The 72089-nt window shown below is 41.0% G+C and overlaps 4 protein-coding genes across 4 annotated transcripts; 3 read left to right on the top strand and 1 right to left on the bottom strand.

Annotated features, from left to right (window-relative positions):
• The first annotated feature begins 5064 nt into the window (after positions 1-5064).
• Positions 5065-6720, top strand: gpr45 (G protein-coupled receptor 45). The gene has a single exon (XM_030081133.1). The coding sequence runs from the start codon at positions 5071-5073 to the stop codon at positions 6214-6216; it is 1146 nt and encodes a 381-aa protein (XP_029936993.1). The 5' UTR covers positions 5065-5070; the 3' UTR covers positions 6217-6720.
• Positions 6721-9770: 3050 nt separating this feature from the next.
• c21h2orf49 (chromosome 21 C2orf49 homolog) lies at positions 9771-13232 on the top strand. The gene is made up of 4 exons (XM_030081613.1): positions 9771-9917; positions 10137-10288; positions 11380-11635; positions 11768-13232. The coding sequence occupies exons 1-4, from the start codon at positions 9807-9809 to the stop codon at positions 11822-11824; spliced, it is 576 nt and encodes a 191-aa protein (XP_029937473.1). The 5' UTR covers positions 9771-9806; the 3' UTR covers positions 11825-13232.
• Positions 13233-13760: 528 nt separating this feature from the next.
• Positions 13761-17694, bottom strand: fhl2a (four and a half LIM domains 2a). Its single transcript, XM_030080748.1, has 5 exons — positions 17539-17694; positions 17262-17436; positions 14606-14775; positions 14262-14448; positions 13761-14166 (listed from the first exon to the last, which is right to left on the bottom strand). Exons 1-5 carry the CDS (start codon positions 17692-17694, stop codon positions 14015-14017), a joined length of 840 nt encoding a protein of 279 aa, XP_029936608.1. The 3' UTR covers positions 13761-14014.
• Positions 17695-35419: 17725 nt separating this feature from the next.
• Positions 35420-68958, top strand: nck2a (NCK adaptor protein 2a). Its single transcript, XM_030081174.1, has 4 exons — positions 35420-35655; positions 60571-60812; positions 65086-65861; positions 66890-68958. Exons 2-4 carry the CDS (start codon positions 60587-60589, stop codon positions 67082-67084), a joined length of 1197 nt encoding a protein of 398 aa, XP_029937034.1. The 5' UTR covers positions 35420-35655; positions 60571-60586; the 3' UTR covers positions 67085-68958.
• Positions 68959-72089: the final 3131 nt, after the last annotated feature.

Genomic DNA, 72089 nt, shown 5'->3' with positions numbered 1-72089 from the left:
CTGAAATAATTTTAAATAAATGTTCCAAAATGTAATTAGTTAGCTAGGAAGAATATAATACTTAGAAAAAAGTAATTAAAAATGACCACCTACAATTAACAGCTGTAAGTGCCAAATATGAGCTTAAGAATAAGAACATGATATGCCAACTGGATGAGTACAAAATACCCAAAAAAAGAAAAAAAGAAAACAGGCGTTTGCTGATTCATAAGCTTGTAAACTAACTGAGGATAAGAGAGCTGGAGCCGGGGTGTTTGAGGAAGAGATTCATCATCACTACTCACTGGACATTAATTTAAAAAATATAATACAGATATTTTACATGGCTAATGAATAATAGATAATATATAATGAATTAAAATTACTGTATAACACTATTTATCTCTGTAAAATTTTGCATTTTTTGCCCACTAAATTCAATGTCATCTCAATTACATTGGGATTACCACCAGTGCATTGGTTGAGGATGTGTGTGTGTGTGTGTGTTGTAGCATATCTTTGAGAAGATTTATTTTGCTGTAAGTCATTAAACTGTTAAAACTTTTGCATGTTGTGTTTATCTAATAGTTCACACATGAAGATATGAATGGCTTTATTTCCACATGTATTTCTTCCTTGGTTGGTTTGCATTATTAAATAAAGCAGCATAATGGCATGTTGCTCGAATGTCTTTAATGCTTTATTAACAATTTTGTTTTTCTCATGGAATAAAAGAAGAACATTCTTTGAAAGAGCATGTTAAATAAGCAGCAGGGTAATAATGCACTCATTCAGTGAACTTATTTTAATCAAAAGCTTCTTTCTGCTGATTTTTATAACAAAAACCGTCAAGGTTTTGCCATCAAATGTAAAGCATACATTCATTCAGGGATGTTTTTGCTCCCCCTTCTGGTGTCTCAGGAACCATCAGTCCTCCACTGTGGGATTTCTCTGTGTTTTCCTTATGGGATATTAACTAAAATAATTCATATTAAGGTCAACTCAAATTAAGTGCTTTTCTAACTTTGATGTTTCAAGACAAATTGTGTTTTTAAAGCTAAGAAAAACCTTTTAGCCTTTATTTTTAAGCCATGTAGTCTAATCACAATTTGTGGACATGAGCAACATTTTCCAGAGTTATGAATCTGTATCAAAACTCTTATCTCCAGCTGTTCTAAAAATCTAACCTATAACCAATCTGACCCTATATTCTGCTGAAAATAATCTGTCATGGTGGTCTGCAGAATATTTATATAAATGCAAATACAAAACTTACCTGTCCACCAAGTAGAAATTTGCCTCTGATATCACAATCTAAAAGACATAGGAGGACACCGGAGGACATAAAAGACATTTAACAATAGATACACCAGTACATAACTCCCTAAAATACAAACATTCCTCTTTTACACTCGAAGCTTTTACATTCATTCAACCTATAAAGCTCAGCCTACATTCAAATGAGCTTTACAGGCTGTATAACTGAGTAAATATAATTTTAGCTTCGTCTCCAGAGAGCTATCATACCCTTCTGTCAGAGCCTTGATACCAGTTTATTGTCAGTTCAAATTCATTATGAAACACCATGACATAAAAATGAAAATTAAGATGAATTCCACAATAAGAAAGAAGATTTTTTTTAAAGAAAATGCAATGATGTGCATTGCAAGTTGCAGAATATGTGCATAGCACGCAGAATAAGTATAGGTTATTAGGTGTGATTGGCACTGTAATCTAATTTGCACTGTGTTGAAATGTTAAAATCAATAAAGGTGTAGCAATTTTAGAAGAAAGAGGTGCACACTTTGTTCACCAGTAGGCCTGCACCTCACAAGCAGGCTTTTAATTTTTAGAGCAGCAAACACACGTGCAGATGAGCTTCTAAAAAACGGGGCTATTAAAGGTCAGGTGTAGGCCACAGGTGTTTACAGGTGCACTGGCAGCTTGGCACAAAATGCATTTACACCATGTGGATGACCACGTATTTTGCATTGACAAAAAGGCTGCTTGTTTGCTCCACACACACACACACACACACACACACACACACACACACACACACACACACACACACACACACACACACACACACACACACACACATTAAAATAAAATAAACAGGCGCTCTTCTTCCAGTTTGGCTCGCGAGTGATTTTCTTTGGCCGCACTGCACCTTTAAATTAGTGACCAGCTTGTCTTCTCGCGTCAGCATCAGCAGGGGGCACGCGTGATGCCAATCGATAAACCAGTGAAATGGTAAAAGTGCGGTATTTTAGGAAAGCCGTGGCATGCAGAGGGGAGGAATAGCCTCGGTTATCCTGACTGTCGGCGTCGGCCGGAGCTGATGGGCGCGACGGGAGACGAGCCGCGCCGCGTGAGAGCCTCAATCTCAGTCATCATCCGGCCGCCAAGGTAGGCGACAGCACTCAGGTGTCTCCAGCCAGAACAACAGTCTGTCTCGGCGGTGCTTGAGACTGTGCCACCTACTCATCTGACCTGATTAATCGCTCGTACGAATAGGAATTGTAACATGGATAGGTTGTGTAAAAATTTGCATGGATTTAATTTTACTGTAGAGGTGAGGCGGAGATGGAAAGAAGGAGAACGAGAGGGAGAGAGAGAGAGAGGGAGGGATAGGATGGGATGGGAGGATGGAGAGGGAGGCAGACTCAATCAAACAGATAATCATGTAGCCAATGTTTGTACCCAATGTAGGCCTCATGGTGTGGCTATTTGATCTGTTTTGGTGTATAGGAAAAAAAATGAATTGGGCTTACAACACTGGGCACAAATGCAATGAATTGTCAATGCACAGCCTGTAGGGAATCTCATGTGAAAGTGTCCTGTATGATGCTGTGTTGTTGGACTGTCAGTAAACATGTGAGAACTGGTACTACAGATAAGTCATGATCATGTGGTATGAGCACAACTGTATATGAGCATCGTCACTCTGTTATCAAATCTCACATAGAAACGAAGAAAACGAAAAGCTTATATCACAAGCTTGCTATATGATGAGCTTTGGGTAGTTTAGATGTACTTATTGATATGGTTATGATACTTAGATACTGTAAAGCCAGTCTCACATTGGATGAAACCCTGAGCTGAGTAGACTGTTACACTGTGTTCCTGCTGCAATAAGCAGCTTGGTTAGAGGGATCCTATAAGGCAAGCCAGCTCATTAGCATGTTTGACATAATTTGCATTTGTTCATTTTGAAAGAAAAGGCGACAAGGAAAGGTGTTTTTTTTTTTTTTTTTTTTTTTTTTTTTTTTTTTTTTACATCAGTTCTCCTGTGGCGCTGTAATATATAGACTCAAATTCACCTGCCATACACAATTCTGGTGTTTTCACATTGCCAACTCTGTCTTTCTGTCTCTGTTTTTCCTGTTATCTCTCTGTAATAGTTTTTTTTCTATTAATTTTCTCCATTTGTTGTGTCTTAATGTGTGCCCTTAGATGGGGCTGATTATTGTTCCAAGGCAATGTTCAAGGTGAAAGGACACCTTAATGTAATTGTGACCTGTGTGTGTTTTTCACAGTGAGTCATTTTGCCCATGAAAGTGTGAAGTTATTAACTCTCACTGACTGGACGTTTTCATCCTAAGTTGAACAAGACCCTCTGATACAGAAAATATTTTGTCACAGACACTTGCACAGGAGATGAGAGTGGGGGTTGCTTGTTGCCATGGAACTGGTGACCTTGTTGCCACGGCAACAACCAGTAACACTATGCAGTAGCCTATGCAAGGGTTTGCTTAAGAATCTACAGTCGCTCAGTGGATTGTTTTCTTATTCTAGTTTGGTGGAACCAATAATAATCAGATAACACAACATGTAAGATTTGGATAATATTATCATTTATTTTGCTGTTAATTCAGTCTTACTGATCTTTTCTAAGCTTTTTTTTTTAATCACTGATGATTTATGTCTGATTTTGAATATTGGAAAAGAAAACCACTGCAATAGCTATGCTCCATCTCCAGAGCATTCAGGCATCCTCTGCCTCTGTGTATGACCAGTATCACAGTACAATCAGTGACTTTGTTGATCCCAAGTGATAGTATGTTCACAGGGTATCAAATACAGTGGACCAGTCAGATTGTGAACCTTATCCCTTCTCCTCCAGCTTCTCGTCCACCTGGAAGACTGTGACTGAGACCTGAACACCAGAACACCCCGAGCACATACAAACAAATATGCACAAGCGCCATCCTGCCACTAGGAACGCTACAAGAGGTGGATACCATAGCAACAGAGGTGTCCTGTGTGAGTCCTGAGGATGCCTCTCACTTTCATCTGGGTTGCATCAAGATCTGAGGCACCATCCATGGATGAGACTCTGCTAAGTAAACAGAGGACAGACAACTCTATCATGGGTGTGTGAGCAGTTTGCAGAATTTAGAGTGTTTCTGTGTGTGTGTGTGTGTGTGTGTGTGTGTGTGTGTGTGTGTGTGTGTGTGTGTGTGTGTGTGTGTGTTTGCATAGAGTTGGGTTGCAAATGTTTATGTATGTGCCCCATGTGAACCTTTACACCTCGGCTGTTCAAGGCTGTTAATCATCAACCTCATTCAAGCCGGTGTACAGCATTAGATCACGTCCTCTTCCATCTGCGGCCGTGTCTCTCATGCTGTGTGAATGTGGCTTTTAAGTAGGTTGGTCCTGTGGTTTATATAACCATCCTTCAGCATCACAGAGACGTCATTCCTCTTACTGATTCAAATTCACAATTGGCACTGAGAAATAGCTTGCAAAGCAGCTGAACCCTTCTGACTGTTAAATGACAAATCCTATCTATACAGCCACTGTCTCTGTATATGCTGTGTTTACTGCATAGTTTCTCAGAAGACAGAGAATAACTTGTTGTCATGTTAATTTCCTTCTAATACCAAAATGTATTTGTCTGTTCAAGAGACAATTTTTGAAAATACCTCTTATGTATGTTCCTGATTTGTATGTTCTTCTATTTCTGTCCTAGATTTTGCTATGGATGACCAACTGATGGAAGAGACTTAAAAAATAAAATAAGCCACAACGATAATCAAACATATATATCTTCTTTTGGACTGACATTGGCTGATAATAGCTGCGATGGCGTTTTGTAATGAGAGCCTGCTGGAGGGCTGTGACTTCATGGAGCCAGACAATGTGGCGGAGAGTCTCCCATCAGGAGCTCCTGTCATGTCAGTCACTCTGCGTGTGACTCTGGCAGCTATAATGATCTTCATGATTACTATTGGTTTCCTTGGCAACGCAATCGTATGCCTGATTGTTTACCAGAAACCTGCCATGCGTTCTGCCATCAACCTCCTTCTCGCCACGTTGGCCTTTTCAGACATCATGCTCTCCCTGCTCTGCATGCCATTTACGGCTGTCACTGTGGCGACTGCTGACTGGCGCTTCGGAAGTGGATTCTGCCGTGCGTCCATCATGCTGTATTGGCTGTTTGTGCTGGAGGGTGTGTCCATCCTGCTCATAATCAGCGTGGACCGGTTCCTCATCATCGTGCAGCGGCAGGACAAGCTGACCCCTCACAGGGCCAAACTGCTGATTGCAGCTTCATGGGTGCTGAGTCTGTGTGTGTCCCTGCCCTCTGTAGTCGGCTGGCGGGCGGGTGCAGCCGGTATTGGGGGTGCCTGGGCGCCACAGTGTGTGCTGGGATACAGTGAATCTCTGGCAGATCGTGGCTACACGGTGCTGCTGGCAGTGGCAGTGTTCTTCGTACCATTTGGTGTCATGCTCTACTCCTACTTGTGTATACTCAACACGGTGCGCCGCAACGCCCTGCGCATCCACAACCACACCAGTGAGCATTCCTGCCTGCCGGCCCTCAACCAAGTCAGTAAACTGGGCCTCACCGGGCTGCAGCGGCCCCCTCAGGTCAATGTGGACATGAGCTTCAAGACGCGAGCCTTCACTACCATCCTCATCCTCTTTATCGGCTTCTCAGTGTGCTGGTTGCCTCACACGGTTGTCAGCCTGCTGGCCGTGTTCAGCCGGCAGTTCTACTACAGCCCGGCTTTCTACCCGGTCAGCGTGGGCGCTCTGTGGCTCAGCTACCTGAAGACTGTCTTCAACCCTGTTATCTACTGCTGGAGGATCAGGAAGTTTAGGGAGGCCTGCCAGGAGTTCATACCCAAGAGCTGCAGATTGTGTCCCAGGGTGCCGGGCAGGAGCCGCAGGAGGGTGAGACCCAGCAACATCTACGTGTGCAGCGAGACCCAGTCAGCTGTGTGAGGAGGGGAACCCAAAGCTGGGAAATCTGGTAGATGCATAAACCAGCAGCCCAATATCAACTGTTTTTTTTACCCTTATTTTCTCAAAAAAGCAATCAGACGGTTAACTGTGACTACCTACTGATATTCACCTGGAAAAAAAGCATATAATATGTAGTCCTCAAGTGTAAAGGGATCATCTTTGCCATTATGTAGACAGTAGTAATAGTCAATGGCTTGATGGGCTTAGTAGCCTGTCAAAGTTACTGCCATTTAAATATTTTGCATCAGTCACTGTCAGTTTGTTTCTCTGTTTTATCACTTGTCCCTAATCTGTTCCCTGAATGTTCTTCTGCTTATTCATATTCTAGACACAGATTTTCAATCTCTCATCCTATAATTTGCATCTCTGGGAAGTAAGTGGTGTTGTGCAGTCAATGACCAAAGATGATTCTCTCCCTCTGTTTTCCAGGCACAAGTAACTTGTCATTTGCCTAATTAATTCCACAAAATTCTTGTAAGAGAGTAACGGGGATGGCATAAATGTACATTCATGGTTCCCTTTTCAATAATGTTCTTTGTCTTTCAGAAGAGAGTCTAAGTATTAAAAGAATGGTTTGCTTTTAAACAGCTTTGAATGAAATTGATGGAGAAAACTGTTACGAGACATGAAACCGTTTCTTTTAAAGAGTGAATGAAGGACCAAGGGACTGAATGTGTGTGAGTGGGCGAGCTGTGAGCATGCACATTAATTAATACATTATTTCAACTCATCAGTGTTCACACCACATCATTCAAATAAAAAATGAGGTTGGGTGGGTTGAATATATTATGCTTGGATGCACAGTATATTCACATTCTGTTCTTCTACATATTGTATGATGAAGGTCTTCTACAATATTGTTAAGTTGCTGTGTTGCTGGGATACTAAAGACTTATATTGATTGATTATGAATGAATATGTATCCCCGTCCCTGTAGAAAACAACACGCAGCAGCTCCTCTGCTGTCTGTGGATGGCATAATGTCAAGAACAGCTATTCCAATTTAAAGGTGAGCCCACATAAATATTGCTCTTTGACTATTAGCTGCCACTCTCCGAGGAATAGGCCCACAGTGAATGAAAAAATTAAATGCATAGTAGTGAGTTAGCATTTAAGGGAAATTCTAAAGGAATACTCCAATGTTTTGGACAAAATACCCTTTTCTTAACTTACTCAGACTGAAACAAGACATTTCAGATACTATTTTCACCTCTGTACATCTGGTGTTCTGGCTCCTACGGGTAGCATTTTGTGTTAGCTTAGCATAAAGACTTGAAGACTATGGGAGTCGTTAGCCTGGCTCCCTTTCAAAGGAAAAAAAATAAACCTTATAGCAACTCTGAAGCTGTCTTATTTACACAGTGTATCACGTGTATTTGAAACACACATCTTGGATCTTAGATGGTGCAAATATAACCACTGAACACATTTTTCCTTCTGTCTCACACCACTGAAGGTGTAGGAGGATTCAACACAAATTAACTTCCCCTAAAATGATTCTCTTTTTAGGAGGAGTGTATTTCACATGATCTCAATTGTACTTGGCATTAAACCAAATAACTAGTATTTATGTTTTATTGTTATATAAAGAAGAAAATCCACCTGAAACAGAATCAAACATCAAAAAATATCTATTTTCAATTTACAGTGCATATCTGGGCCACTGCCAGGCATGGGAACTTGCTTTCATCACAAGTTAAAAAAAAAAAAACTAGACTCTACAGTATAAGAGAGAATTTTGCATAAAGGTCCAATGCAATGTGAATGGCATTTTTAATTTCAAGCTATAATTTAAAAAATGATAAAAGGAGGCAATAAAATAAATTAACAAATGACATGTTAATGTAAAGCTACCCAATTGCCCTGGCAGATAAACATAAATAACAAGCCAGTGTTCTGGGTTAGAACTATTAAAAAAAAAAAAAAAAAAAAAAGCATACACTAGTTAACTTTGTACAACACAGAAGAATGAAGACAAACATTTGATCCAGAAATGGCCCTCTGCTCCTGCCATGTGACCCGCGGCTCTGCTCGGCATTAATTCAGGTCTCATGCTTTCTGCTACCTCACATCACCGCCCTAAACGAATCACTTAACTTCTCTTTGTGTGCAACAAGGCCTTTAATTGCCAAGACGTCATCACTTCTAATAAATTAGATTATTTATGGTTACTGGCACGTGACTTAATAAGTTTGACTATTTTGATCACTGCATCCACTGAGCCATCCTAGGATTTTTTTTCCTACTAAATAATCAGGTTCCTTTTGCTCATTGTGTGTTTGTGTGCCTGTGTCTGTAAATATTACTATAGGAAATATACACGTCATCAACCCTCCATCACGTGTTATGCCCTGATATCAGAAAATGCTTTTACTTGGGTTTTAGAAATCTGTGCTTGTTGGAAATACAGGATATTAATCTTGTCACATCATTTAAACCTTTAGGGCCAAAGTTGAGGCAGCAACACAGGGAAGGACACATTTTTACAGGACAGCTTCAGCCCCATTCAGTTCAGTTCAAATACTGTTTAATTATTAATACACTGTTACCTTGACTATAACAAACATTCATTCCCAGTACATTGAGATGGTGGGACTTTCAAGTTGTCTTGCAGCTGCCCAGCAGAGGGCAGCAGAGGGACTTGATTTGGGCCCATTGGTTCAGGGCCTCCTACAGCTGACCTCCATGTTTCACATCATATCTAACTGCTGAAATTACCACCACCACTACTACTACTATTACTACTACTGCTACTACTACTACTACTACTACTACTACTACTACTAATAATAATAATAATAATAATAACAATAACAATAACAATAATTATTATTATTATTATTATAAAGGAAAGTAACAACTAAAAGTAAATGTCAAATGGTTTTCCACTCACATTTCTGTTTTTGCATAAAGTGTGTTGGTGCATGGACAAAACCTACCTCAGCGGCCTACAGCCCCTTCATATTAATTTCTGTGGCAGCGTTGGGTACGAAAAAGATCATGCTCTACTTTTGATTGAAAGAGTTCACCTGGACTCAGCGAGGTAAGATGGACATCAGAGCATTTCTCTCATTAAGGGTTTATAGTGAGGTGGCGCTGTGAATTTATTTTTATATTTTTATATAAATATATATTTATTTTTATATATATATTTTTTTATTAATATATATCTATCTGTGTGAAAGCAAAAACTAAATGCATGTTGTAATCTGCAGCCGTTCACACAAAACTACATTTAGACATAAATAGCTGTCCATAAAGTCAGCTCACTGCCCACAGAGAAGCCGGCCCACCACGTTTTGACTTTTGGAAAGGAAATCAGACCCCAGCCTGATTCACCTCTGTGTTTCAGAGCTGACATACTGATCCAGCGGTCTAAACACACTGATGTAAATGAAGTCTTAAATGGATGATATGTAACTGTATATATGAAAAAATTGTGCACCAAACCTGAGAGCCGCTGTTGTCTGGCCAGCCTGTTGTTGTTGTTTATTAAAGAGGCTGTGTTTGTGTTGAGGGGTGTGTGACGTTATAACGCAAGGCATGATGGGAGTGGCTACGATTCAAACATGGCGAGCTCCACGGAACGAGAAGGGAAAAACAAAAGTTGCTCAGACACGGATCTCTTACTGCACCCCGAGCTCCTGTCTGAAGACTTCATGCAGCTGCTCCTGAGCGAGGTAAGCGGCGTTTCGACACTAAAACTTGGAAAAACGTCCATTAATGTGGCGCTAAAGCAACATGACGCTAAGGTTAGCTCACCGGCTAACCAATGGGATATGAGAGATTGACCGTGAAACGCTTCATCCAACATGATCTGGTCCATTTGCAGTCACTGATGTTGAGTGTTAGTTAGCTGTCCGCACCATGCAGCTAATCGCACCTTGTGTCTGGTTCAGAAAAAGATCAGCACCAGAGGCTGTGAGAGCCGGGACCGGCTGACAGAGCTCTACCTGCGGCATGTGATGCCGCTCCCGCAGAGGACTTTACCCGACAGCCGCTGGGGCAGGAGGGTGGAGAGGACCAGAGGCAGACAGCACGCACCAGACAGGTACACCAAACTGTAACTGAGAGTGCAGTACATCACATGGAGGCTCGGTTGTAGCGTCTGGAAGCTGAAACACTCATGAATTCACACAAATACAGACACAGTTACATATCGTCCATTTAAGACTTCATTTACATCAGTGTGTTTAGACCGCTGGATCAGTATGTCAGCTATGAAACACAGAGGTGAATCAGGCTGGGGTCTGATTTCCTTTCCAAAAGTCAAAACGTGGTGGGCCGGCTTCTCTGTGGGCAGTGAGCTGACTTTATGGACAGCTATTTATGTCTAAATGTAGTTTAGTGTGAATGGCTGCAGAACACAACATGCATTTAGTTTTTGCTGGCAGGCAGCACGGCGGCACAGGTGAATTGCAGATACAGAATTTCCCCCAGGTGTGAATGTGTTTGTCTGTGTGTGTGTGCCCTGCCATGGACTGGCAACCTGTCCCAGGTGTTCCTCCGCCTTCTGCCCAGTGAGCGCCGGGACAGACTCCAGCACCTCACAACCCTAATTTGGACCAACAGTCTGGAAACCGAATGAATGAATGAATGAATGAATGAATGTATGAATGGATAGAGCATCTCAAGGATTTGGTATCATTAAGAGAATCATCCTCTTAGTTTTTTGGAGAGGCACCAGAAACCAAATCAAGATATCCAGCATCTTAAATATAACACACGAGTTGTGCTATAGGATTTCGCTTTTAAAGGCAGCACCGTTCACCTCATCTTGTCTGTGAAGAGAGTGCTTTCCACTCAGCCACAGGTGAACTTTACGAGAGACTATATGAGCACAACTGTGCCTCAGCTTTTGAACAGTATTTTTTTTTTATTATTATTACTACATAATGAATGTTCTTAGCATACTAAAAGGGAATTTTGACTGCTGAATAAAACCATGGCCAAAATACTTCTGCATGATGATGGCATTAACAGATCACATACACCCTGAAGTATGCATTGTGAGCATTTTCTCGACTATATCCTCATATAGGGTCATAATAGTCCCAGTGATTGCCTATTTTCAGGTGTCGAGTTGGATATCTCACTGTTTTATTTCATTCTGCGTGTCATTATGGTGTGGTTATTTTCCAGCTCCAGCAATGACCACATAAGGAAGAGACCCCTGATCGTGTTTGATGGCAGCTCCTCTCACTCTGCCCCACTGAAAGTGAGGAAACCGGAGGCAACCACGGTGTCAACGGGGATCACTGACCGGTTAAAACCTCCTCCAGCCACAAACCTGTCCAATCCCATCCGGAAGTTGTCCGGCACCACACCTTCCTCTTCGTCATCCTCCCACGTCAGCAGCAATCAGATGCCGAACCTCAAACGAGAAGCAAACAGCTCGGTATGTTGGATCCCTTCAGATTCAGTGTGTGAAACAAAGAAAACATGCACAATTGCTGCTATCACGTTGCATGTGTTTCTATAGATTAGAACCTTGTAATAACTGTTGGTACTTTCCTTTCCATTTCTCCAGGATGGACTGAAGTCTCCAGAGGTGAAGAAAAAGATCCAGCATGTCACGTGGCCCTGACATCTGAACCGTGTCCATATAGACCTGATGAGAACCCAGGCTCAGGAGGGCAGATCGCTGCACCCCCGAGACTTCACTACACACTGATTGATGTTACCTGTTATCTTCGCTTTCCTATTCACAGACGTTTTCCTGCTCATTGCATTAAAAAAAAATAAGAGGTGGAAACCCTTTTAGCTGTGTTTCTCTCACCCATGTTACAGCCCTCTTTCTAATCCGAGAGCAAAAACTGCACTGACAGAATAGGGTTGTGCACAGAAGACGGTCGGTCGGCTGCAATCTGATTCTGGAGGAATGAGCTTCCTTGTTACTTCCCACACCCTCAAGTGCCCTTACCGCCAACAATCAGCAGCTCCTTTCAGGTCTCATACATGGACACACTCTGGAGGAAATAGGAGGCAGAGGATGTTTGTTTTTTAGATCTCCCCCTCCCCCTCTCTCTTTTTCTGTCTTTGAAAAGAAATGGTTCCGATACGAGCAGCCCTCCAGCACTGGGTCATCATATCAGAGGGTGAAGAGTTTCTTAGCCAGGATTTTATTTATTATGATACATGGTGTTAAAAATGGAAATCTTTTCTCTTGAATGGGCAAATCTTTTTGTGAAACTGATAATGTATAATCTCAGTTGTCTGGACCTCAGACATCCAGAGTGGCCAGTGTACCAAACAGGCATCATGAGCAAAAGATGGCGCTGCAAACACAGAGTATTTTATTCATCGTGTGTAACACTTAGAATTCCCTGGTTGGTACGTACAGATTAAGGAATATAAATCACAGCCTAGACTGGATTAGCTTTTCAGAATGTGTGTGTGTGTGCATATTTCACATTTTGAATTGTTACTGGTTAAACAAAGTTATGCTGTGTGTAAATTGGCCAGGGATTTGGCTGCTGGTGTAGTGTAGTGATGAATGCTGTATATAAAATAGAACTGGAGTGACTTTTATGCAGTTGGGACATCCATTTGGACACCAGATGGACATGAAGACATTAATGTATTTAAACATCACTTTTATGCATTCATCAGCGTGTAAAGAACACCAAGTAAATAAAGGCAACCGTCTTTTTGAATTGTTTTTTTATTTGGATTTTAGATGAAAAGACTTTGCAGGCAATGTCTTTGAAAATGTCTGATGTTGACAGAGTTGACACTTTCATCAAGTGACTCGCATAGGAGCAAGATTTACTAGGTCTTTTGAATCTAATGTCCAATCCAATGTCAAATTTTTACTGCTTGTTTCTTTTTTTTTTTTTAAATAAAGTCTTAATCTGAATACAAAAAATCATGATTGTTTGATTAAAATGCCAGAATATCTTACCAATTACTGATATGCCTCTATTGTTATTCACTTATGGGAACTGAATTTTATTGTAGAATCAATAATAAAAGGAAATGAGGTTTTTGTTATGCACTTTCCTTTTCTACCTTTGTGTGTATTTGTAGCTTAGAAATGAACTGTTGAGACCAGTAAATCGATCATTGTGTGTTTTTGGCTCATATTTAATTTCTGTGACAAATCTTTAAATTAATTTTATTTATTTTTTTATTTATTTATTTTTTAAAATCTTAGTTAAGGCACACCTCCCGATAGACTTTCTAAGAGTAAATATATATTTTTTATACATTCACAATTCATATTTGTATTTCATTTTTTTATTGCAGCACTCATGCAAAAAAAAAAAAAAAAAAAAAAATCAAACGGAGCATTACAATATCAAGCTAATGCATGCAGAGTGGCAGTAAAATCTATCACACTTGAAAGTTGATAGTCTGCATATTGTAGGTAGTTTACCTCCAAACGCCACATCCAGTTTAGAAAAAAAAAGGCTACCTGTTAATTAATATTTTAAAATGGATACCATCGTTCCAGCAAACATGATAGTATTTTGTGAGCAAAGGCTTTAAGAGAGCTGATGTGCTTTACTTTCATGCCAGCAGTTATTTTATTAGTGGTCACATTTTTTTTTGTGTGTGTGTGAACCTCTGTTTAGAAACACAGCTTCTTAAATTCAGATAACGTTGTTAGTTTTTGTACTTTGTATTTCATAATCCATGTCATCAGATAATACTGTACATTGATAGCCATGCCTGGTAGTAACGAAGCTACGCTCTGTGCTCAGATAGATTTTTGTTTTTCGTTGGTCGTTACATGGCCGTACAATCAGAGAAATCCATCATCCCTCACACTAAATTAGATGTCCTTGCCACACTCTGGGCACAGGATGTCATCACGCTCAGTGAGGAAGCCACGGCCAACCAGAGACATAGAGCACTTCTTGCAGTTGAAACAGTCGTTGTGCCACTGGCGCTCCTCAAAGGAGATGTACTTGCTGCCTCCAAGACCTGCAAGTGCAAATCAAGACCAGGTTAAGAGAACAGGGGTGCAACTTCACAAAAATTGTCTTTAAAGTCAGGCAGACAGGTGATTTGGTCGTTACCGCTGATGGGGGTGGTGCAGGAGGCACATTTCTTGGCATACAGGTTGCAGAAGCAGTTGAGACAATAGGCAAAGTCATCCCTAGAGGTAAATCGCTGGCCAGACAGCTGCTGCTTGCAGCTAGTGCACAGGAAGCAGTCCTTGTGCCAGGGCTGCTCACGGTAGGTCACCCCACCAGTGGTGATGGGCTAATGAGAGCGAATGAAAGACCAACATGTACACATCTCTGATATACAGGAATATGTCTTTTTCCATCTGTATGCCTTGCAATTCATGTAATTTCACGGTGCAGCATACTGTTATTTTTTCATTTGAATTCTTAATGTGAATAATGGCACCTCCTACCTTCTTGCAGTGCACACACTGCATGGCAAATTGCTTCTCATAGCAGGGCACACAGAAGTTATGGTTGTCCTTAGGGATAAAGCTCTTGGTACCAATGGGCTGCTGGCACCTGTGGCAGGTGAAGCAAGTCTCGTGCCAGCTGTTCCCCTTGTGCTCCATCTTCCTGGAGCCTTTTTGGCAACAGGGGAAAAACAGGGAGTTAGAGAAAGGAGGGTGTGGGGAACAACTCAGATATAGAAATCATAAATATGGGCATGAATATTGAAGAGACAATATATGCTTCAAGTAACATGTTTGGGTTTTATTTATGGGTATAGGCTTATTTAAAGAGAGGTGGTGTAATTGGAAAATGACTACCATTTGAAGAACCAGATTAACTTTTAAATGGGCCACCAGTACTATTTCAATGAGCATAAGCCATTTCTAAAACGATTACATGGTTTATATAGATTTTGTTCTTTAGTAGTTCTCAGTCTCTAGAACAACCAGGGGGTTCATCATAATGCTATAACAGCCATGTTCTTGCTGATGGATTTTTTTTTTTTTTTTTTTTTTATGTTCAGTTGCTCTATATAGAGCCATTTATGGTTTCATATGGCATGTGTGCCTGGGCCAGGGTCTTAGATTTGGCTTTGAACACTGTACTGGGAAAAATCCTTAGAAACCTAGGAACCATTTAACAACATGAAATTGGGTTAACCTTATAAGGTCTACAAAGATTTAATTTGGTTCTGATTTAATGTTTTAGATGACACTACCATATATTTTTGTAGTAGCCTCTGCAAACACTGGTGACATATGTTCAAGCTACAGAGTAATGAGGCAGGGCTGCCCAGGATGTTTACTGTAATGCAGTCTTACCACAGGATCATACCACTGATTTTGCATGCTTAGCATAATATCTACAAAATGTATGTACTTCATCTTTCTGCTAATCTTTTCTTGAAGTAAGCAGTATATTAGGACTCTGATATGATTTCCTTAACTTTTATCCAGCCATTGGTTTCCATTCATTCCACTACAATATTAAAATTAACCTGCAGAGTATTTCATGACAGCAATAAAGTTATCCACATTAGTTTATGAAATTGGTTGGAGAAAAATCATGAATGGCAACAACTTTTTGTCCACAGAAGCCAAAACCAGGAGAAGACAACAGCTATACCATATAACAATGTTACAATATTCGAAACCCCAGATGATATCCCTTCTCAAATCATAGTCATGAATTTCAGTGTAGCGCTAAACTTGATTATTCTTTGGAGTAATAATTTAAGGAACAGTAGCCCACAAAGTCCCTGTATGCTGATGACCTCCTTTTATTCCTATAGTACCTGTAGAAACCTGAACAACCTGGGCAGGCTGGCTTTTCCTAATCTGCTTAACTACAGCTCACCTAGAAACAATCAGTATATTTGGTGCGTTCAGGACAAGTCAAGGTCTGGAAAACCTGACTGAGCCAGGATGGATCTCCATGTGACCCGAACCCAATCTTCAGCTTCTCCCCCCTTTTGTACTTCTGTTTGGTTAGCCAGCTGACAGTCCTGTGACTTCCCAAACACTGGAGACTTTGTCACAATTTTGAAATCCATTTGGACTACAAAGTGTATTCTGATAGTTATCATAGCATCAAATTATTTCTTGCCACAGTCAAGCTATGTTTTGTTTTTCTAAAGCTTATCATGGGAACAGAATTTGTTTTTAATGTTTTCAATAAATTAACCCAACTGTCTTTGGATTTGTATCATCCTCAACTGATGTTTTTCTGCCTTCTCTTTGTCCAGAAAGTCACCACATTAGCCTGATGTCATTTTTCCAAACCTTAAAGGCTTTGTCCTCCAGATAAACAAGTTAAATATGTGATACCCATCAATGGCCAGCATCAGAACCCTCAGAGAAAGAGGTGCCATTTTCCTTAATACTTTCTGGAATTCAGTGAGAGACAATAAGCGCAATGCTACTGCTCATGCAGCGTGCACGCACTTAAACGGTTATGAGCAGCTCACCACACAGTCTTCTAATGCTAAACACTCCAGGATGTACCCATCATATTCACCTTTGACAAATAAGAAGCTGTCCCTTTTTATGTATCATGTATAGCTATATAAAGCCCTGTTGATATCTGTATCTCATGAAGAGTCCATACTGTATATATAGTATACATACATAGGATGTGATATAAGCATGTACATAACAGAACATAAATGTATCTTATCTATGTACAGGGCATCTGTGTATATGCGCATTAAGTTCAATACTTCACTCGTGGGTAAACAACCCATGTGTCTATAAATATATTTCTGTCCAGCCTCATTGGATAATATCCTCAGCACCATATAAAGTGTCACAGTTGAACTAATAGATAACATGTCTTGTGAAATTTACTTTATTTGTTTTAATCTAGTTCACATTGACTGCTATATTTAGTTGGCGAAGCAAGGATATTTTGTACTGACATTTAATTTTTACTAGAAAATGTAATATTAACTGTTGAACTGAGGATTTTTAGATAGCTTTGTTGTTAATTCATTTAAGTATTTTGTTTAACCAAATCCATATTAACTGAATATCATATTAGGTTCGGGGAAACCGTTTAGTATAAATCCAAAATTGTTTTCTTGCACATGTTGTTTTGATGTAGCGTGTCTCTTCCCACCTGGCATGATGGTTTTCTTGCAGTCATGACACTTGGAGGAATACTCATTGGAATAGCACTCAGTGCAGAGCAGCTGCTCGTCCTTGGTGGAGAAGGGCTTATCCACCAGTGTGCGCTTGCACTGGAAGCACTGGAAACAGTCCTCATGCCAGTGACGGTCCTTGTAGGACAGATCCTACAAGAGCATCAAAGGGACAATTAGAGCAAGGCTGAATTTGATGCTGTTTAATGCCCAGGTCAGGACAGAGAGACAAAGCTTATGTGGGACATCTCCTACCCTGGTGTTGCAGCCAATGGACTTTTTGCAGTCCTCACAGGTGTTGGAGTAAAGGCTCTCATAACATTTCACACAGTATGGGTTTTCCTCCCTGAGGACATACTTCTTCCCAAACAGGGACTCCTTGCAGTAGTGGCAGTCGTAGCGCTCAGTCATGTTGGGTCACTCACCTGAGAGGCAGTGAGACAGGGGGGAGAGAGAGAAAGAGCATGAGAAACAGGAGAAAGTGCATATGTGTCACATCCTTGTGGACTGCCATATATACGCAGTACATGCATGTTACAAGACCACAAGACTCCTCACGCCCACAGGGACAGCAAACTGTTGACAAGCCGACTGTCTGTTCAGTATCACATATAAAACAGCTTTTGCCTGTGCTTATGAAAGAATTTCAACATCCTAACACCTAATTCAAAGGATGTTTCCTAGACAGTCTTATCTATTTCAGTGTTTATACAAAGATGTCTTTTCACTGACAGCAAGTGCAGTGCCACAGTTTAAAGAGGTTACATTCCAGTAAGTAAATGATGCCAACTGTTTTCTAGGGACCAGTCAGTAATGAACCTCACAATGCGGTCAATGACTGTGATACAGGGTCTTTAAGCGTTCTAGGTATTTCTCTTTTCATCTTTGCCCCTCATCTCTCAGCAGCCCTTCATTTTGTTCTTGGTGTTACAAGTAGAAGGTGTCAGATGAGGAGGATATAAATAGCTCCTATCAGTCATGCTTAGATGGAGACAGTCAACTTTTGCCCTGTTACATACCAGTGCTCCCATTGCCACTGCACACTGACCCATCCATCACCTCACCTCCAGCTGTCAGCACCAGCACCAGATCACGGTATCCCCTGTCGTTCATTTGTATATATATGTGTGTGCATGTGTGTGTGTGTCTGTGTTTGTAAGTGGATTCAAATGGCGCTCTGTAATAATGGCTACTCACAATCTGCAGCTGTTATCAGTCTGCCCCCCGCCCCTCTTCGTTAAGCCCTCTGGTTATCCCCACCTGCACCCCCACACAGCCACGCTCTGCTAACCAGGGAGAGTGCATACAGTATGTGCTTGTTTGTATGTTTGTGTGTGTATGTGCGCGTGCCTGAGATAGAGACAAAGTAAGTGAGCAATGGAGGGAGGGTGCAGTGTTCTGGTATCTCCTAACCCACAGCTTTTAACACCTCCACAAACTTTTGTCTCCTCAAGTTTTTCCCATATTTCTCTCCCACATAACACACACACACACACACACACACACACACGTATTTACCCATCTGTCCATCAGCATACTTTGACCAAATAGGGCGTCAAACACTGAAATACCTGAATTTCCCACCCAAATCACTTCTTACTTTTTTGCTTTTATTATTTTCTTTTCTATTATTGATATCAGTTTTCATTCCTCCACTGTCATCAGCTTTCTCTCACTGTCACGTCTTCTCCCATAAACCCCCTTCCATTTGCTAATGTATCATTCCCTATTGAGTGATTTACAGTGATGTGAATGGTTTGTGACGTCATGCTAACGTGATCACTGAGCCAAACTGGCTTCACTGATCCTCTGACCATAGTCTCTACCCCGCCTGCATTCCCTCATTGTCTGCTGCTCCCACCATGACTCACCTAGCTTATATAAGGATTTATCTGACTCCTAAAAATAAAAAACGATAATCTGAACTACCACAAATAAAACCTCCAGCCACTCAAAATGTCAGGCAGCTGTTTCCTAGCTTCTGTGTTCCCTTTGATGCTGCCCATCTGGGAGCTGGCTAATACCACACGAAGCTCCACTCAGTTAGATGGCAAGTGTTTGACCACCACCCAGCCAAGCCTCCCAGAAAGCCCTGATTGTCTAAACATAGCATATCTGTCTGAAAAGGTAAGAAATCAGTTATGTAATACTGCTTTCTCCCAGACGTTCACATTCCATTGAAAGTGAGTATTTGAGTTTTTGTCTAAATTTCCAAAGATATCTCTCTGCTGTTTTGAAAAATCTCAATTACGAGTAAGGGCAAAAATACATTGCTTGAATCCCCACATCATTGGATGTAACTGTTTGAGGATGATGTCCCATAACTAAATATACTGTACACATCTGCAGTTCTTTATATATAATTCCAGATGATTTAAAGATGCTGGGGGAAATTACCTTTCTTAAAATGTAACTCAATCACATGAACAAATGCCCTCAATGGAACAGTACATTCTTTCACTGTGAGATTTCAAAACATCAGGTGGATTTAAATTGACTGATATCTCGGTGCTCCCAGGCTGCTCATCGTGCAGAGCATGCTCTGCGTACCTCTGAGGCTAACTTAGCATCAGTAAGCCTGGGTTACAGTCTGGCCCTGGGCCTTTGCTCCATGTCCTGAGCCTGTGTCTACTAAAGGCAAAATGCCCCCATCCTCCCACCCTAAAACACAAAATTTGACTGATACCCCCCAACAATGTTGCAGGAATAAATATGCAAGCTCAATCACAACTAAAAATAGTTTAGGAAGTTTTGGCCACTAACAACAGATCTGTAAGTGACCAATTGAATCAATTTATAAATTGGATAATGCTCCCAACAAGTGGATCATATGTTTGTACATCTTGTGCTGTCTTTTTGAAGCCCTCATTAAACTAGACTTCCGCAGACTATCAGTGAGATTATCAGTCTGAGGAAGTACACTGTGTCAGGTGAGGTAGAGTAACATGAGTTCACATGCAAGCGGTCTCAGTTCAACTGCTTTCACATACTGTTAGTCATTAAATGCCTCCAGTGGAGCAGCTGGGGGGAAACTTAAACAGTTGTTTTGGGGGTGGGTGGGGTACTTCTCCTCTAACCTCAGCTGGCCTTTGACTTTCACCCTCCCCTTCTGGGTTGACATCACATGTATGTGTTTGAATGCACATATGTACATGAACTATTTTTATTCTTAATTTTAAAAAGGCGATTCAGAGGACAATTATCTGCTCAGTCTTAAAATGACTGAGATCATCTTATGACCATGACAAATTCTGGGTGTTAGGGTTTGTCACATGAGCATGACTGCTGGAGAAACACTATGATTAGCTTGACTTAAAGCTTATGTCATGCTGTTTTTCTTGTTTTCTCACTTTCCATCTCAGTGAAATGATTCAGTACAGAATCAGTCTGAAAGGACTGATTCAGTTCAGCATAGCAGAGCAGGGAAAAGTGATAATGCATTCTCACGTAGGTACGTATGTGAAAGTGTATGCAGTCACTTGACTGTAAACTGTTATAGTTTTATGTCGTCTTATTTCTGTTCTGTTCTCAGGTCAAGTCCTTTGACAGCACTTGTGGCTTTGAAATGACTCTTCCGCATTTATGAATTTATATATAGTGTTTGTCACACCCAGGTGAGTGCATGAGACAACAATATGTATAGGTTGCGCTCTGTAACTACGCCTCTGTGCTATATTCTGTCTTCACATTTAAACAGTATCTTTGGCCCTTTGCTCAGAGACTGAGCCACAATGGGAGTGGTGCACAGCCACATGCCACTGCCATGATGGACAGCTATCTGTCAGGTAACTGGAGTGCATTTAGCAAATTCCATGGCAGACAGTGAACAGGTGGCCAAGCTTTGTATTTCAGCACCAATACACTTCCCCTCTGAAACACTCGACCACACACATTCTGTACCACAAGTTCAGCCAGACTTCTCCACACTCATACTGTGCATCACATCTCAGCTCTGACAATAAACAGACATTTTGTTCAGACTGTGAGTTGAAGGTGAGAGTTATGTTTCTGACTTACAAATCTCTGATCTGTGCAGGAAAATGGAGACACACAATCACTGCACAATGTTATGGCTCTCTTAAATGCAATAGTCATTTGAGTTACAATGCACACTTGAAGTAATACCTCTACAAAGTGCTTTTTCCTCCGGAAAATCATTCCATAGTTGTAATGTTACATTAATAGGTGCTTTCTCATATATTTTTAGATAATGTGAAGTATCTGTATTCTCCAAACCTACATGAGAAAGTACCTGTTAAACAAAAGAAAATCATCAGTTAATCCCTTTTTTGTATAAAACTGAGCCACATTTCATAAAGTGAACTGAAGTGCATCAAACCCTTAAATATCAAAAAGTAAAAAAAATGCACACTTTGCCAAGATAGAAGTCTCTCACACATGTAATCCCTCAATCAAAAAGGAGCTGACAGACACCCTCATCAGCAGATTTTTGCTGAAAGTAGGGATAAAGATTTGAGGATAGAGCCAAGAAAGGTGGAAATGAACTCTGCAAACAGGGGTCAAGGATATGTGGGTTTTAGACAGGTGATAGGTAGCACTAGCAGTATTTATTCAAAGAGGGAATGTTGACCGGCTGGCTCTGAGACAGAGAGGTGCAGAGAAAAGTGGGCTGAGGAAAGAGGTGGTTAAATAGCAGGGAGAATGTGCAAGTGGAAAAGAGGCAGAAAATGGGCAGGTGGGTGGGAGTGAGGGGGCTGTAGGAAGATGCCAGAACACAGCTGAACAGCTTTGTCCAAGAGAGGATGGAAGAGAGGGAGAATGAAGACCAGTGAAGCTGTAAGTGCAAAAGTAAAGGATGAATGAGTGGAAGAATGGATGGACAAATGGATGGATAGTGGAACAGCGAACAGAGCTGGGTCTTACCTTCCTGTCTGAGGAGTGTGTGTGTCTGTGCGGAGTCTGGGCAGACTGAGAGAGGAGAGCGGGGGCGAGCTGTAGTTACTCCTGATTGGATTACTCCACCCATCAGAGGCTAATTGAAATGGGGGGAGGGGCGATGGAGGGGAGAAGAAAGGGGCCAGGCAGTCTTTTTTGAGATGGTCTATAAATACAGTGGTGCTACACAGAGATAACCCCAAAGCCCCCTTTCACTTAGCCAGCCACACCAACAAGATCATGTGGCCTTTTAAGGTCACTGAGTTCTGGTTCACTCACTCACTCACACACTCACTCATTCAAACTACCTTCATCCCCCCACACACACATACACACCACCCCCACCACCCCACCCTACTGCAGTCTTATCCCATCATCCTTCCCTATCCTTTTTCCTGTTGAAAAGCTCCAGAAATAACAAATATCCGAGGAATTCTTTGGAATCTATGAGAGCACAGTCCTTCTTCACCGCTGTTTTCTTTGCAACAGGGATCTCTGTGGTTATCATTATCATAATATTAGAGTCGCAGGCTCACACAAATACACACCCACATGCACACACACACACACACACACACACACACACACACACATAGAGTTCTATAATTCCACAATACCCCCATGGCCTTTGATGTATAGCGGTGATGGAAAGGATGCCAAGGGTCAAATGTCAAAGTGTTGAGCCGTGAGATTCGTCCCTACTCGTATATTGCATCTTTCCCTTCCTATCTCTGTTTGTCCTCCTGGGGGAGAATACATGTTCACTCCCCAGGCTCCATCATGGGGAGCAGTATCCGTGCCGGTAATGACACACACCCACTTGGTTTCCTAGAAAACTGTAGCGCTATTCTCTGCACCTCCAGGCTCTCTTGTTCACACTCCTCTCTCTCTCCCCCTCTCTCCCCCTCTCTCACTCTCTCTCTCCCCCTTCCTTTTTTAAACAGGTTTTCCTGACCTGGTGGTCACTCAAGCCCTTTCAGTGAGGGGAGAAAAAATGCGTCATGAGTACTCCACTAAGATTCAAGTGCTCTATTTGTAGACCTGTGTAAAGAGTGTGGTGCTTAAAAATTGTAAAATCAGTGTGTGTGTGTGTGTGTGTGTGTGTGTGTGTGTGTGTGTGTGTGTGTGTGTGTGTGTGTGTGTGTGTGTTTGCGTATAGATGTTCCCCTCAGCATATAGTGGCTCATTCTAATGATCAGGGGTGAAGATGAGTCAGTGTAGGGAATATAAAACCTGCCAAGCTGCTGCCATTTTCAGCAAGGCCATTTCAGATAATCTCTGGAAGCCACAGGCCCACAGCTGTAGAAAGGGCCCTTTACAAGTTCAGGATATTATTATTACTCCCTGAATCACACAACTTATAACCAGGACAGAAATGTATCCATTCCTGATAGATAGATTTTATTCATGGACAATCAGACTCTAAAATCCAGGGGATAACATATAAAATCCAACATGGTCCCAAGATGTTAAAAAGACAAAAAAGAAAAAAAAAAATGAAGACACACAAGACATTCAACATAAGAAACTAATATAGAACATAGAACATAGAACATATCCAGTCTCATATTTAAAGACTGGATATGTAGCAGAGGGCTTTTCCACAACATGGCACCAGTGTAAAAAAAAAAAAAAAAAAAAAAAAAAAAAGGAACTTCTGGCTACGTTTTTCACTTGAGGCACTTTACATGAACGCACAAAGGCCCAGGTATTACAGAGTATGGCCCCACCCCTGCTGATGGTAAGTAGCTGTCAATTTAAGTTAATCTTTCAGTTGGTCAAATTGTAAATTCTGTACTGGTATGTTCCCTTGTCTACTTATCATTCAAATAACATCACATCAAGATTAAAATCTAAAAATCTATCAGGCCTTATTAGACAAACGCCGCAGCAAATCTCTTACTTAAATGTGGGTAGACACTTGGTAATGTTGTGTGTCTGTCTATGTAAACAGGTCTGAAACAGACTTTGCTAAACAGGAAGCTATGTCCTGCGGACCAGAGAGGGGGAAATTAAAGTCAGATGAGTGTTTGTCAGAAGGAAGATGTTGTACTCTCGTCAGAGACAAAGAGAAAGGAGAAATTTAATTTGATTGCTCTGCCTCAGTAACATACTTATGGCAAACTTGTTTTTTTCATTCAACAATAGGCTTTTAGTCAGAAAACAGAGCAATTATTTTGGAAGATCGTTGAAGCAATTCAATAATTCAGTAATGTTTATTGTATTCATTTTGGGGGGAAGAAAGTATTTGCATGAAACATCACTGAAAGTCAATCAACATCCGGTAATCTGCTGCTACATGTCTCCAGTCTTTAGCTCAGGGGTGGGGAAACATTTAATACCTCATGGGACAAATTGGGTTAAGGAATCTTTTATATGTCCAATTGAAACATTGCCCAAGACCGCCCAAGCATGCCCTCAATTCTCAGCCCCCAGTTCCTGCCTCCCAGGCCTCACTGTTGACCGCTTGCCTCTGTTCCACTGGCCCACAGTTTCCCTCCCCCACCCTGTGATCCCTGGACCCGGGCCTCCAACTCAGCTGCTAAGGCTGGGGGATAAGGGTGCAGCTGTCTGGGCAGTGCTGGCCCATAGCGATGCTAAAGCCTTTTACTTTCCTCTGCTGCAAATACAGCCTTGTGAAAAGGTCAAGCCAGGCAGCCCCCATCGTCACTGGTGGATCGTTAATCATTAATTCCACAGCAACCAATTGGACTGGAATTTCCTTGAGTCATCCAAGATCCAGTGTGATCCTCTGGAAGAACTCTTCGCTTTGCCAGTAGAACGCATTGAAATAGACCCCAGCTACTAACTCTGAAGAACCCGCAGTGTCATACTGGGGGTCTCAAATGGGCAATTAGATCTGATGAAGAGAGATTGGATAATTCTGGGCTCCTGCTGTGGGACTAGAGTCCTTACAGCTTAGCAAGTGTACTGCTGGACAGTGTTTAAGTCTGCCATTACCTTGTCTCAGTTTGAGTATTTGCCAGACCACACAGCCTGGATCCACACGCCAGAACTTATAATGCAATTGTGCACCCCAAGGTGGTATTTGCTGCGGTCACTATCGGTCAAGTTAATTTTATAACCAATTGGTTCACAAGAGAAGACTGAAACTCATTTAATACTGCAACAGTTGTTACTTTAGGTGATCAAGGAGCTGCAATTTATTTATCCATCCATTTTATATGCAATGGAACTTTGGTGTGGTCACAATTAATTGACATGGGTTTTACATGCAGCATATTGTTGTGTTGTGTTATGAGTCAACTCCAGTAAGAGCATGGTTAATTGAACTCCAGGTCACTAAATGCCTTATTAACTGTGTAACCCACAAGATAATATGAGCCTGTATACTCTGTGGACCTCTAATTAGAGGGACCAGACTGTTTACCTCACCTATTAGTTTAAAATACATCACTCCTTAAGGCGATGTCTGCCTTCCTGCTCTATCAGACTTTAAGCTCACATGCTCAGAGATGTGGTTTGTAGCTGCACGTAATGTGGTCACGAAGAGAATCAGCTCTTCAAAGTGAGGCCATGATGGCCACCAACAAAAAGAAGGCCTGTCCCATTCAGGTGAGGAGTGAGCAGCTGCCCCAAGTGGACGGCTTCAGCTATGATGAATATGAATTATTACTACTGATGTCCATAATGACTTTTTTTTCACTGCAGTCGCCGGTGACTGACATTGATAACAGATTCTCACTTATCCACACATTACATCGACACATCCACTTTTTTTCATCTACACATTCATTCATGAATATATGTAGTGGCGGTGATCATTATTGGAATTATTAGCCTGTTAATGACACTCTCATTTCAAGAAGTTTTGAGCAATTCTGCAGATTTTGAAGATGGAAATCCAATGGAATTACTGGAACCTTCGTTGGTGTATTTAGTTCTGTTTAATTGAAGGTCTCCACTACTCATTTGCACTCTTTCTTCTGCCAGCAGCATAGCAGTAAAGTGATGTGGGGCTATATATGAGAGAGCAAATCCTTGGTCATTTAACCCGGTGTTGTGTTCCCAGACTGCTAAATCCCCATGAAGATTGGTAGGATGTTTCAAAGCCTGCAGTCACTGGAAACTTTATTTAGACATTAGAGTTGCCTATTCTCTATGTTCCTTTGGTTAGGACACCCACTTTACTCACACCATCACACAGACAGACAGAAAAACAGATAGATTTGTACCTGCTCAGGAATAGTCATGTTAGTGCCACACTGTAAAGCATCCAGTAGTGCCACACCACTTCTATTATGCTACAAATACTGAATTCTTTGAAAAGTAATCGGTAAAAGTAAAGTTGTAAGTGGTAAAAATAAGCACACTCCTTTCCAGTACAAGAGTGTGTTTGAAATCTCATGCCCTTTGCCTGGATCTACTGCCAAAAGTGCCCTGATGCGTCTCATTGTCTATAATTGAGGCCTTCAAGACCTTAAGGAGTAATGCATGATGATTTCAAGCTAATGTGTTTTCCCCAACAGCTTATTTGAATCAAGTATGCTAAATTACGTGCCACTGACTGCTACAGTGCCATTCATTCTTGTCTGTTTTAACTTGATTTCGAAGCTAAATTCAATATCTGCTCGAGCCTAATGTAGTGTCAAATTTAGAAATACAAACTATTCGGACAGCCGCTGTTTATGCATTATAAATTAGCCTTTTTGTTAAGTAGTTAACCATTTTATCAGCAGCATTTTTTTTTTGCTCTTGTGGAAAAACAGGGGATCAGTTCCACAAATATGCACCAAATAAATGGATGTTGATATCAGTGCAGTAAATTTAAAGTAGCCTTCCTTTAACTTTACTCTAAGGGATATTTACACTTTTAACAATGTCTTAAAGCCTGCAGTTTTACAATAACTAACACATTTATTGTAACACATGAGATCAAGCAGGTACCCCTCCCTCTCCATTTATTGACCATTTTCATAATTTTTGCAGTAAAACATATTTAAGTGATTTCATGTCTGCGTTATGAAAAACATTGTTGAATTTCTTCTTCTCTGGCTCACCTTGTCATTTTGGGGACTTTGCTGTTGTGCTAGAAATGTCACACATGGTGTCACACGTAAGAGCCCTTTGATAAGATATAGTTTGGAAGCTCCCTCTAGCTTGGGGCCCAGTGAATCATTACCACCTTCCCCTAACTAATGAAGCCCCAGTATGAAATCCACCTCTCATAATTAGTTCCAGTAAAAACCTCCAGTCTTAATGAGTAGGTTGTCTCTGTCTCTCTCATGACCCTGTTCACTGATTGGCTAAGAGACTCGTGCAGTCCCATCTGATCCTACTTGTCTGGGGAGCAACTGGGATCCTCTGTCTCTGCCCACGTTTATCTTACTAATTCTGTCTGCTGCAAGGCACGGACAGCTGCCACGACAGCACACTAGGACGAAGATCCAGGCCCCATGATACAAGGGGGGAGAGATGGAAGACCGAGGCTGCTGGGGGGCAGTAAAAGCTCCCAAAGTCAGTCTTAAAGGTGCAATATACAAAACTGAGGCCTGCCCAAAGTAAGAACCATTTACACACAACTGACAGAAAATGTGAAATAACCACGAAATTTAACAGCTTGACTCATGCTGTCAAATTTAGTGCTTAATGACCTTTAATAACCTTGTCATGATTGCAGGGCTTTAAATTTGGTCTGGACATCTGGTGGCATAGAGGTTTTTAGCTCAAGAGAGAGATTCCTTTGTTTTGTAAATAGGCATAATGCATCAGTTTTTCTGTGGTGTCCCTCAACATTCTCTGGCCATGTAACTCAAACAGCCTCAGGCTGTCACTGCAGTTCATTTGCAATTGAGAAAATTTAGAAAAATCATCACCGCCCCATTATATCACTGCATACATACACACATACACACATTACAAGTATATTTTGTGTTGAAACGTGTGCATGGAAATCGATTGTAAATTGTAAAATTCATGGTAAAGTATTTACCATGAATTTATATTCAGATAAACATTTTTATTCGGATAAACATTTCAACACATTGAGACGAATGTTAGACGTAAATGCTTTTATTATTTCCAACATCTCACTAAAACCCCTTCATTCTTCATTTCCTTAATTTTTCATTTCCTCTGCCCAATTCAATGGGGGGAAAAAAGCACAGAAAATCCTTGTTGCTATTTCTGCAGAATTTGATCAGTATAATCACAGGTTTAAGCTTAAATAAAGCAAGTGCTCTGCAGTCCACTTCTTTCAGCCAGTATGTCCGGTGGTCTGCCAGGTTTTACAATAAGTGGTTGAGAGCAATCCAAATAAAATATCTAGCAATGCTGGAGTCATGTGGAAATACTCATCTTGTAATTCTTTGTAAGTCTATCAGTATCTCTTTCATGTTCAGACAGTTTTACAGAGAAAAAAAAAATCTTAAACCTCTTGGAGCTAATTATGCTTGTTTTCTCCATGCAGATAAAGTGCTGGTATTGGAAAGCCCCTAAAATTTGTCCGATCCTGTCAGAGCACAAGCAGAACAGGAGAAAGTAGGTGAGGTCACTGCAGTTCATGAGCAACACAGTCATGATAAAGTGAATAAAAGCTGACCACACTGATTTTGCAGGTAACTGATCATACAGTAACTGATTGCTCTATGATCCCTTCTGTTTTCAACTGCATGTATTGTATTAATACAAATCATCACTAACCTGTTTACCACATTATTGCTGATTGTACCTTTTTGGCAGAGCGGGCAGATTGTTCAACATCAAGATCAAGATCAAGATCAAGGTCAAGATCAGGGTAGATTATTGTCATAGTCGGCAACAACGAAATTGCAATTGCCACTCTACATAAAAACAGTGCCATGTCAATAAATAAAAAAACATGAAACAGAACATAGGCTAAATTATTGAAGGTAATATTAGTGAATCAAAGGCAATTGAAAAAGACAGATAGATTCTTTGCATTCTTGCACATGAACACAAACTTGATTTCTTAAGTGCACATACAAATACACACACTCAGATTATGAATATATTTATTAGGTACATTTGTTAAAGTGTGAACATTTTTATATATATATATATATTATATATATATTAATTTTGAACACAGTTTGAATCGAGTCAGTGGTCCATTACAAAAGCTCTCTCTGTGTTAGCAAGATAAAGGTTAGAGGAGGTAAAGATTTGGGAGAATCGAAGGCATGTGCCCTTACAGTGTTTGACAGTAATTTTATTTACAGATTATGGTCTTGTGTTTTGCATTAGTGGGTCTTTTGTCCTCACAAATCAAATACTCAAATTATGGGATGATCTGGAGATAGCCTGTATGATAGTGCAGCAATAGCAAAACACCATAAATGGTGTCATTCACATCAAGTGCATTTTACAGACTGGCAATTTCACTAACACTGTGGGAGACTGAGAGTAGCACACATAGAGTGACAGCCAACATTTCATCATGGACATCATCACTTACAGTCAGGTGGACGTGAAAACGAGTGCCTTTCTGCCAAAATAAACATGGAGCTTCATCAGTGTTGTAAGTTTAGCTCCACTTGGCTTTGGACTCTCAGCCGTCACTCAGCAGGGTGATTTGGTGCAGATGGTGAGAATGGAAGGGGCGTGGATTGAAAATGGAAGACATCCTGGTTATAGCAGCGGTGCACAGAGTGTTGACAAGTGTTACTTAGCCCTGATGCATAAATCAAGAGCTACTGTGGCCCTAAAGAAAGAGTGGTGGGAGAGAGAAGAGAAATAGCCATTCCTGTTATCATGCACTTACACTTGTCTGTCAACCTGAAATACTTACCATCTACTGGGGATCCCCCATAATGAACTTATGTAATGTTACCACTCTGTTACAGCACACTTGAGCTGTAAGCATTTTACGTCAAATGAAAATCAACCAGAAAATCTAATTATCCTCAGGGCAGGGAGCTTGACGTGCAAACTCAGCGGTTTCCAATTAGCTTTTGGTCGGTTTGCTTCAAATAGGCTGCTAAACTGGAAGAGATATTGAACAAATAAGCGTGTGCCTGTACTTCTTGTGATTGTTTTCTGGCTGTATTGATTTGCTAAGATGTCAAAGTCATTGTTCAGATTGGGAGGGATTGTGGGGTAGAAGTGGGAGTGGATAGCTCACCAGGGGATTTATCTGGCCCCTTTGATGCCTTAGTACTGACCAAGCAAAGGTTGGGATGTGCTCACAGCATGATAGAGACGGTACTTTACTCTCCACCAGGGATGCTCTGCCCCCTTGTGATGGGCAACACAACACTTCACCAGACATGGGCATACATCCGCTTTATCAGGAAACCCTTTGTTCTGAAAAGGAGCAAATTCTCTGGGTGCAGCTATGTTTAGTGTAGGCCTGTACCAAACCTGTATATGCTGTGTGCTTAAGAACTTATGAATGTGTTAGGATTTGCATGAGAAATCAGACTGAACTGGTTGATGACTTTAGAAATATTGTTTTTAACCTTTACTTTCCTTCTTTGTGTCATTGTATAATCCCTTTGGCCCAAATCCCAGATGAGCTTCAGAGCACACATGTCGTTGTATCCTGTGATAGTACTCTTTCCTGTGTAGGAATCCAAGGCAGACATATGGGGGCGCCTTTGGACAAGGAACAAGTGTGTGAGCAACCCCACATTCAGTAGGTTTTGTATGGATATACCAGAGAGAAGGCAAAACCCATATGAACAGAAAATAGCAATAATCAAGATGGGATCAAATGTTATCAGTTGGATAAATTCTGATTAGTCTCATTTTACACATTTTTCTCATTTTCAGAAATAGGTCTATATCTATGCCTCCTGTGCATATCAATACTACGTTTGAATTAAAAATAAAACTACCTTATGAAAACTAAAATAAAATGAACAGGTACAATAAATCAATGAATGACTTTATTTGATAGAAATATACTATATGAGTTTTACTAGTCATGAGTCTTTTGAATATTAACACCCAGAGGATAGCATAAGGAAGTGTTTCTCCAAGGTTTCTCTCTTTCCATTCTCCACTGTGGGCCTCAATGACAGCTAAAATCACGAATACTTGACATGCAACACACATTCAATATGTAAAGAAACAAACAAACAGACAAACAAACAAAGCAAGCAAAAGATCACAGAGTATCCTTGGCTCCGTCTTGGTAGTGGTCACTTCTCTGTTTTCTTCCAAAGTAATGTTGTAATATCACTCTGAAACATAGCTTTGATACTAAACTTCTTGATTTGTAAAAGGACTTCGTTCCAGAAAGAGGCAAATTGTGCTTTGAGCTGTAAATCTTTTCACTGTTGGGTATGTGCAGGACTTTTGCGTTGGTATTGTAGGAATGTTTAATATGAACCATAATCAGAGTTGATATCCAGGGACAGCGGTATGTATAACATTACACACATGATTAAGCTTCAGTTGTTCAACCGTCGAGTTCAACTGGGACAAATCTGGTATTTCATGATTCCTCAAAGCTAATGTATGTGCTTGGTGGAGCATGTAGTGTAGTTGATAATGTTATGAATTTCTCAATTTTCATATTGAAAAACCTGTTTTTGCAGTGAAGAAACTTCAGCTTGCTGTAGCATTTCATGTAGTAGCAACTGCCTGTGCAATATGTCTTGACTGACTGACCTTTATCTCTGTATATCTTTACTGAATGTCTTACCAAAGTATACAGTCTGTTATTAACAAACCAGTTTCTCACCATCCCCAGCTCTGTACTCAAGATTTGCCTGAGAAGAGTTATCTGTTCATGATATCAGTAGAACTGAGATGTCTGCAGAGAACTATTTACCAGATACTGCAGCTGGCATGTCATTAACATGATGAGAAAAAGGAGGGGCCCACGGATTGGTCTCTTCGGCACCCCACATTTTATTTCATTGCCCCCTGCTGATAGACCACCAATATCACAAACCTGAGACCTGCTGGTTAAATATGACAGCAAAGAGACTTCATTAAAACCTGTGTCTTTAGCTTAGTCAATGAAATCTTGCAGCTGACAGTATTTGGTAAAAGCTTTTTGCAGGTAAAATTGCTATGTCTGTATAGTGCTCCTTTTCACAATCCATAAGGGAAACATGTATTAGTAGAATACCTTTCATTCTCTGAAATCAGACTGGAATAAAAAGCAGGCTGTCATCAACCAAATGTTTAAAAAACTGGCCCATAATCTCCCATTCCAGATATGGTGTTCGTCAGTATTTTAACATTTGTGCCTTTGTGTACAAAGCTGGAATTGTCTTTTAAACATATATCAAGTCATATATCGATCAAATCCATAGTTTGCTTGGGGATTCTCAGTTTACATACTAATACCAAAACACTCAAACTGAGACTTATTTACACTGTTGTTGGTGATTCTTTCATTCCAGTACATTTTATAAGCAAGAAATGTGTGTTCACCTCACACCTCATTTAATCAATTTTTAAAAAGTAACAATTTGAAAGTACAGTTTTGCAAGCATCCTCACACAAGAATAATGTTCAGTTTGACTAAGTTGGGCATTAAAATTTACACTCTCCTAATAATACCACGTTCCTTCCAGTCATTCAAAGTTGTGAAATGGTTAAAAATTCACCAATGACAAATCCACAGACAGCTCAAACCCCTTTGGCGTGGATATTAACCTGAGGCAGGGGAGGGAATGAGTCGAGTGTTAATGAGCTCTGTTCTTTTGCCCCCTAATTATGGAAAAGCTACAGCAGCTGATAGGACAGCTTCCTTAATGAATCTTGTCTCTGCGGGGAGAATTAGTTGACTCCTGTAGGGAGAGGTGACGTCGCCTGTCCCGTGATGCTTCACCAAGACTCTTAAAGTGTAGCAGTGCTATCATCCCATCATGGCTCTCTTTGCTTTTAATCCAAATTCCCTTGTTTATGATATACTACTCAGATCTTTCCCTGGGTTTTAAAATACACATGAACAAAATGCTGAGCAGATACAACCTGTTAAAAGGAGATGGTAGTTTCCTGGGTTTAGTCATTCTCAAATCAGCAGACTTTGCTTAGTTTGAAAATATAGGCCAAGGCTTCCCAGCCATTTTTGGCAAGTGACCCCACATCAAAACTGAAAATATACTGTGCCTCTAGCATTTAAAACAAGTCATGGAGTATAGGTGGAGTGAAACAAAGTACAAATAAATATTTCATTTCTTAGGAAACATAAATCCAGTCTTGTGGAGCAAAGAAGTCAGTAAGCTGCGACATAGGCCAGACAGGTTGTGTGACTTTCACATGAGCCTCTGTGAAAAGCTGATTAATTTCCAAATAACAATCATATGATAATTTCTGTAGTCTAACAGGAAAAGTGGTGATATTTCATACCAGAGAACTCACTTAGGGTTCAGAGTCATTTTGCTGTCAGTCTATTGCCTGAAGACTAGAATTCAGCAATTTACTAGTACTAATATTAACACTAATATCTGATGAGGTTTTTAAACTTTAAACTGGATCAACAAGTTGACTTTCATTGATCGACAGTCTCCCATCTGAAATTATTTTGCCTCAGGGACCCTAATGAGAAAATATTTTTTGCTTGTATTAAATATTGGTAAGAGAACAAGGTAAGATTAAAACATCTTGTTAAAATAATCACTTATACTTTTTTGTACTGTGACAATTTCTATGTACTTGAATAATAGTTCAAATTGACTTGATTTCTTTCAAAAACATGGTGGGAAAAGATGATCAGCAAAAGAGCAAAAAATGATCAAAACATCATTTAAAAATCAGGAAAAACAAACAAACAAACAAACAAATAAAGATACACAAATTGGCAGAAAGTTGCCTCAAAATTTTGGAAAATAAATAAATTAATAAAAAAAAATAATAAAAAAGAAAACTATATTTATAATTTAAAAAATAATAATAATATATTTGGAGGTCAGATCAGTGATGCTGGATCAGATTTCTTGTGTTTAAATGTTTGTGAAAGGCATCTGATTTAAATCACAGTGAGGTTAAACCAGTCCCCATTTTGCTGAGGACCCTCTTGAAGACCCTCAAGGACCCCAGTTTGAAACCCACCGCCTTATAATATTGGAGGGGAAATTCTCTTTTTCTCTTGGCCCCTGTCAGGTGAGAGTGGTCAGCCAGGTGGGGCCCTGCAGTTAGGATTTTACCACACAGGATCCCGGATCCTGTGGCTGATTTAATGTTACCACTGTGTTAAGAGATGGCCTCAGGCTGTGCCCATCCACTTGTCCTTATGTGCAATAACCTGTGCAATAATCCATATTCAATACCATACTTATGTGCAATAACCTATAGTGCAATAACTCCTGTCCATGTTTGCACTTGTACATATATTTTTTCTTTCTTTTTATTCTATATATATTTATATTTATATTTATATTCCTTTCTTTATTTTTCTTGACTATTTGCTCTTTTTACTTTTACACTTTGAGTGGGAGTTGTTATTGTAACTAAAAGTAATTTCCCCCTGGGGATCAATAAAGTATTCTGATTCTGATTCTGATTCTTGGCCAGGGGGAAAAACACCACACAGGGAAAGGGGGAAATTGCTAATTAAGCGCTGGCATTTTGACTTATAGATATTAATGTTATTGTGTGGCTTGTTTCCCAAGTGACAGCTGAGTGGAGCCGTTCCCATCATCATCGGCAAGGGGCGGCAGATATCCCCTGAAACTGTCCCTTCTCGCTCGGCACCGTCCTGTACTGGCCCGGGCGTGGGTGACGTCACCAGCGGGACCAGTGGCGTCTGGTTGAGCGAGCTGCGTCAAGTTACACAGACACACCGGGCCAACACCGGAAACTAGACGCATTTGATTTCAAAATAAAAGAATCACAACTCAACAACGGGGGAAATAATAGAATCAGAATCGGAAATGTTATTGATCCCCGATGGGAAATTGGGTAAGCTGAGAATTATAGCCTTGTACAAAACAATGAAAAGGTGGTGTTTCCAGATGAAAGAGCTTGCATCCCGGACTGGGGAACTTAAGGCTAAAAAGTAACACAGAATGTAACACAGCTTTTTAGGAAACCTAATTCGCTGTTTGTTGTTGTTGTTTTAACTAAAAATGTACACTTGTATACAAAGCCTTATCGAAACTGTTCCTAGCAGGTATAATATGGGGGGTTTAGTCCTCGATGTTAAGTCTGAAATATCCTTTGCTGCTTTACAAAATATAATCTAGCTCCTGCTCTCTTTTGCCGTTTTACTTCGTACTTTGTTATCAAAACTGGTTTTATATTGAAGGCGGCGACCGGAAGTCATGTTTGTGCATTCTTGCTATTTTGACACTGGTGATTGAGGTGGAGGCAGTCAGCCTGCGACGGAAAAACAAGCAAGGATAGGTCGAGTAGTATGTGCCTAGTTTAAAATTTTAAACAAAAACAAAACTGTGAAAACGAAGAATATGTGGATTTGACGTTTATTTCTGTCGCTTATGCTCGGGCTTACTTTTTTGTTTTGTACAAAGGTTTTCGTTTCTGCGTGTTTGAGTGTGTCGCCGGTTGCCCATTCTCACTGGAGTGAACACTAAGGTAAGACCTAAAAACAGCCAAGGAACTGTGCAACTTGGACAGGCTACCTTGCTCACTGAAGTGTTGTTCATATGTGTTTGTATTTTGTTTTATTTTCCCCTCGTCTTACTTTTCATCGTTGACCTCAAAACAAGCCCCAAAGTTGGGAGCGAAACGGTAGCTCAGCGTCTCACTTCCAAGATTTAACGTTTTTCTTTGGCGCTGGGTCTTTGTCCACTCAGATGTGATTTAGACAGCCGTGCTAGGACCATTATGTTGTGTTGGACTTGGACCCATTTCGATTTAATACACTGCTCTTAAAGTCTTATTTATTTTTTTTTTAATTAAAGGTAAAAACAATCTGTTGTTTTAAATTTATCCCGTCTTATTCCCTGAAATTGTGTCCTGGACCACTTCTTCTAAAGCTAGGCCTAAGCTTAACAACTGCAGGCTAACTTACTATAGCGATGTTGTGGCATCTCTGTCTCCTTTACAGACATTTTTGCTGTATTTCCCCACCTCAATAAACTGACCTGCTTCTCTTTTACAAGTGTGCACACCGTAGCAGAGCATCTGGTAGCCGTACAATAGCTCACACAATGAAACAAACACATTTGCTAAACATAGATGGGCGGCTGGTGCCACATGTCGAGCCTGTCAAGGTTTCTCATGGCTCTGTGGGATAATTGTAGTGTCTACATAGCATGAGTGTGGTTTTGATTTATTCTTCCCTAGAGGTAATTATCATTGCCAATCATTATTAACATATAAGCTACTAGGGATGTCATGGTGCATATCTTAATTTATGGAGGGTGTGAAAGAAATAATGAGAAGATCAGCTAACACAAAACCCAGCTGATCAAAAAAAAAAAAAAAAAAAGTATGATTTTAGTGTTAATGTGGACAGACGTGGAAGTGGACTTTATCATGGCCTTAGATTAAGTCACCCTGGAGGAGTGAGGCCAACGTACAGGACTTGGCAGGAGCTCATGGTGCAGGTATAGTTTCATGCCACACCTATTTTGCTGCCACACCCTCAGCTGACGTCACCATGGTAACACTGTGTTTCAGGACAAGGTTCGCTCAGCAATGACAGGTATGTGCAAAGCAGGGCTGCAGACGGCGTGTCTGCTCAGTACGGTCTGTTTGTTGTCGAGCTTCATTCAACTTGAAGCCTGCTCTCTTGATCTGCATCAGTTCGTGGTTTCAGTCTCATGTTGAAGCAGATTTTGGTCAAGAGGTCAAGGGGCCCCACTGCGCTTAGTTAAGTTGAGCTGTTGTCCATGTGCTAGATACTGTTGGCAGATATTAAGTCTTAGAGGTGGAAAATGCATGAGTCATTGTAATGGTTCTCTTGAAGTAATAAGAAAACACTCCTTTTGCATATATCAGTGTGAAGTAGCAGCTATCTTGTGCAATTGTATCTGAGTAAAAGGACCTTTTCGTCAGTGCACAAGTAACTTTTCAACATCCTCAAGAATGTGAAGGTCTTTGAAAACCCTCCTTTGGTAGTTTGTATAAAGTAAGCTATTTGTAGCTCATTCTAGGAATCATCATTTTAAGTCATATGGTTTGGCAATTTATACCAAGAAATGATCCTTTTTGTATTAGAATATCACAATCTTATCCTTAACTGTCTTTAGTGGTAAGTTAATCATGCACCAGGAAGCTAAATAAAATTGCAGCCAATAAAGCCATCACTGATTTTTTTTTTTCCCAATCCCAACCTTCTGCCATGCCCATCAATTAAAACTGCCTTCATCTCCCATCCTGATACTTTGACAAATCCCTCCCTGCCTTATGTCCCACTACAACAATATGTTTTAGCCAGAAATACCTAATATTAAGGTAAGAATATGCTCTCAAAATGCAGTTTTATTGTGGCTTAAATACTTCATGCTGCATTTGACAGTAAGGAAATTCCAACAGTTATGCCCAATCAGTAGGCTACATTTTAATTTTTGCATGCCTTAATCTTTTGCTGGTTGGTGGCTTGGTTGGCGCATATGAACAAGGTGGTACTATAGCTCTCGATATTGTTATTTATTTACATTTGTTGTAGATTTATATTTGTTAGTAGAACTACAAGATGGAACCTCAAGTTGGCATGAAGGATGGGACGATAAGATTATCTCAAGTATGATTTGATACACAATATAGACGACTGGAGAGAACCATACTTCAAAGAAATAAAAGGTAAATGACAATAAAGCCACAAATTTATAGCAAAAGCATTGCTTGCTAGAATGTAAACTGTTTAAAATTGTTGTCATCACAAAGTGCAAATAAGATAATTATGCTGGAGAGCTTGTGTTATTGCACTAGGCAAATCATTTAATGTGCAATCGGTTACAGCAGAAACTGTCTCATCTAGAGCTGCAACAGTTAGCCGAATAATCAGTTAGTTGCCAAGTATTAAATAAATGGCCAGCTATTTTGATGATTGGTTTATCATTTTGAGTGCTTTTTAAGAGGAAAATTCCCAAATTCTCCAATTTCAGCCTATCAAATGTGAGTATTTTCTATTTCCAATAGTCCTCTCTCACAGTAAACTAAATATCTTTGGATTGTGAGCTGATGGTTGAGATAAAACAAGACATTTGAGGGCGTCACGTTTGGCTGTGGGATATAGTGATCAACATTTTTCTCCATTCTCTGACATTTCATCCAAACAACTAATCGTTAAAATAATCGACAGATTAATTGATGATGAAAATAATCATTACTTGCAACTCTAGTCTCATCACTTCTGCTCACTGGCATCTCAAGCAAAGAACTGTGAGGAATGTGTCCTTTAGGTTATGTCTTTTCAGAAAGGAGAGAATAACAAATGTACATTGTAGGGATCAACAGATACCTTTAGGGCCAATGCTGGTAGTGAGTGATTATTAGTTATAAAGGACACAATAATCAGGTAGCTGATATTTAGAGCAGATATGCATTTCCAATACGACTGCACTGTCTGAATTTAATTGTATCAGAATTGCCAACACAAGCCTCGAAAAACAAAAAAAATATCTGAAAATTGCAGTTTTTTAAGTGACAGGAAAACTATATTTATAATTGTTAAAATTAGACATTTAAAGTTCAGAGATGTGGGCTCAGATTTTTTGTGGTTAAATGCTTATGAAAGGCGTGTGAACGCAGCCTCACAGATGTTCAGACTGGATGAGGCAGCCCGCTTCCTTTCGGTGCGCACGTTGACAGACTGGATGGTTCAGATCGGTCGTGGCGTGGCGTTGAGGTCTGTTGGCGGCTTGAAATCTGAAGCTTCTGTTTTGACATCTAGTTTGTTTTCTCCAGATGCCATGAGCAAATTACACAAGAAAACACCCCGACAATACACTCTAAATGGTCAAACGTGTATCCGATGCTTTCATGAAGACTCATTTCTTCAAAGTATCTATCTATCTATCTTCTCTTTCTCCCACATTTTGATGAAATTTCTGTTTCTGAATGGTCAACAGAATACTTTAGATAATACAGTCTGCACGGGTTCCTTATTGGCAGGTTTCTCTTCCAGTTACTTCCATCGCCACTGAAAACACTTTGTTTTCTGTCTGAAGCAAAACTGTTTCATTTCTAGAGCTACAGTAACTGAAATCATGCTTAAAACTCAGGATGACCGTGAGAACAATGCAGACTCAATCAATTACGTATTTATTCCACACATTTGACAGTTGTGTCTAAGCTGAGAGAGAGAGGATTCACTTGTGTCCAGCGCAGAGAAATACTCTTCTGCTCCTGCGTGCATTTAGGCTTTGCAGCGTATCCACGTCCAGTCTGAACCAAGTGTCAGGCTGCATGCCTTTCACAAGCATTTAACTAGTTTAACTAACACTGAATAAATCAAGTAAAACTAAGACAAAAATAGTAACCCTTATCTTTTCAGGGCAAGTGAGTAAGGGCAATACGTCACAACTTCATGTTTTTAGATTTCGGTTTTTATGTCTTTATCTAAAACTAAAGTAAATTCAAATCCAATGAAAAGGGGAATGAAATTTGTAACAGTATTATCGGAAACGTTGCCCCGCCCATTCGCTTCTGCTGTATTTCAGCTGTAGAGGCACAGTCTGAGTGGTTTTTATATCAGTCATCATCTAGTAAATCAAAATTGCAATACCGGTTATTGAAAGAGTCTGAATATCAGCCCTGATAATTGACCGGGACAGATAATTGGTCGATCCCTTGTACATTTTCTCTTCAACTGATTGTGCAGAAGCACTTACGTTGTCTTTCTCTCATTTGATTTTGATAGCTCTAAAGTATATCCTTAGATTGAGTGCAGGCAAAACGATATTAGTCAGTGCCTTCATAGTATTAAGCTCATCTATTATTTTGTAGGTGAATTGTTGAAAGAAGACTATATTTTTTGATAAATGTAAATAGATTTTTCCTTTCTGAGATGCTCATGTTCTCATTGCTGTAATTTGGATGTGGCAGTGTTATTTGTAAAATTTAAATGGTAATTGAATTACACGGCCTGTTACTGGATGTACAAAAGGTGTGTAACCCAAACTCCTTTTAGGCCCTAATTACAATCCTGAGCAGCACATTATGCAGCTCACTAATTGTTCTAAATTTAATAATGGGTAATTCAAACACAAAACACCTGTCTTTTTTGAGCTTGAATATGTAATCTGTAAGAAGAAGGTTTTTAAGGTTGAGTACATCATCCTTCAACATTTTATGATCCTTCTTAGAGTTGATCTCATGGAAAATGGACCCTAAATAGATTTAAATGTCACTTTAAAACTCTAATTATGGTGTTTGAGGTTTTTATGTTCATAGTCCATCCTTTGATATTCAGTGGTTTCTTATTACACTGAAACATATTGCTTTTGTCACATATTTGCGGCCTCAGATATACATTTTACATAGCAGTCTGGACATCACAAGCAAAATAATAGGCCTACAAACATGTGATTTTATAGCGTCATGAATTCTGTGTTGATAGTAGATGGTTAAAGATGCTGTGCAAACTTTTTGAAGTTGATGGCTCGGAGTGTAAGTGGCACTGCAGTGCTCCTTGGGGAAGCTGGGGCACAGCATGAGAAGCCATACAGGGATCAGTGTCAAAATTGATATTTTGGCTCCATGGAAGGCTGAATGTTTTTGTCCCTGGCCTTTCCCTCCCCCATGAAATTCTAATCTCCCTAAGAGAGGAGAAGAAATAAACAAGTGCAGGCACAGATGGACGGTCAGGAGACATGGAGTGATATTTATGAAAAGCATCATGGGGGCAGGGAGACAAAAGCCATCCCATTGTCATTGTAGCCATACCTCTAATCATCTGTAATCTGGGGCATGGAAGCCATTAAACTGGCAGTACATACAGTAACGACAACAAACTCCCCCATACTATAACCCCATGACCTCAGAGTAGAAAGAGGATTTGTGCTGCCAACAAGCAGAAGGGGCACTCTCACAGCGGAGCAGTTTGTCTTTAGCATTTTTATGAGTGTGAGTGACTTTGACTGTGTGTGCATCTTCAAACATTTATAGGATTTATATACCACATATATTATTTTAGACATTTATTTGATAGCGCATCTCCACAATGCAGTCTCGTTTTCTTATGTGTCACATTGAAGTTTGCTTTGCTGCTCATCTCTTCACATGAGCAACTTTCCTTTTTTTTGTTCACCCTTAATTTACACCTTACTTCCCCATATCTTAAGTTTAATTTCCTCTTTCTTTTGTCCAAGATCTAAAGTTTCAGCTGTCTCTCCTGACATTCCCTTTTTGTTCCCCTGTTTTCTTCGGTCTCTTTTTTCCTCGCCCTTCATCTCTCTCATCACCTCCGTCCTCCGCCGCCGCCCTCAAGTTCTTAATTCATGCCCAACAACTGAACTAACAGTCTGTTGGCTCCACTGTCCTTGTGTCACCACTGGGCATCAGGCCTAATCCTGCTCTGGGACACTGTGAGAGAGAGAAAGAGACAGCATGAACGGGAGGAGAGAGGGAGGGAGAAAAGCTGGTTACAACATACTGGTATCTCTGCCATACACTCACTCTATCCACAAAGCTCCGGCTCTGGACCGAGCAATCGATGGATAGAGCAGGCGAAGGTCAGGGCCTGAGATGGCATAGGAGATAATCTTAGGAGTTAAGAGGGCAGAGTTTTTTTAATGTGATGGTGACCCAGCCCGGGAATAGGAGAAGTAAGGGGGACAACGATTTAAATGCAGATGAGAGTTGAAATGATAGCTGATTCCATTTCACAGATAGCTTAAGTTTGACTTCTTGTAAATGCTTATCAATTCAGTGGATCATCTTAAAACATGAGATGGGGAACATTAAGCCTCCAGAGGGGTTGGACGAGCAAGTAGTCACAGGGATTACTTCAGGGATTGCAAAGTCAACCCTTTCCCCTTCCCCTTCCCCAGGCAGACAAAAAGGACCATTAATTCATAAACACCCTTAGCGCCGATCATTAAGGTAAGTGATTAAGGGTCGATGGCTCTTCCCCACTCTCCCTGAGTGAGTATGGCTCATATTACCTGACAGAAAATTGGCACTTTGAGCTATGAAGTGAGACAGCAGTGAAGCCTAACACTCAGAGCGAGAGTGCAAACTCCGGACTTAAGTTCAGGACTTGAGGCACAGGCACACACACAATATGCACCAGCATCATGTCTCTAAATGAGTAAACATATCAGGAAAAGCCTTTGAGCACATAAGCTTGATTTAAAATTAAATGAGCACATCATCTTGTTCTATGAAACAGCCCGCGTGTTCGAATAACGTATGAAAGTCATCAAACATCCATTCAGCGTTGTGTTAAGACCGAATGGAAGAGGACGCAGTGGCCCCTATATAAATGGACTTTCTCTGACTTATGAAAAGAGTTAAGTTATTGTTTGTGAGTTTGTGTTATCATATTATTTTAGCAGAGGCACTCGCAGGCCCTTCATGCTCTAATTGATTCAATTAAGTGGACATTTTCCCCTTCGGCTCTGCTGATGCACATGCACGCACTTGCAGACAGACACTCAGTTATCTCACCCAGAGCACAAGGGCTTTGCTTATCTATACTGCACAGAATGATCCACGTTCCAAGTTTCCCTCAGAGTATCACGACCCACGTTACATGCATCCCTCTGAGGTTCAGCCTCATTAACAAACTCTCACCATGCCTATAGACTCTTTCGTGGGTACCAGCGCTCTAGTTAATTTTCTGATTCATGCCGGTTAAAGGTTGTCTCTGGTGAATGCTGGGAGAACCCTCATCCTCTCTCACTAACCCCCACATTTTGTATAGGTTCTTAAATTGTACTGAATACACATTGCAATGGAGGCTGGTCATTAAAGTACTTTCTACCCACAGTGTTTGTTTTGGGATGGCACAGGTTTAACAAACTCTATGATGAGGGAGCCAGGAGCATTTCATTGTACACTGTAATGAAACTTAGATGAAGTGAGTCATATTGCAGCATGCCTGTAAACTAGAGCTGGTTTGTAAGTTGATATGATGTTGATGTTGTGATATAAGACTCAACTGAGAGTTTTAATACTGTGATAAGTGTTTTGGTTTTAAAGGCTGCATTACAGTAAAGGCATACAATTTTCTGAACATGCTAGACTGTTGGTCTATTATTTGCCACCTGATTGGTCATCATGTCCACATTAGTAATGATTGTTTGTCAACATGTATGTCTTGTGAAATCACCAGTAGTAATCATTACAATATTGTCACAGTATCGATATCAAGATGTTAGGTCAAAGATGCAATATTTAAGATGGTCCCTAGCAAAGGATTAATGAATGTTTTTTAATTAGGTTACTAATTTTGTTGTAAACACTATAAATCATTAATAAACAATGCAAACAAGTTATCACAGTTTTCATACATTGATATAGGCAAGATCAGGCAAATTATTGCTACACTGCATCAGTTTTGTTAAATCTAAGATCTTGCTAATTGCTTAGCTTACTTTACTTGATCTTGCCAAATAGTGAGCCTGCACTGATGAATAAAAACTCTTACTTTATGAGTACTTTATTGATCCTTCACAGGAAATTACATTACATTGTTGCAGCAGCACACATTCATACATAAATAAATAAATAGATCTAAAAACATACATGCAAACCTTAAAAGAAGGAAAGTGCTTATGCATAGAAGACCTATTCCAAATGCTTACAACTTCTTTATAATTGTTATTAATGATTTATAAAGTGTTTACAACCTAATTGATAACCTAATTATAAACCCTTTATAAGGATAGCCTTACTGTTAAGTGGTAACCTGAAATAAAATGGAATTGCATCTTTCAAGTGATTGCAAATGCCAGCTGGAGGTTAACGGGAATCACATCATCAGAAGTTAATGAGAGACATGGAGGAGGTGTAGCAGTGGTCTCAACCCATGTGCCATGCTGGGCTGAGAGTCTGCACGTTTTCATTCCAGCCGAGGACTACACCAGGTGCTTCCACTGAGTAGCACACCTTTCACCGGAGAACCAATCAGTGAAATCACGTGGCATCGTCCTGTCTGAATGAAAACCCTGCAGAGTCTCAGGCCTCATTCATACCCGGTCATTTCATGTTACTTGTATCTGGATTGTATCGAGATAAAATTCAACCCCATTGCTTTTACACATGATAGTTAGATGCTTCTGTAGTCATTGAAATCTGATTGTTATTCTGATGGAGGAAAAAAACAGACAACTCACTTCCTGTCGAATTCCTGTTTTTCCACCCCTCAGAGAGCAAATGGTCGCTGCTTAAAAAATACTATTTATTTGTTTAAAGTGACGGGGAAACACCATTTTTGGTAAAGAATGTACAACAGAGGACAGCTTATGAAATCAAACCACAGCAGAGACTCTTGTAGCAGCTTTTCATATGCGACCACAGTGTGGAGGTCAGTTTTGACAGGACTGGATTTGTAACTTGAGAATGCTTCTGTGTAGCCTGATGTTATACTTTGGGTGGAGTGTTAATCCCTAAATGTGTCCTAGAGAGAAGGATGCATTTATGCATGCATATCTGTCTCAATTGTACCTCAATCTATCTTCTTATCTATCTTAAGAGTTTTTACACCGTCAGATTGTCTCAACCCTACATGGTTTTGGGCCCCCAGATTACAGGATTGAGATGCAGTCTATGGGCTGCCATTTGCTGATCATTGATTTGTAGAATTTTAATTTCAGGGTTATGACAGTCATACAATAGAGACAAGCAAAGTCGATGGCAAGTGTGACTTAAGCCTTTAGAGAGGCAGAGGTCTGTGTTTCTCAGTACTATCCGACAAGTTTGTTATTGAGGATTTGCTGTGATCAAGGGAAGTGCTTGCACTACACACACACACACACAGAAAGAGAGAGAAAGTGTATTTTAAAGCATTACAATAGGGTTTGCGTTTGCTGAGACATGCATTGAGGGAAGGATAAGGGAGATGGAATTCAATGCCAGTGAAAACCTGCCACACGCTCCGGTGCCTCTATCCTGCACGAGCTAAACAAAGGTCAGGTTGTCAGAATTACAAAATGAGCAAGACGAGACACCACAGAACAGCCAAGTGGAGGTAGCCATATATCTGAATCTGTCCGTGTTAAGGCCTCACAGCTGGTAGTGCACATAGGCCTTCGAACTGCCGAGTCCGCTTTTTCGCATTATTAGTCATGTTTTCCGCCCTGTTCCTGTGCTTTGCTGTGCGCAGGATTGTTTGTTGAAGAGGAACTACATGTTTGGCCTCTTTTTACAGGTGTGGTGCCCTTTTTTTTTTTTTTTTTTTTTTTTTTTTTAAACATAGAAGTCCCTAGGGGAATGGATTCTCTAAAATTTGTGATGAGCATCTATCACCTGGCCTGTCCCACTTTCACGACTATCAGTATGAAGGAATTGATTTTTTTTTCCCTTTCAAGGATTACATGAAGTTTCCTGCCTTATCTCTCATTTCAGCCTCTCTCTCTTGAAGTTTCTCTGATTGGTAGACTGTGAGGCATCTCTGGCATTTCCCAACTTTTATGTCAGGCTGATTAAGTTGCTACTGAATGTCCTTCACCTGTTAGTTGAGCTACTGTAGAAGCCTGGTAGCAAAACGCAGAGATACCATAAATCGAGAGTTTCTGAAATCCCAGTTGTCTTAAATACTTTTTTAAAGAAACATATCCTAAATTTAAGTCCACAAACTTATATCTAGCCTACACTTTAGTCTGTCTCAGTAGATGTTGATGATTAAAGAAGCATTGAGCCACTGTTTAACCACAGTGTTTGTAGACAGTAATTAGATGAAAAAGGCTGAACAACTGTTGTGCCTATAGAAAATTTTCAGCGGCGGGCAACCGTCCTGCGACAGCCTGGCTGAAATTCTCTATCAGTCAAACCAGCCATCTGGACCAGGGTCTGGATAATCACGGCTGATAATGCATTGCTCATGAGTCCTGGTTTAGGAAAGTTTCATGGATTGGAAAGAATAATGAGCAGTTTTTTGACTTTCAGTACATTCAGTAGTTTACATGCACACAAGAAATCAGATTACTGTGAGTAACCGGGTTATGGCAGTAAATCGGATGATGCTTTTAAATGTGTTGTCTCGCGTACCCTGGTCTACAACAGCAGTGCTTCAGACGACCTGCAGCTGGTGGAGAGCATCTGTCGCCTGGCCTCTTGTAGATATGTTTCTCATTTCCTTACATTTTCATCAGAAATAATGTTGCCTCAAAAATATTAAACATTCTTCAATGACCATGTAGTTTTTACTCCCCTTTTTACTCTTTATTGCATTGACCATGTGAGTTGTCTTATCCACTCTCTTCCCTTGCACATGCATACACCTAAAAAGCGGTTGTTTTGTTGCTTAGGTTTACATGCCACAAGAATCGAGTTTCTCCAAGAGAAATCTAGCCGTCTTATGCCAGTTTCACTGAATCCCTTACCCTGAGCTCTCTCATTTACACGGTACTTGAGAAGTCAGATAACTTCCCGTTTGAGGACGAATAACCCGATCATTTTGGCGCATGTAAAAGCAGTAAACGTGTGTTTCCTTAAACACCTTTTGTTGTAAACTGGTTTCTCAAGTGGAATTGTCAAATCAGCTCATCTCAAAGGTGTGGGTCACATAAGACATGATGACTCTTTGTTTATATTATCTCAGAATGTTCTTGTGTGTGTTTGGGCGTTGATTCACAGTAACTGAACGGGGCAATGTGATAGGCCTCATCTAATCCACTCACTCACGCTTGCACACGCGCGCACACACACCCTCACACACTCTGCTGCCGTAGGAAATCCTGCTTTATTTATGAGATGTATAGCTCTGAGTGCCACAGGGCTCTCTCAAGAATGCAAGGCTGCACACACATAGTATTGGCCTCTATATACACACAGTCTCCCATCTCTCTTACAAACACACAAACACACACACACAGTCACATACACTTGCTGCAGGCCGTCTATTTACCCTATCTGCTGTTTTTGACTTGGCACAGGCAGAGCTGTTTGAGTGTGACCTCTGTCTTCCACAGCAGCACATGGAGAGCTGCTGGCAGATGCTTGCTGAATGTGGTGCTTCAGTGTTTTATGTGGCAGCAGTTCTGTGGAAGGAGTGATATCATCTGCATGTCAGAGAAACAAACACCGTCCCAGGCAGAGGCCGCATTAAATCACTGTCGTGGAGACTATTGGCGTTGGAGTGTGTCGTAAAATGTCAAGCTACGGAATTCAGTGGCACAGACGACCATATAAGAGAGCGAGTAGAGCTCAGAAAGTGAGAATAAGTATTTAATTGTGTAGAGGGCTGGTCCAGGCGCTGAGCACAGTGATCGGACCACAGTGGTGACATGGAGCCCAGATGGCTCATCTGCCACCTTTTGTTCAAGGTCTTGAATTGTCTCTCCAACAGCTGAAGGGCAAAAACACTCTCAAGCATGATTTAGAGGTGTCAGAAAAAAACAAAAACACATTTCTTGTGTCCATACTGACCATTTGGCCAGGTGTTACATTCCTTAGTTGGACTTGGCATTGGAATTTGGGACATTAACACCGAGCACCAGATAAATAAACTTTCGGCTTAAGTATTCAGTAGTAGAAAGTAGAGCTGCCAGATATTGGAAAAAACTGACATTGCAATATTTTTTTCTGTGCTACATATTGTCACATGAAAGAAACACAGGAAATTTCAGCAGATGCAGTATTATTCATGTACAGGTATAGAATTAACAATCATATTTTCTGTCATTTGAGTCCTTAAGAAGTCTATCCTCTTCTAACAAAACAAAACCTCCCTCTAATTCGACCACACTTTTCCTTGTACTTTTCCACTTCTGGTGTCTCTTCTGCGACTCTGACACCGGTATGGACAAGTGGAGAGAGAACAGATGGAGAGATATGAGGATGGTAAAACTCTCAAACTCAAGCAACAAACAGATTTATGTAACATTATGCTGGCAAGGTGTAGGTACAGACAGATCTGGATACTGTGAATGCAGAGCGATCAGTTTGCTATCTGCTCTGGTGAAGAGGTACGCTTGATCAGTTGACAAAACCGCTAAAATAGGCAGCACTCACATTCAGGTTGTCTTTCATGACTCGTGGGGCCTGTTTTTGTTGTTTGATAAAGTAATCAAGTGAACCTCTTCAGCAGAGCACAGAGCGAACTGTGCATGCAGAGCCTGTGTGTCACTAACAGTTAGCTCCATGTATCCAAGAACCTTTAAATCGGACTAAATTATGTTAAATCAGACAAACTTTTCTTGAAGATTAGTCATGGAAAATTAGAATATTTCGCGTTTTTGCTTTGTATCAAGCAGCAAAAAAGTTGTAGTGTCATGTGTTTGAGTTAATTTGCCTAACTTGACATTGTACATCCTGCAGATCTCAGTGTCAAGTGATAAATCTCATCTCACAACTCATGAAGCATGTTCCAGTGGCAGCTAGGGCTTTAACCACTACAGTGCAGTAAAAATGATTTATATATAACTGTTGCTATATGTTATAGTGCAGTCTGTCCCTACTGGATTGCCCTATTCCCCCATTCAGTCATAATCATGCGTCTCATACTAAACTCCAGGCACATGTTTGGACATAAAACACAATCCGTTCTTTTCCAGTATAAAAACTTTGTAACATTGATGTAGGCCTCTAACAAGAGTCTTCTCCTTATTCTCTGTTCTTTTCCACAAAACATATTCTGTACTTTTCAGTACTCATTCCCATTTGATTTTGTGCATCTAAATTACCTCTGTACTATTTCATTAAACAGCCCAGTGCCCACCCTACAGGCTTGGCAAGGCTTGTAGTGTTGATGCTCTGTAAGAAGGCAAGTACACACTGGTAGCATGCTGTCTCCTAACCAACTGTGACATTAAAAATATGTCTCCCAAGACCTCACATGCAAGTTGTAAATGGCTAAAATGGGACAGGGAGGTTCCCTTTAGCACATGCTACTTCCATTTTCTGCACACTGATCTGGTCTCCCGGGGTTTGTGACGTCAACATGAACTTATATAAGATGGACAAACAAGAATGGATAAGACGAGCAGAATATCAGGATCAGCTTAAACCCCACAGACACCTGCACAGTAATGTAGACAGCAGGTAAACGGTAGGTTTAGGCAGTCAAGTTTAGCCTTGCAAGTCATACTCTCATTGTAGCCTAGTTGTTGATGACAACTGGATGTTATATTAGGGTTTGACTATTGGTTTTATCAGACCGATATTGACTGAAGCTGTTGATATTTTATGTCGACACATATTTAATTAAAAAATTACTCAGCAAAAAATAAACAAGATAACTATTACCAGAATAAATCTCTTTTTAATTAAATGTTTGAATAAACAAAATGAATAAAGAAAATACTGCAAATGCATAAAAATGATAAGAGATGATACTTTCAAACCATTTTTAAAATATTATAAATAACAAATAAATAAGAAGTAGAGAGTAACTTGTTATTAGAGAGGGAAGACATGGACATGCAGCTATTTGGTATCCAGTAGACGATCCAAAAAAGGCAGACATCAGGCCAACAGTAAACGGATAAATCCATCTAACCATACTTAATATTTGAGGGGATCAGCATTGACAGTCGTAATACGGTTGTTGACATTTATATATTATGTACTGATGTATTTCATAACAGTAGTTAACAGTATAACTAACTGTGACAGTGCAACAACATCAATGCTGAAATATCTCAAAAAGCACAGTGTACGAAGTCTAGATATTGATACAACTGAGGAAAATGGGCCTGGCCAAGCAAGCATGATGACATATATGTGAGCTCCTGTGAGCAACTGGAACAGAAAGTGATGCAATTGATTCATTTTTGTCCATCACCTGCTTTAGCCTTTTTCTGATTTTTGGCACACCTTGGCTACCTAAAATATTAATTTAGACTGCAAACTGTCAATTAGTCAGTCACAAGAGAAACAGATTTGTACACATCCACATTTTGTTTTGGGGGGATCAAGGCGTCCAACAGGTCTGAATTCTTTTACAGTCTTTCTCTACTACTCTCGCTACTTCAGCCTGTTCTCTCTGGGGAGCCACAAGGTTGTACCTGATCAAAGAGAATAATTCAGGACCATAGCAGAGGGAGGAGTGCGGAGAAGACCCAAGGAGCAGGAGGTACAAAGAGAAGGTAAAGCTCAAGCTGGGAGAAAGTCAACAGTGTTTTTTTTTTGTTAAGCTAGGGAGAAGAAAGGGAGAGAGACAGCAAGTTTCAGAGAGCTATTCCTGTACTTTGTTGTTCTGTGCAGTATTCTCTGCATAAACTAACCTCAGTCTGTAACATCTTTTTTCACAACTTATTATTTTTGTGTAGTGAGGTTAACAAGTTTGCAAAATGCCTTTGGCTCTCATCGGATGATTAAGATTGAGTTTATTTTCTTATTCTGCACCCGGTCATCTCAGATGGTGCTGACGGCACGCTCATCACACATAATGAAGCTAGTTCTGGGTGAATCACAAAGCTGCTAATTGTACGCACACATAGGTACACCGGATAGATGCAGCTTGTTTGTATAGTTTCCCTCCCATGTTACCTCATTAAGAGTGTCTGTGTCTGCTTTCTTTGCTTGCAGGGGTATTCACAGATGTATTTTACCATTATGATTACATGCATGGCTAGGGATTGTGGAGCCAGATGTGGGAGAGTGAACCCCCTCAGTCCCTTCCTCAGGTGGTGCTTTTTACCCTGGGCATACAGCCCAATCCTCTCTGCAGTCCAAACTTCATGATCCCACATGAAACATCTTTCTCCCTTGATCACAGCGATCCCAGTCATGTAAAATAATATATCAAGTCAGAGCAATATAATCAGTTTCGGTTTGTCCTGTGGGTTTATTCACTACATCCTTCTACTGATGTGCAGAACCAGTCAGGACAGGACCTGTCAGAGGCTACAGAGACAGAGGGAATATGGAAGGCAATTTGAAAGTAAACAGACTATCGCTGCTTGTTCTGCATCCCTAGATGGGAGCTGAAAACAGCGAAGCATTTCATGAGCAGAAGTAGAACAGCATAAACTCGCTCACAAAGTGCCCTTGTGTGTTCATGTGATGAGAATTGTTGGTTAGAAGTGCCTAAAGTTCATTGAATGGAGCTTAAGCTTCTATGCGGAATAAAACAAGAGCACGAGATGTGTCGCTCTCTCTGTTGAGCAGTGTTGTTTCTCTTTGGGAGGTCGCGTGTCCCGAGAACTGCATGAAAGTTTTTAAATACAAGTTAATATTTTACTGAATGTATTTGAATATATTTTGTTGCTTTAGCTGGCTTCTTTGCCACAGTAACAGCAGAGAGGGCTCATGGGTACTGCAGTATTGCATGCCATTTCATATACTAACCTGACAGAAAAATCTTATTTCAGAAATTCAGTTGAAACTTTTAGAAGAGATGGTCATAACATAACCTCACAGTATAGTTTATTTATCCAGGAGACTTCTGTGCTTCACTGTTGAATAATATTTTTTGGGCATTTCCGCTCCATTTAACAGCCACAGCGGAGAGAAGCGGAGAGAGACTGGAAAGATAGGGCAGAGAGAGGGGACAGTACACAGTGAAGGGCCAGACCCAAACCCAGGCCACTGCAGACAGCAAGCCCTATTGTGGTTAGAGTGAAAAGTAAAACTCCATTTGGGGAAAAACAATGGGGAAGGTACTTGGGGAAACTGCAGCTCTGCTCTCTTTGCAACTCTATACCGATGGTTTGACCCTTATGGAAGGCTGATGGAGCAAAAACTGTCTTGCAAAATACTTGGCTCCAAAACTATTTATTACCTGTATAAAAATACCTGTTTAAGCGGCAATTTTGCTTGTATCATTGCATTTTTATGCACTCAAGCCAATGATCTTCCTTTTATTCGCATTTCTTTATGCAGCATGCTCCATCAACTATTCCATATGACAAAAGGCTCTAGCCACTAACTACATCAGCTGCTCATTAATATAATGTAGCATTTTAACATGTTCTGACACATGTGATCAGCTCTGCTTAAAGAAATGGACGTGTAAGGAACATTGGCTAAAGTGCTTAAAGACACGATGGCACAGTCAAACGTGTCACTTCAGCGCGGATCTTTATTCTGTGTTAAGAGGCAATGAATGGCTGCATTGTTGATTTTTGTAAGACAGTTTTGGCCCCACTGGCCTTCCATAGAACCTTGGCCTTTCATTGAGTCTGTTAAAAGCACTCCTTTGCAAAGCCTGCCTACACTGCACAGGAGCTTAAATGTTTGCAGGAGAGGACAAATGTAGGTAACAGGAGAATCCAGAGGCATCAGATGTCCTCAGGTTGTGTTCTAGATGTGTAGGAAGTGCCAACAATTTGCTGAATCTGGCCTTACAGCTATCTGCTTTGCTTGCTTATACTAGCAGACCTGTCTTCATTCCCTTACTCTCATGGTTTTCGATTCACTTTGAAAGAGCTTTAAGCGTATCCTTATAGGATATTGATTATATTTGATTGCTCTTTTCTTTACATTTACTGTCTGTGCATCTACTTACTGCTGAGTGTTCCTGTTTATTTTTTCTGTGGATTGTAAAATATATATATAAAGGAGTGGAGTGTAGGGAAAACTTGTTTTGCTCATGGCACTTAGTTTATTTGATTCCACAAGCTTCTCATACCCAGCAAGTAAAGTTCCATGGCCAATAATACGCTGGAGTGTATTAAACCCTTTCTGTGCGTGAAACTCTTTAAACCCTCTGGTCTCAAAGTGCTCAATATGGTTTTTAGCATCACTTTGTCTCCGTCAGGTTGCACATCAATAAGTCTACAACCGCATATTTTTTGGGGCTGTTTTCTGAAATTCAACACTGTATCAGGTGGGAATGATGGATGCGTAGAGGAAAATGACCTGGCTTTCCTCCCTACTGTGTTTCTCTCCATGTTTTAATGGTACAATGGATTTGCAAAAGCTTGGAGAGAGAACACAGCCCTGTGCAGTACAGTAGCTCACAGCCACCGCTAAATCTTTATTTGACCTGGAAGCGACCTCTTTCTGATTACATTAGATCACACATACACACATACACACACACACACACACACACACACACACACACACACCCACACCCACACCCCATCACCATCGCCTCCGGCTTTCCCTGTCTCCTCCAGTGGAGGGAAAACAAACAGCATTGTACATCAAAGCTGTTTTCAGTACATTTGCCCCATTCTGCCTTACAGTGCATGCTTTTTGATGTTGTGCCAGGGGACATGGATACCAGACTGTCACCCAAGGAGGTAAAAATAGAGGCAATCCCTCACTCTGCTTATGAGCAAGTGATGCAAGGAGGATAGAAAAACATGACAACAAAACTATGATAATGGGCAGTGACTCACAGCAGAGAGGGCTTCTGTTGAACATGGTATTGGAGAACTTAACGAAGACAGGTTGCTCACGAGAGACTGAGTGCAGGGAGAGTGTGCAGAAGTGAACCATCGCTGTATTGTTATGACAGGAGGGGACATGGATATAAAGAAATAGAGGAGACAAAGTACGTTTTTAAGCTGTGTGGCAAAAGGGGAACATCAGAAAAACATGAATATAGAATAAAAGCTAAACCCTGTGAAGAGTCTAAACAGCAGAGGGGAGTGGAGGTGGGTGAAAGTCAGGTTCTATGGGGGATGCCCCTGTCAGTGAATACGGGACCACCCACTGGTCGTAGTCATGGAAACTCACTCAGCAATGTTGGCCGTACTCAGGAGAGGAGGGTTGGGAGGAAGGTCCTATTCAAAGAAAGAAGGGAATTCCACATTTCTGTCATCGTCCATTTAGTCAAGTGAAGACAGGCGTTAGTGCTTGGAGGCCTCGCTGCTTCAAACAGAGGCTGATATGATGACTCAAACGGCTGTTCCCATCTGAGCTATGTTAGTGTCTCCCTCCATGCAATGCATTGATTTATGGCTGCACCTAATAGTTATTTTCATCATTGATTATTCCAGCTATTTATCATTGTTTTTGTTTTATTATCATTATTATTATTTGATCAATCAAACATAGTCCATAGTGGTATCTTAAACTTGCTTCTGTAGTCTGCTCACCAGCCAAAAAACAACAACCCAAGTGTTACCTTTAGAATAATATGAGCAGGGGAAAAAAGTGCATGTTGTTGTCAGTGAAGCTGTAATCAGAAAACATTTAGTATTTGGACTTGATAAATGGAGGGAAATGACTCTTGTCGATTTATCCTGAGTCTATTCACTTTTACTGTACTGTAAATGTTATTAAGTACAAATTGTCAACCAAACCAATATCATTAACCATTGAAATTGTAATCAATAAATTGGCTGTCATTTGACCAATCAAGTAATCATGCCAATACTGCATACACTGGGGACAAAATCTGGTCAGTTGTATTCAGCATTTCAGTGTTTAATTTATATGAATTAGCTATTTGATGTTGCTTTTTTATATTCATATGGCCTAAGTCAGACAGTCAGTGTTTTCTGTCACAATACATTGCTGTACTTTTATAATGGTTGCACTCCTGTCCTCACTCTTAATGGCTATAAGGTTTAAACTGCTTTCACCAAGACTGGGAGTAGTTGGATTTGATAAAGGAGGCTACTCTATCCTCTAATGCGTAGTCATGTGGTGGGGTGATAGCAGGCCTGGGTCTAATTCTGTGGTCTGTAGAGTGTGCTGGTAGCTGAAATCACCTCCGCCAGTCTATTTTGAGCCGGCAGTTACAGAACCGCTTGATGTCTTCCGCTGCATTTGAGACCTCCTTGAGTGGTTCGAGTTTTGGGCCTATTGATGTTTTTTATCCTGGTCTTTTTGATGGCATCCACACGCATAGCACCCGTTTTCCCCCCCGAAACAGAAGAAGAGCAACCGCTAACCTCATCAGAGAGAGCGAGATGAGCTGACGCCATGCACCACACCCTGAGTTTGGGGCTTGTGCGTGTGTGTGTGTCTGTGTGTCAGTGAGCGTTGGTGTGCATGTGTGTGTGTGAGAGAGGGAGATTGTTAATGTAGTTTAAAAAAAAAATTGGTTCCATAATGTAATCTGTCAAGATTACGTGTCTCTCAGTGCTTTGTGGCATGTTTAATAATGCAGCAATTTGTCAATAGCAGCAGCCATACATGTGGAACACATCATTAACGCTGACCGCATTTGAAATGCATCAAATGTATTTTGCATCCATAGGGCCAGCTCTGACCCGCTTTCACATGGCGAGCATTGTACCAGCCAAAGTATTTTGTTAAAAGGTCTATTAGGCCTCTCGAAAATCAGTGATCACTTGTTCACAGTCATCCAGAAGGCTGTAGTAGTGTGTTGGGGTCTGCTTCCTTACGCTTCAGTCTATTCAGTTTACTCTGAATGTTTCAGACACAAAGCTAGTAGGAGGTAAAGCTGTCCCTCTTCCTCTGAGAAGCAACTAATGCAAACAGTGTAGAATGGAGGGGGAGGTGGAAATGTTCCCTCATTGGCTGATCTACCGGCTGTCTTTGACCTGAATGCCAAACACAGAAAGCTCTGCCAGACTTCTTTTTTTTTTTAAACATTCCCTCTCTTTTTTTATAATCCTCTTTTACTTTCCCTTTCTCTTTGTGTGGTGTTGAAAGCGCCTCTGAGCTTTTCCCCCCTCAGTGAAGGGCGTTGTGAAGTGCTGGCGTAGCCCAACTCAGCAGTCTGTCGCTCATCTCTTTCTTTTTTTTTTTTTTTTAACTCTCTCAGAAGAAGAACGGAGGGTCACAGGGAGCATGGGCTCTCGGGCTCTTCTCTTTTTAAACCCACTTTCTCCCAAATATGTTTGGATTCCTTTGTGTGCGTGCACACTCGCTCACATACGCAGATGTTTTGTTATACCTTTTGTCTTTCTGTTAAACATATCAGGAGAACTGAACCTAGAAATAAAACAGTTACTCTGATTAAATGAAAAGTGTGTTGCATGCTAAAAATGGATGTTGAGGTGCTATAAGCTGAGACTTTGAGATTGATTGCAGTGTAAGCTGCCCTCATGGATTTTCATGCGCTGAGAGTGACGACATGTGTATAAGCATGATGATATATGTGCCACTCTGGCATACATGACTGACTGCCCACAGAGGAGGATGGATTTGATTTGGAGTGGCATTCCCATCACTCCACCTAATGAGGATGGTTGTCAAGGAGACAGAGAATTTGGTGTGGATGAGGGGAAGCAAAGTACTCATGCCACAATGGGAGAAAAATAAGAATGACAATTGAAAGATATTGCAGTTATTTTCAACCTGGTCCTCGTTTTTTTTAGTTCTTGCCAGCTTGACAAGTGATTGCATTCAAAATTGCGTCCCTTACCTCACTGTTGTGATATTGTCTCCAGTTGACTGGGATCACTGCTGTCCAATACACACCAAGAAGCTCAACATAGTCTCCAACAGCTGGATCCAAAAAGCAACAACAGCACTCAAAAGGACCTGTCTACATCTGGTTTTCTGATTATCCACTGCCTGAAACATGTGTAGATTGTTGTATTAGTCTATTTAAAGACTCTTATGGTAGATTTGTGTAATGTTGTCTTTTCTGTAGGGCCAACTGAGAAAGAATGATCACTTGAATCTCCTAATAGTAAGTACAAGTAGGGTATGTGGCAGTTTTTTTGTGCTCCACCTAGCATCATTGTGGAAGTACGCCAACACACGCAGTAAACATGACAGAGAACTCACTGGTGTTGGCGGCCTAGGGTATTAAAAATCAAAATTATGAATTATATTCATACAAACATATTCAACCATACTTTAGAAAGGGCAAGAAATACCTACTGTAGAGTGTGTATGGTTGCTTTTAGTGTCATAAATATAAATAATTTTGAATGTGGGCATTCCAATAAGTAAAACCTGCCTGAATCCTCTCCAGAATCCTTTCAAACTGAAGCAACAAAATCCTGTTCTTGCGCTTCTTCCAACGTGACCTGCAAGTGGCAGAAGACCGGCAGCCAATAAAGTAAACAAGAAAGTGTTTCAGCAGTGCTAAAAAGCAGCAAATGGGCTGTTATAACTGAAATGTTGAGTTAGTTATACAATCACAGCTATGTAAGATGTGCAACCTCCATGTGAGTGTTAATTTGGTGAAGACTTGTTTAAGTCGCTTTTTGGATGAGCTGTTTGAAATTGCGTTGGCCCACTGTGAGAACCTACGAACTTGAGATTTGCAAAGCTTTACAGTGAAGCCAAGTGATGAAAATTTGAAAAGCTCAGGTTGGAAATCCTTTAACATGGAGACAGACACACAAGCAGAGAAATGGGGCAGAAGTAGAAAGGTGGAAAAGGAAGTTGTGTAGCAAGACTGTTTTCAGCTGGAAAGTCTGAGTTTATTCCTGTGATGGCAAACATCTGTCCTGACAATCTTTGCCAACTTCACTGTCACTTTTCTCCAGCTGCACCTGCCATCCACGACCTCCCTGTGTAGGAGGTGGAAGGGCAAGCGAAAAGACAGTCAATAGTGTATTCCAAAAAAAGGTTTTCTCCGATATACTAACGGGTCTTCAGATCTGTTTCCAAATATCTCTGACTCGTGAACAATGAGTTTCCCCAGCAGGTTTGTTTAGGTTCGCTCATCCATTGATTCACAGCGATAGATATAAACGCATTGGGGAGGAAAAAATGAAGCAAGAATTCCCTGCCTTGTGTAATCCTGCAGCTGTGGCCCGAGGCAGACCGAGGCCACGGCATGCTCACATACCACCTGTCACCTGAACAGGGTAACGTCACTATCATCGTTTCATCATAAATCTGCCCCTTCACTTCTATCTCCTGTCTTTTCTCCAACACAGAACCCACTTTTTATTTCTACATGAATTTCCAACTGACTCTCCATCTTTGTAGCACCCGTTCTTGCTACACCAAAGTGGCGGTCTTGGCTGCATTTATAAATGAGGTTATTGTTAACTCTACTCAACTCTCCCACTGGCATGTTGCTCAACTCCCTCCTGCGCCTCCTCTCCTCCTCTGCTGTCCCTGTCCCAGCCTGTGAGGAAATCCAGTTTGACAGCTTTAGTGACGGCAAGCAGAGGCACATTCACAAGTGCAATGCTCCACTGCACAAACTGCAACATGTGATTTACATTGTTCATAGCAGAAGACAGAGAGAAGACAGTTGTGAGATGTTCTCATGTGGTGTGAGACAGACAACCCACTTTTACTTGTAAATGCACGTAAGAATTGATAGCAGTAATGGCTTTGCTGTCTCTTCCTCGATGGCAGTGCTGTGTCTGTGGTTCTGGCCTAATTGAAGTGGAATTTAATATCTTCTGTTTAGAAAAAAAAAAACAGTGCCTTAGAGTGTTCCCATTTGCATTTCATGAAATATAGTCTGCACAGAAGATATCAATCTTTCCAGCAGTAATGAAATCCTTTATATGGTGTAATTTGTGTGGCTACACTTCTCATGAGTCATAATTCTCTTTTGTGGTCACGCTTTATCTGCGCTGTGCCCTCTCATTAAAGAATAAAGTGTCAATGACAATATGAGAGAGGGAATGTGCGACTCCCCATGCAGCTTAGCTGTGTGCCTGTGTGATTCTCTGAGAGGCTCAGGCATGTTGCACACACAGATGTGTAAACACACATCCACACTAATCACTCTCACTTTAAATCAACTTTTTTTTATGTTGTTTTATTCTGAGATTTACTCAGCAGGGATTTACAGTATTCTCCCTGTATAAGAATGAATGCTAAATGATGGCAACTATAGATGGATAGATAGATAGTATGTTATCCATAAATGACTTAACCTGATGCAATGACCATACACTTATATAAAAAGTAGGTGTGATTTATGTAATTGCACCCTGCTTTCTGAAATGTGTGGAACAGCACTCTTAACTGTCCATTTGAGCTCCTGCAGAGTGTTGTTGCTATAAATTACAGCATCCCACAGTAGCTACTGGAAACATAGCATCAGATTGGATGTGCAAAAGGCAGATTTTTGTGTGATTACTTAGACTGAACATTGGTCTGTACCACTGAGTGGAAAAACTGCTCGAAATGACTATGTATTGTGTAGTATTTTATGTTTTCTCCCCTTCTCTCTCAAATTGTCACTTCTTTATGTGCGGTGGAGCGACTTCCCTTAATTTATTTGTCTGATCTTTTTTTAAAATTATTTTTCGAGCCGCAGACTGTTAACTTGGCGGCGTTCTAAACATAGACTGGATTGCTAAGATGATTTTCATACCATGAGATTCCTCCTATCACAGGCAAGGTTTTGACAGGACCTAAATAAAACTACATCAAGCTTCCCTGGCAACCTTTCATGTATTCTCTCAAACAGACAATTTCTAGTTTTCATCCTTTTGCATCATTGGGCTCTTGTAATACATGTAAACCCTCATACAGATACAGCAGTTGAGGTGGGCCAGTAAAACCATGTTAAATCATCTCAGCAAAGGCTTGGTGAAATAGAGCATGTAATCCCTTACTGTCTGTCTCTAAAACAAATGGGCAGGGCTGTTTGTGTGTGTGCCAGAAAGAGCTTGTACAATGATTTTTTTTTTCAACATGTATGCTTGAACTCTACACCAAATAAGATGAAACACAGTGTGTTAAAATAAATATATTTTGCAACCAAGTGGTGCTGAATTTTTCTTTTCTCTCTATACCATAACAGAAGCCTTTTTAGTTGGGCTCAGTGTTGCATTTAAGAACTATTAGTATCCTAAAATGTGTGCCTTGAAACTTGAAACTGCAGTTAGAGGAGCTGTTATCTCCTCTATTTAGCATCTTCTTGCGTTATTTTGTGGTTTGTGTGAATAGGACAATCATTGGTTTTTTGATTGCTTCAATAGAGCACCAAGAAATTTCAGATTTTATTTTTCATTTTCTTGAATCAGTAAATTTATTTGTTTTACCCCACATGTAGACCTTGAATATCAGCATGAATATTTATACCCTTATTTAGCAAGGCTAGATAAAGGGTTGTAAAATTACTTATTTACAGCAAAATGGCAAGAGGGCACATGCCAGCGCACCTGCACTTAGAAACAGAAACACACACAAACAAATAAACATGCCTGGAGTCTACTCAGTTCATTATTGCCATACAGTCCACATCCAATCTCTTGTCTTGTGCCTGTGGCAGTGGCCAGTGTAACCAGTCATTAACACTGGCATTAGACTGTCTGTTGTTCCAAATTAATTGCTCACTGTAAGCAGTTTTATTTGGAACAATAGATAGTCTGTTAATTATAAACCGTTTCTTGGAACTGGTTTACATATTTTCTTCCTTACACTGTGTACTACGGGGGCTTGCACCTTGATAACAGCATTTGCACAAAGGATATCTTATATTTGACTGAAGCTTACATAACTGTCCCTTAATCTCACTATCATACACTATTGCTTACCCACACAGTTTTAAACACTTGGAAAAACACTGATTTTCCGTCATGTCAAACCAAAGCTGCTGTACATCTGTCAGCCTCTGTCGTGTGTGTTTGTTGCTTGTTATTTAGTGGTGTAAGTCCATAGCTCACCACAGTCCCCCTCTTCCCGCAGGGAGACTCCATGAAAGATGACAGAGGAGGTGATTGTTGTAGCCAAGTGGGACTACACGGCCCAGCAGGACCAGGAACTTGACATCCGTAAAAACGAGCGTCTCTTCCTGCTGGACGACTCGAAGACCTGGTGGCGCGTTCGTAACACCTCCAACCAAACGGGCTACGTTCCATCCAACTATGTCGAGCGCAAGAACAGCCTGAAGAAAGGCTCGCTGGTGAAAAACATCAAAGACACACTAGGTAAGAAGGATTTTTTTTTTTTATTGCTTGTTTCACTTTCCTCGGATGTTTCAAGTTGATGCGAGTGATACGTTTTTTTGTAAAAGTGGAAAATATCCATACTTCCTTTGCAATACTGCTCTGCTCCTTGCTGAAGGAGATAGATGGGATGGAAAGACAGGGTTCCCACAAGTCCTGGAAAACCTGGACATCCTGGATATTTATGGACTTGTTATCCAGTCATGGGAACCACCTGGAAATTTCAAAAACATATAAAAGGGACTGAAAATACTCATGTGATCCTCTAAAATTATAAGGTTTGGCTGTGATTACATAATCCCATGTTTTCCTGAGGTCACATTGCACATTTTTAGCAGCTGACACCCCGCACCTGTTGATACCATTGATATTCAGATTCTTTTAAACCGAAAAATTACAACATAAAGCATGTAAAGTAAAAATTTCTCTATAATTTGCCCAATTATGTTAGTCCAGTTTGTGATGCTTATGGAGAAACCATAAGATTTGTGCTTTGTACAGGATGTGAATCAACTTGTAGCTAAGGGCAATACTTTAGTACAAAAGTATTTACCCTAAGTAAAAGCAAAAATGACTGAAAATACACAAAAAGCTACTCAATTACAGTAACACAAGTGAATGCCATTGGTTACTTCCACCTTGGAGATAGATGTGGTCATTAGAAGCGAACTCTGTGAGTGTGTGTGTGTGTGTGCACCCTGAATCTTTCTCTGAGTGGAAGTATAAGTGATTCCCTCACTGTCTCTCTGTCCTAGTTGGGAGCTGCCACTGAGCACCCCAGGGACCGTCTTGAGCCGGCCATTGCTCTCAGCTGTCAGCACATTGTCTCTCAGTCCCCAATCCTGACATGACTTGAATGCAGCAGATTGCAGATGTAGCCGGAGTAAAGATGCCACAGATGTCACAGCCAGAAAACAGCCACGACAAAACAAGACGGCCCAAATCATAGATGTTTACTAAAAGAGGGAGGAGTTGTTATGCAGTGCGCCGGGGTTGTTTGTGTCAAGAAAGAAGGAATTAATCTAAAAATGATCAGCTGCTCTACTTTCTTGAGACAGGAAAAGAGAGCCAGGACAGAGAACTAAGCAGCAAAGGCATTTATTTCTTGTGACAGTTCTAAGTATGAGTTACCACTTTCTGTCTGTAGGGAGAAGGAGAGGGGCGGAGGGGGAGAGAATAGAAACATCTGGTGGAAATTCTAACAAGATGGGGTGATCAAATAGTGTAATTCATATAAATAGTAACTGTAGTCCTGAAGGGTGGCTGTATTTAGAATGGGGAAGGAGTAGTGAGGACAGAGAGAGTGATATGAGGGCCGATGGAGAGAGTCTGCTCCTGAGACGCTGATTTTTCTCGGCTCACTGGATACCTCCCCCCGGGGAAACTCTACCAGACTATGTGAGCCAACATGACACAGCCTGCCACTGTCTTCCCCACCAGGGCTGTGTGTGTGTGTGTGTATATATACAGAGAGGACATGCATCTCCATCTCACTCTCCCACGCCAATACCATTTCCACCAATCTCTTTATGTCTTCAGGCTCTATCATCGTACTTCTGTTTTCTCGTGATCATTAGATTGATCAGTGGTGGGATCGCTGGCCTAATGGCTGTGTTGGAATGATGGATTACCTTTCTGTCCCCGACCATGTAACATATTGACTACAACATAATGGCCTAGTTCCATTTCGGTCTCAAGCATTTCACTTCCAGCCACCAGCTCTTCAGTGTTAAAAGCCTGTGTGTAAGAACAATTTCATGATGATGAGGCGATGACCAGCAGGTGAGTTCAGAGGCTAATGGAAATTGCTCATGATCGGAGAATCGGATTGGTTGCCATTGAAATTACTTCATCCCGTCTCGTTTTTTTTTGGTGGATCATTAGGCCCACGTTTTAATTATAGAGCTTGTAGATAGGCAGTGATCGCTGTTATCTCAAGGTTTTCTCTCCCGATTCCAAGTGCTTTAATGTGGCTGTATCATGATGTGGGTTTGTGCAGACAAGTACTCCACCCATCTAGACAGAGTTAGATTGCAAATGGATGCATGCTGCTTTGTGTCCCAATTTCCTCTCATGCGGCATAAAAACAGTAGCACAGAAAATAAATAAATGGCCACAAGAATCCAGCAAACTTCCCATTGACACATTGTCTCATTTGTCTCCTTAAGCTTTTTGGCAGGTTTACTGTATCTACACACGGTAATGCATCAAGATTATGTATGCTTTTGGAAAATTAAGCCCAGAGCAGCACAGCAGGGGGATATCTACAGAGCCACAGAGCTGATTCATTTTCAGTACTCTTTAAAATTACAGTAGTCATCAACACAGTGCTAATGCACCATTTGTCGATCATCACATTGTGCTTTTTCAATTACCGAACACACTTAGGCTTGTCTGGTGGGTGGCGTGGTACTGTGTAAACTCATTTAAAGCTGCAGCTTCCTCTCTAACCTTCACTCTGAGGTTTGGAGTGAGGCAACGTGCTGCTAACTCGCAGTCCTCCAGGCTTTCAACCCCAGCTCAGTAGCTTCTGAGTTGGAGTCCCCTGGGCTTGGAAAACTGGCCTCCATACACAAGATGAAGAGGTGGGTGAAGGTTGGGAGTGGATGTGTGGGAGGAGAGGATGTAGTCTGTTGCTCCTCTAGCCAGCAGGCCAGTGCCTTGAAGTGGAAATGAGTGAGGAAGAAAGGTGTGCATGTGTGTGTACGCGTGTGAGTGTGTAAATGTGTTTTTGCTGAATTGAAGAGGTCTTAAGGGAGTTTGTGTCCGTTGCCATCTTGCATATCTCTGCCCTCTAGCCCATGGTAGTTGACAGTCTATTTTCTTTGCTCCTAAGGGACCACCTGAAGTAGACCCAAGAGACGACCTTTCTCCTTGGCTGGCAGCCAGTGGGAGTTAATATTCTCTCACATACATACATAGACACACCACCAGCAGATACATAGAATAGGCATTGGCATGCATTACCATCCATTGTACCACTGCTGACTCTATTCTATTAAACATGATCTGCTCAGTATTCCTATCTCATCCCGCCTCTTTGTGTTTTTGTCAGCTGTGTCCTCTGATGTGACGGTTCCACCGTGTGTGAGAAACAGCTGCCAGGGGACCCTTTGTCTTTGTGCCTGACTCTCCTCTTCCTCCTCGTTCTGTCAACAAGTTTCATGCTACTCTGTGTGAACCCAGCAATTTCCCAAATTATCTAAATGTTCTGGTCAGCGCTGACATTTCTGTGGCATTTCAGCCAGGACTCTGGAGCAAACTGGGCAATTAGCCCTCAACAAATTAACAGGATCTCACTTAAGTTTGTGGTTAGTGGTAGTAGTTAAATTGGTAGCATATACAAGCATGCTGACATCAAACTGAAAATGTCTGGAATGAAGTGAACTGTTTAAATGTTGTTAGTGGCATAGTATCACATCTTTAACGTGAATTTGAAGAGGAGAGCTCCTCGGTTGTGTTCAGTTTACCGACTTTGGAGACCTAAGGCTCTGTCATGGTCTGCCAGCACCTGTTTAAGGAGATGTCTTTGGAAGTGTGTGAATGAAAAAGTGAGAGACAGGTAGGAGAGGAGCCAACTTTGATCCTCGAGATGCCTGTCATTATCAAACCCAGGGTGCCTGCTCCACTTTTCCTCCCGTCTCCACCACCTATTTTCAGCCTTTTGATTAGCATAGGTACGTGTAGGGCATGGAGATGGTGTAGGCAGAATACAAATTTCATAATGAGCACTTTCACTCCACTGGCCTTGAGAAAATGGACATGTGGTGCTCAGTGTGAGTTAATGTGTGCATCAACGGGGTCTATTGTTAACAGTAGGAGTATCAGTATCTGCCCTTCACTTTTCTCTGAGGATATCCTCTGTACTCTCTATCTAAAGTAGTCTTTGCTTCTGAGGGGTACTGAGTGCAACTTGCAGCCTCAATTAGTTTCCTGCTCCCCTAACCTGTGTCTACTCTCCCTGTGGAACTCAGGCCTTTCCCTGTTTGCTAATCAGCTCGTTCTGCTGACTCATTTGCCACGCCCTCTAAGCACTGCTGCCCTGACATCTTATCAGTTAAAAAGTTAAAAAGCAGATGGATATATAGTTCTTGAAAGTAATCGAAAGACATATTACCCAGAAACTGGGTAATTTCCCAGTCCTCAGAAATGTTTCCCTGGGCTCTCTGTTTGAAATGCAGGAAGCCTTCACTGATCCAACAGTCTTCCTCACAAACACTCTTTCCATTCTTTTCTGTTCCTCTTGATGCTTCAGGCTTGGGAAAAACTAGGAGGAAGACAAGCGCCCGTGATGCCTCCCCAACGCCAAGCTCAGACACAGAGTACCCCTCCAACGGCAGCGGGGGAGGAGGAGGGGGAGGAGGGGGAGCGGAGAGAATCTACGACCTCAACATCCCAGCTGTGGTCAAGTTTGCCTACACAGCGGAGAGGGAGGACGAGCTGACCCTGGTCAAGGGCTCTAGGGTCGTCGTGATGGAGAAGTGCAGCGACGGCTGGTGGCGGGGAAGCCAGGCAGGCCGTGTGGGCTGGTTTCCCTCCAACTACGTCCAGGAGGAACTAGGAGGAGGCGATGACAGGGGGGAGGGAGATGCCTCACGAGGCCACTATGGGAGCTCTCAGGGGACAGCGTTGGCTAATGGGCGCGCAGGGGGCCGTGGCAGAGTGCTCCACCTGGTTCAAACACTCTACCCCTTCAGCTCCGTGACAGAGGAGGAGCTGAACTTTGAGAAGGGAGAGGTGATGGAGGTGGTGGAAAAGCCCGAGAACGACCCCGAATGGTGGAAGTGCAAAAACTCGCGTGGCCTGGTGGGCCTGGTGCCTAAGAACTATGTGATGGTGCTGAATGAGGGGCAAGGCCTGCCCTCCTCCACGCCCAGCTCCCCGCAGATCCGCTCTGTGGCACCGGCACGCTCAGGGAAGTTCGCCGGGAGGGACTGGTACTATGGCAACATCACCAGACACCAGGCTGAGTGTATCCTCAACGAGAGAGGAGAGGAAGGTGACTTCCTCGTACGAGACAGCGAGTCATCGGTGAGTTAGGGTTTGGGCTTGAGGGAGTGGCGGTAGGGGGTGTGGCTGAAATGTTTATGAGAAGCACAGAAAAAGAAAATATATTGATTTCAATTTATATTACAAGAGATATTTGAGGATGAAAATGACAAATTAATAATCAAAAAGACATGAAGGTAGAAAATGCAGTACAAGGTATAACTGGGAGATTTTTTCCTGCTGCACCAGAAACAAGAACTAGCCCAAATGAGAACAAACAGGAAGTGGTGCTAGATCATGTTCCTGTTGTTCTTTGTTTTTCATCCATGTAGTGACGATCATGCCTGTAGCCAAGTTCCCTCAAACATAGCTATTTGCCTAATATACCTTCTCCTTTCTTCTCATGCTTACAAATCTCGACACAGGTGAAAATGATGGCAACATCAGTTGTCTTTGAGAGTAATTAAAGGTTTGATTATCATAACTCCTTCAAGCTCCAGCCTCTATCCTCTGATTCAATGATGGTGAGAGCTTGGACCTCATTGTTGCTCCATGTTGCTGTGTTTTTCCTCAATTTGGTTTCTTCAAATGCTCAACAGTCAACAAAAAAATGCTTCTCCTAAAACATGAATTGCATTTACCAGCTCTCACCAGTTGCTTTGGTTCCACATAACTGTGTAACCAGTCAGACAGACAGTGTCAGTCAGACAAATCTTGCCCTTCTTGGTTCCTTCCCTAGTCCCACATGTCGAGCAGGGATTAAACAAATCAACGGGAACTGGACCCTTCACATTTTAAAAATTAGAAGCTCCTGCTTTTTAGTGCCAGAGAGGTGCCAGAGGATTTAGATGCCATTGAATGAATGGAGTGATGTCATCACCTGTTACATGAAAAATTTAGGAATTCCTGCACAGCATATTGTCTGATCTTCAAATGTTATCATTTACTGCCACCTGCTGGTGTAAAGCATCCTGTGCCGCTGATATTTTCAGGGAGGCACAGACCATTTCTCCTATCACCTTCTTCTTTTCTAACCATCTGAACCCCTCTCCCTTTCTCCTGTTTTTCAGCCCAGTGATTTCTCTGTCTCTCTGAAGGCGGTGGGTAAGAATAAGCACTTTAAAGTGCAGCTGCAGGATGGAGTGTATTGCATCGGCCAGCGCAGGTTCAGCTCCATGGATGAACTAGTGGAGCACTACAAGAAAGCCCCCATTTTCACCAGTGAACAAGGAGACAAGCTGTACTTGGTCAAAGCGCTGCTGTGACGCACACATCCGCACACCTACACTGGAACATGCTTGTATGACACACAGACACACACAGACACACATACATACACATACACCCACAAGCACCTGTACTAATTCCACTCCTTTACTGTCTTAATGCAAGCCTTAGCTGTGGACCCTCTTGCTGTGGACGCAGGGGATCTCACACCTTCTGTACTGCATCCAGATCCTCAGTCTCTCCTTTAAGATTTATCTGTCGCCCTCCAGTGGTGAAAAGGTGAAATTCTCTCTGGCTGTACAACCAAACCATTACCCCAAGACTGCAAGCATTATGTAAGCAAATATCCAGTCACATGCGTCTTAGCCGGTCCATATTTAAGCCTCTCAGTTAGGAGTGTAACACTAACATATGCAGTGACCACACCTGCTGCTAACAGAGTGACTAAGGCCTTGTTTGGGGGGTTTAGCTTTCCTTCTGATGTCACACATGACCTCCCATTTAGTTCTGAACACACATAGGTTACACCATTGCTCTTAACCCACCAGACATGCTACACAGGAGGACAGACGTTAAGAACAGTAGAAAGAGGACACGGACTTCGGAGGGACCTTACTGTCTGGTGTTGTCCTGTCGGATTGCTGGCCTTTGTTTTATTTTGTTGTTTGTTTATTTTTTAAAAGATGTTTGAATGCTTGTTTTTGAGTCAGTGATGTGATTTTTTTTTTTTTTTTTTTTTTTTTTTTTAAGCTAATTTAAATCCCTCTCTGGAGGTTCCAATCATTGATCGTTCATTCAGTGGCTTCACAAAGTGACCATAATCACTCTCTTGCCTTTTTTCTCCTCGCCCGTATCTTCACTATTCCTTTACACAGTTTATCTCCCCTCTTGAAAACTTGTCTTCCCCCACTTTTGTCAAATTCCTTCTCCAGGCTTTATCCAGAAGGATCTTTTCAGAGATCTGGATCCCTCAAATTTCCTATACTATGTCTAAAAATGACGGAGATAGTATTACTGCGAAAAAGGAGAGCTCTGATGTCCAGCAGAGTTTGAATGTTTGTTAATGTACAACCAAATGTGCCACCCTCTACCTGTACTACTGGCTCTAGTTCTGCATTGCACTCGTTCTACTTGCATTCGTATTCATTGCTCTTAGTTCATGCTCTGTATTGTTTCAAGCTCACAGCGAACACGTTTCTGTTCTCCAGTTTGTGTCCGTAGCCGAGTGAAGGCACTAATTCAAGAGTAATAAGAAGTTTTTGGTAATGTTTTTGAGTAACTACACTTAAGACTCCCCCCATCTCAAAAATGACTTAGGGTGTACGTCTGTGAATAACTTTTACCATGCTGTCTTGCTGCAAATGAATGCAGTTAGGAAAGATTACCTCTTTTGATCAAGTGTTTGTCAAAGATGAATATATCTTTGTGAATTTTGTGATTACAGATAATTTTCCTCAAAATGTCTCATACTGTGCACACACACACACACACACACATACATATGCGTACACACAGAAACAAACTAAAATTCAGTGATTGACTGAGACCCTAATGACAGATTAGCCAACTAAGAGGGGGAGGCCAATAACTGTATATTGTAGGACATTGATGAATCATAAGTAAACTATAATTTAACTGCAAACAAATCATTTAGAAAATGTTTGTTAACAATTAGTTCATTAAACCAGTGCAACAACTTTGGTTGCTGTAGCAAGGCAGAAGCAATTTTTGAAAATTTGGTATTCATTTTTCACCATTATAAAAGCAAGTTATTGTCTTCTGGTTTATAAATGACTTCTAAGAGAAAAAAAAAATCATATGTCCTACCAAACAGTCTATTTGTTTTTATGTTCTTTTGCTATGTGCATTTGTTTACCAATCGGAGTGTTGATCATGGGGTTCTCAGCTTTTATAAGATATGATATATCTGAATGTTATTGAGCAATGTTATTTAATTCTTGTCTCCACTGTATGTATATATTCAAAATAAGATGAGGTGCATATATGAATCGTTTTGATCCAACTATGGTACTGTACCGCTGACAACGTGGTGAGAATTTAAATACTTTTGTTCAATAAAAGTTTTTTTTTGCAGAATACTAAAATTATTTGTCTTGAAATGTCTTTGTGCTGTGCTGAATAGGTGCTCCTGATTTGTCAAGAAAGGCAATACTGAAGCTGGTCTGAACAGCTGGACCATTTCAGACATCGTCATGTCATTCAAGAAGTCTGAACATATAAATTGACTTTGCTAAGACACCAGAAGACACTCAAGGGAGCACAGAGCTTTGCCAAGGTCCCAGCAGGAAATGAATGCAGTTTCTGTTAAGCCACGCCCCCTTTCAGCAATGCAGTTGTGACAAGACGCGTCCCTTTCGGAGTGTGTGGAAAGTGGAAACCTCCCCATCGACACTGGTGGTGCCGTGCATGTGTTTGGGAACCGTAGTCCTTTTACAGATTCACATCCTTTTTCAGTGGAAATAGTTTTCGGTGGAGTGTAAACAGACATATTTAGCAAACAATATCCCAGTATACAGGAATTTTGTGCTAAGCCCCGCCCCTTGCCCCATCCTCCTGAGGTAGACTGGGCCAACAAGTCAATCCCTTTCTTAGTCCATGACCACCAACCTCCCAGCCAGGTTCCTGTGTTGGGAACCTGCAGCCCAGTACTTTCCTAGCCCCGCCCCTTCAAACAATGCAGTGGTGATAGGACATGCCCCTTTCAGCCAATCAGTGTGGAAAGGTGCTCAGTGCTGCTCTGACCCGTAACCAGTCTCCCCCTGAGGGTTTGGAAACCAGGGACCTAGTTACTAAGCCCTGCCCGGTGTCACGCCCCCTTGAGGTGGATTGGTCGGCTTTGCTTTTAAGTAATTAATTTTGGTGTTTTTGATTGCTATGGTCTCATTTCTACTGCATTATAGCCCATTGATTCTAACAATAGACATTTCTGTGGCTGTAAGTCAGTCCTGCCAGGTGTTGCTGAAGCTTGTCAAATGCTGAAGTTTAAAACAAAGCCATTTTAGCCGAATAACTCAAGTGAACTGATCACTTTTCTTTGTAGCTTTGTAATAGTCAGGATAATCTGAAGTACAAGCTGTTATTGCAAAATAGAGCCACCAGTTCACCCTGTTAGAGATTATGATGCTTAGTTTTATTATTATGACCTGCTCTCCACTTTATCCTTTAAAAATTCGTCCCACATAAATTTGTCATGTATAAATACAGTAGATGGCTGCTGTTTCAGGGCACCTAGAGCTAATGATGACAGTCTGTCTCACTAATGATTAAACCACCATCTGCTCTGATGGCACCTGGCTGTCAGCACATCGGGGTCCTTCAGATTGATTTTGCACCGCTAACTCTGTCCCGAGGCTGATCTGGAGATGACTAATATCTCAGCGAGACCTGACATCAGCCGAGCCCCCGGACGAAATGGAAATAGGCCCTACATGTTCAGCTACACATCCGCAGATGTCACCAGCATCTGTAACCAGCCAGCAGCACAGTGCGGCTTCCCGGTCACAGACTGAGGCTCATCCAGTGCTAAACTGTTTTTTTTTTTTTTTTCCCAATTAATGTTGCCATTGTAAAGGTGTATAGGTTATTTATGTTTGTTTAACCCTTTGAATCCCAGGAGCAGGTGAGTGGGGTTTTATTTTGAAAGCACTAATTTAACCCTGTGAACAAAATTCATAAGTTCTCTTTCCTTCTTTCTTTCTTTCTTTCTTTTTCTTTCTTTCTTTCTTTCTTTCAGAGATTCAGGGAGACTGGGCTCGTAAGAAGCCCCTCTAAATTTGATTGGCTGGCAGCAGCTGTGATTTTTCATTAATCAGTCTGATCTCATAGATCATGCATTCCAGAACAACATTGTACATCATGGGGCAAACACTTTAGAGTTATTAGCATTTTTCAGGTGTTTACTCCTATATGGACTAAAATCCCCAAAGTTTGAAAAAGTGTGTGAGTGAAGTTTCTTGAAATTTAATGAGTGTCATTTTGGCTAAACTGGTGTCATGCCCTAAACTGCAGTTAAATGCCCATGGCAGCTGAAGAATCTGGAAGAATTTGTGCCAACAGTTTTTAGGTAGCTTTCAGCCATGTGAATCAAGAAGTACTGCATGTAAGCTTTAGGGAAGATTTGAGCAATCAGTCAGTCAGTCAATCAAGTTTATTAGGCACATGTAATCATATAAGGTTAACAGTGAAATGTGATCCCACCAACTCCCTCAATTTATGCATTAAAGAGTTCCAATCGGAATAGGGATTGGAATAGGCTGGTGTTTATCCCCTCAGCCTTTTCCTCAGTGTTATTTCCTCTACATGCTGGCAGGACTTAGCTGGCAAAAATAGATTTATCATAAAATTCAAAATAGCAGAAAATCATTTGACTGGGTTTGATCCAGGGAAACCATGGTTGGTGTTTCAAACCATTAAGTTTGGCTGCTGGAGATCTTACAGTTCATGAGCAGGAAATAAGAGAACAAGCCGGCAAATAATCAGTCAGAACCAGGAAACAATGTAACAAAGCAGGAAATAATTATAATCCTGACAAAAAGTCGTGTTCCTGTACTTTGCAGCCGCATTCCTGAAAGGTTAAAGTAAATTATTAAACAGTAAAGGACAAACGTCTGTGGGAAGCAGTACCTTTAAATCCCCAAAAGATGGCAGTACTGAGCTTACATGAGAGCACAGAGCACTCCAGCAAGGCACAAAATCTGACTTTCTCACCCTCTGCCTTCACCTTAGCCCTCTCAAATTTTATTGAATATCAACACAAAATATCACCCTTCAGCATCCTTGATCCAAACATATTGTTCTTAGCCTTTAAAGCCCCACTTCTGTCAAATCTTTCTTAGAACGCTACCTCTCTGTTATTCAATTTCCTCCCCTTATTTTTTCATCATTCTCTTTTTTCTTCCACTGATTTCTCATCCTCCTCTTGCATCTACTCACTAAACCACCAGACTGGAGGACAGTGTGTGCTTCCCTTATACCATTATTTACATAACCTCTGTACAAAACCATGAGCGACAAAAGCCCCCA

This window comes from Myripristis murdjan, chromosome 21 (genome assembly GCF_902150065.1).
Source record: "Myripristis murdjan chromosome 21, fMyrMur1.1, whole genome shotgun sequence".
NCBI classification, from domain to species: Eukaryota; Metazoa; Chordata; class Actinopteri; order Holocentriformes; family Holocentridae; genus Myripristis; species Myripristis murdjan.
Note: the sequence above shows the minus strand (reverse complement) of the source record. Positions and strands in the feature narration are given on the sequence as shown.

Bases quoted from the DNA above. Each gene is read 5' to 3' on its own strand.
- gpr45 (XM_030081133.1), top strand. From the start codon at position 5,071: ATGGCGTTTTGTAATGAGAGCCTGCTGGAGGGCTGTGACTTCATGGAG.
- nck2a (XM_030081174.1), top strand. From the start codon at position 60,587: ATGACAGAGGAGGTGATTGTTGTAGCCAAGTGGGACTACACGGCCCAG. The intron at 60,813-65,085 runs GTAAGAAGGATT...TTGATGCTTCAG, and splicing joins AAACATCAAAGACACACTAG to GCTTGGGAAAAACTAGGAGG. The intron at 65,862-66,889 runs GTGAGTTAGGGT...CCTGTTTTTCAG, and splicing joins TACGAGACAGCGAGTCATCG to CCCAGTGATTTCTCTGTCTC.
- c21h2orf49 (XM_030081613.1), top strand. From the start codon at position 9,807: ATGGCGAGCTCCACGGAACGAGAAGGGAAAAACAAAAGTTGCTCAGAC. The intron at 10,289-11,379 runs GTACACCAAACT...GTTATTTTCCAG, and splicing joins AGACAGCACGCACCAGACAG to CTCCAGCAATGACCACATAA. The intron at 11,636-11,767 runs GTATGTTGGATC...CCATTTCTCCAG, and splicing joins AACGAGAAGCAAACAGCTCG to GATGGACTGAAGTCTCCAGA.
- fhl2a (XM_030080748.1), bottom strand. From the start codon at position 17,694: ATGACTGAGCGCTACGACTGCCACTACTGCAAGGAGTCCCTGTTTGGG. The intron at 14,449-14,605 runs GTAGGAGGTGCC...CGCTCTCATTAG, and splicing joins AGTGTGTGCACTGCAAGAAG to CCCATCACCACTGGTGGGGT. The intron at 14,167-14,261 runs GTAACGACCAAA...TTGCACTTGCAG, and splicing joins CTGCACCACCCCCATCAGCG to GTCTTGGAGGCAGCAAGTAC.